Below are 72,089 nucleotides of genomic sequence, written 5' to 3'. Positions count from 1 at the left end.
CTCTGTCCAACTTAATCATGTTCCAGAAGCAAGGCTGATGAGCTGGTGGCTTGGGTCCCAGTGTGTGCAGAGCAGCTCTGGGGGGTTGTCCTCCCACAGAGCGGACAGCGGGCTGCTGGTGGTGAGAGCGGGCAGCTTGGGAAGCCCAGCGACAACCATAGTGCTATGAAGCAGGTCACGCACTAAAGGGGGCAGGATGCCAGACATCGCTTAATCTCTCAGACTCCGATTTTCTTCATCTCTCAGCAAGATATACTTTTCTTTCGTATCACTTATCACAGCTATACAGTTAACTGTGTGATATTTAATAGTGTTGGTCTCTTTCACTAAGCCATAGGCTCCACGTATATAGGGGTTGTGTGTGTTTTTGTTCATCTTGTGTATCCCAGTCCCTAGCACAGAGTTTTACATACAATAGGCAATCAATAAATATTTACTGAGAGCACAAATAAATGAATAGTGGAAAATTATTCACCTGAAAGTGTTTTTATGAGGATTAACAAGTAATAACTATTGATATTTTTGAAGGAATGCACGCATAATATAAGATACCTAGATGCTCCCTGGCTTGGAGTGGGTACTTAATAAGTGGTAAGAATTTCAGGTTAACTCATGCATGAATTGTTTAAGGGCAAATAAATAAATTAAAGACTTTTAAAACTTTTGATTACTTTTTGTCTGATGTCAGTCAGTGACATATCCATATCATGTCATAGAAACCAAAATTTTCACATGTGTTATCATTAGGTCAGTATTTATTTTGAGAAACCAGGGAGAGTTTTTAGGGGTATTTGGTCTTTGGCAGGTGTAGAAATTATATGGATTAGAAATAGAAATCCTTCTTTTATGAAGACATAGATTGACGTCAAATATTCCGTAAATGAATCATTTTACATTTCTAGTTGAACAACTTGCAGCCATGAAAGCCCAGATTCCTGCTGTATGGCTTAGCAAACAACTGGAAAATATGTGTTTAATGCAACTTTGGGGCATCAACTTCTATGTACCAAATCCCATGCACTTAGACTGAAAAATCAATTCATAGACAGAACCGTCACATAGAACATTGAAGCATTCTCTCACTGGTCTAGCAATCTTTTGGTAATGATGATTGCATAGAAGATTCCACAGAGGGCTGTCAGCTGACGTCTTTCAGCTGTCGGGGCTCTCAGCAGCTGGGGAATAAGCCCTTCCATCCAACAGCAGAGTCTGGGTCACTATTGGAGGGTAGGACGGCAAGATGAAGGGTAGTTGACTGGTGTGCCTGGTGGGTGGGTGGCGACTGGCAGTGGCTGGTGGCTGATGATGGGTGAGGGTGCACTCAGCCACTAAGTCTTTGCTTAGTGCCACCTAAGAGAAACTAGAGTAGGTATGACTTGGAAAGACATAGATCCATGCACCCAGGCTCAAAGGAGCCATCTTTATCTTCACTCTCCTTCTTATGACTGTTACCATCATGTCTTTTTCAATGACTGGGCCAGGATGGGGACTGGCTTGAGCCTACACACCACTTGACCTGTCCTTTACTCTTTAATCCTCTCTCGCAAAGTTTCCTTTGCGGTGGCTTTTTTCCCCCCTCTTAAGTACAAAGGATTCCCATGCAGTATTTTCTCTGGTACTTCTTTTCTGCATTCTCCCTTTCTGGGGGAAAGTATTATTTATTCAGGGACTCCTGATTCTGTCCGAGTCCCAAGAGAAAACCAAAGGCATACTCAAATTAGGATAATTCTAGGAGAATTTACTAGAACTCATTATATACATGTGACTGGAGTCTAGGGGAACCTCAAGGGATGGTACAGGAATATGGAGCTAGCATATATGTAGCTGTAACCCCTTAAGCCTGAAGGGAGAGGGGTGGGAGACGTTACTGGAACTCAGAAAGAAAGAGGGGAGTATGGAGAAGTGAAGACCTTCTGTGAGGGGCATGACATGGCCGGCCTGAGATAACCTCACAGAGAGGGAACCTGGGGAATAAACACCCTGACCTCGCTCTCCCTCTTTTCAATCTCCTGCTGACAGAGCCCAAGGGGAAGCCAGAGGGTACCATGGCCCATGTTCATCTGCACAGGTTGGGATCCTGGAGCAAGTCGCAGGGTGGAAAAGGGTGGGGAGTGGATCTGGAGGAGCAAACAAGGTATCTGGCAAAACTTCCACATCGATAGTTCTAATCTTAACCTCCTTCCTGAGCTTGCAATCCAGGACACCCAAAATACCCTCCTTCTGAAACTAACCCTATTCCCAATCTTCTTGTTTCTGTTAATGGAGTCTTAATTTCCACAGTTCCTTAGGTTCATAACACCAAGTCTTCTTTGAGGTCAACTCACCCATTTCACTAAATGGTGAGCGTGAGGGCACAAGCTGTGCTTTTCCTGCCTTTGTGTCTTCCGTAGCATTAAGCAATGTTTGAAAATTGTATCTAAGATATATTTGTTGAATTTTCCTGACTCAGTGACTTGGGCTTTATCACTAAGTAGAATAACTATAACCCTGGAGGTTTTTGTTTTTCCCTTGATTATTGCAAGGTTGCAAAACTGGAGTTGCAACAAAAGGTGGCAGTCCAGAACACAGTGTCAGGGAGAGCACAGAGAACTGCCGCTGCATCAGGGTGGAAGCAGAGAGGAGAGTGGGCAGGCAGAGGTGCTCGGAGAGTGGTTGGAGAATGAAGGCTTCCCCCGGCCGGTAACACAGGAGGGAGACTATTTGCTCTTTTTAAATGATTATTTGTGCTTTTACCTTAGTTTTTGTTAATATTTTAAGTACCTTTAAAACCAGAGGAATCTCACATTGGTTGCCCCAGGGCAGTTTTGAGATAATTAGCTGCCTACATTTCTTGCGTCTTCTCTCTCCCTTCCCCCCCACGTCCACATTCCCTCAAAACCTTCACACTGTGCAGCCCCAGCTGGACCCTCCCTAGGGTCAGTATGCTGTGTCATAAACTGCTTTCTCCACTCCTACAGAAGTTTAGATTCAGTGACCAATTCCAATGCAGGCTTGCCCTGGCAGGGGGCACACAGGTGGGAAAGTAATTTAATAACGTCTATTGGTTTTTTTTTTACAGTGGCGCAGTACCTACCTCTTTAAGGCTTTAGTGACCAGTAACACCTCAGTGTGAAATTACTCGCCCACAGAAAAGTTGAGCAGATAGTACAGAGAGTTCGCATATATCCCTCCTTCCCGCCCAGAGTTTCCCTGTTAACATCTTGCATTAGTGTGATACACTTGCCACAATTAATGAACCAACATCAATACATCACTGCAATAGAGATACATTGAGCCAATATTGATATAGTGTTACATTATGTTGATACACTGTATCCAATATTATACACTGTTACATTACAATATAGACACGTTGTGCAAATATCGATACATTGAACATAATTGATATAGCGATATACTGTCCACATTTAATCAGATTTCATTAGTTTTTACCTAATGTCCTTTTTCCTGTTCCAGGGTCCTATCTAGGATCCTGGACCCAGGACCACATTACATATACTTGTTAAGTCTCCCTAGGCTTCTCTTGGTTGTGATAGTTTCTCACATTTTTCTTGTTTTTGATGACCTTGACAATGTTGAGGAGTACTGGTCAATATACATTGTAGGATGCCTCTCTATTGGAATCTGATATTTTTCTCATGATTAAACTGGAGTTATGAGTTTTGCGGAGGAAGTTCACAGAGGTAAAGTGCCCCTTTCATCACCTTATATCAAGGATACATGCTATCAAGGTGATTTATAACTGTTGGTGTTGACCTTGACCACCTAGTTTATCAGGTTGAGTCCCTTTTCCCCCCTTTTCTTCACTGTATTCTTTTTTTTTAATGTTTTCTTTTTGACATTAAACTTTTTTTGTTTTATATTGGAGAGTAGTTGAAAAACAACGTTGTATTAGTTTCAGGTGTAAAGCAAAGTGATTCAGTTATCCATGTACATATATCTATTCTTTGTGAAATTCTTTTCCCATTACAGAATACTGAGCAAAATGTATATACATGCTGATAGTAAGATAACTTCTTTCTAAGTTTTTTGAGAGTAAAACTCTAGATAAAATGAAAGTTGACATTTAAAAACTTCATTTTATTGGTGGTTTTTCTTTGTCACTGTCCTCAGTACAGGCCTAATCTGCTTGCAGGGTAGCTCAGCACTGGGCCTACTTTAATGGCCTCCGAGGAAGAATGTGTATCATTTAACTACTATATTTGAGTTCTTAGAGGGTTGAGACTGTGTCTTATTCATTTTTGAGTGCCTCACAATGCCTATTAACAATATTTATTGACTGAATGTATATATGCAACACCATTGATTCTAATAATTTGCTTCTGAGTTTAAAAGTAAAACTCTCCATCTTTCAAAACTTAAAAAAAAGGGCCTCCCAGTGAATGTTTTTGAATCAGTCACTGTTTTATTGTTTTGCAGTGCTAATATCCTGGGAACGAGGCCATGGTCTTAATGATACAACTGTGATTCATCCTTCACCACAGATTAATTTCTTTTAGGAGATGATAGTTGGGTGTTTGTTGTCAGGGAGAGTGGAGTAATTGGGAGGTCAGAGGAGAATATATTCATTGAGATAAATAAACTTCAAGTTGTACAGGCTCTTAAAACATGCTTTCTGAAAAAGACCATGCTGGCATTTTTCCTCTATTTGTTTTCAGCTTCTATATTCTAATTTACTGAAAATGTTGCTAGCCAAAACCTGGTTCTACCCACTGGAAAAACATTGCCTTTATAATGAAAAACATTTTTTTGCCAACTGTGCCTTTTAGATTTTATGCATGCTGTTTATCTTGATGCCCAGCATTAAAATTGGCTTTTAACTTTTATTTGAATTTGTACTCTTGTACATATACCATTTTTCTTTTTTATAAAAATCACAATTTTGTTTTCTGAGAAAGCCACTAGTGGAAGAGAAATGGCTTTGTAAGTATTTTGATATGAATCTAGGTTTTGTAAATAACTTGTCTGAGTAAAAATGTACATTACTAGTCAGGCTTCCTCCTATGTTTATTTTATTTTATTTATTTATTTAAATACTTTTTTGGCCACACCGCATGGCATATGGGATCTTAGTTCCCCGACCAGGGATCGAACCCACACCCCTTGCTTTGGAAGCACGGAGTCTTAACCACTGGACCACCAGGGAAGTCCCTCTCCTATGTTTAAATAATCTTTTGTATCCTGTATTATCTGTGTGCCTGCAGCCTAATGTTGAGCAGTGGTTCACTAAATCCAGACTATAACAAAGTTTTCATTGACTCTCAGTAAAATTTAGCAACTATAGAAAATATTGATTTTTTCCCCATAAGGCTAAATTTAGTCAGTGTAAAGAAGTATCCATTATTCTGTGATTTTGATTAAATGTCCTTTGTTTCACAAAATATAGTGATAGGAGAATGGCAACTATTTTTTAAAAATGTTCTTATTTAACAAAACAAAAAGTTGGAAACCCTACGGAAGATTCTTTTCTGTTTGTGTTCTAGGCCATGAGAACCCATGGAAATTACTGTAATAAGAGTGGCAGAGACTATTCCTGATCCTAAAATTAGCAGTTGCAAAATAAAAACTGATTATTCTCTAAAAGAAATGTTTGACCAACCATATTAGTCTTGGGCAAGCTGAAATAGCTGGTGGCCACTCTGTTCTTCCTGTATGCTGGAAATCCTCCCCAAAGACTGAGGATTAAACCCTCGTGGACATAAGCCCTGGCCCAGGCTGATGGGAAGCCCGGTCCCAGCTGGGAGCATGCTCAGGATTCACTGATGCTGAGGAAGCAGAAAAGTGGACCATATGTGCAACACAGGATCCCCTACTGGGGAAAGATGAGAACTTCCTTGAAGAGGAAAGCATGTTAGTTATTGGCGGTCAAGTGATATTGGAAAAGACAGGCCACAACTTTGTGAGCTGGGTCTTCTTTCACGCTGGCCCAGGACCTGGGCTGGATGAATTCCCTACACGTGACACTTCTGGCAGCCCACCGGCCTCAACAGTAAACAGAGTAGTGGCAGGCCATGACCGGCATTATCCACGGAGGGCAATCTCCTGCATCCAATTCATTTTTTGCTGCAGTTTAAGTCCTCCTGGGAGCTGATGGGTGATCGGTGAGTAGAAGTGTAGAAACATTTCTTGTAGAAACAAGAAATTGTTCAAACTTTTTTTTTTTTAAATTAATTAATTAATTTATTTATGGCTGTGTTGGGTCTTCGTTTCTGTGCAAGGGCTTTCTCTAGTTGTGGCAAGCGGGGGCCACTCTTCATCGCGGTGCGAGGGCCTCTCACTATCGCGGCCTCTCTTGTTGCGGAGCACAGGCTCCAGATGCGCAGGCTCAGTAGTTGTGGCTCACGGGCCCAGCCGCTCCGCGGCATGTGGGATCTTCCCAGACCAGGGCTCGAACCCGTGTCCCCTGCATTGGCAGGCAGATTCTCAACCACTGCGCCACCAGGGAAGCCCTGTTCAAACTTTTAACGTTTGATTTCTGATAAGGACTTTGTTAGCTCTGTTCCCCTATTAATTTTCTTGCTCTGTCTCGATTTGTGGCTAACTCCTCGCTCCCACAGAGGGGACAGGCTTCTTTCCAGCACACAGCAATACTGCCACCCTCAGCAGGCATTCACACAAACACACTGTCCCATAATGACAATGTAGTGAGGAGGGGTCGGAGGGCAGTTCAGCCCCCTGTGAAAAAGCCTAGCAGTTCATGCCTGGTTGGTACTATGCTGAGGTGGGGACGGCAGGGGACACGGAGGACGTTTGGTGCTTCTTGTGGTTCCTCCATTCTCTTCTCAGATGTTCCCCCTGTGGACCTACTGATGAAGTATCAGCTGTTCCAGTGGCCTGTGGTTGTCTAGAAGACCTTTTATATCACAAATCCCACTTGCCTTTGGCTCCACTTCTGGTGTTCTCTAAGCCAAATACCCATTTATGATAGAGACTAATGCATTGACATAACCATAGGTTCCTCTCTGCCTTAAGAAGCTTTCTCAGTTGGCCAACCATTTGCCTGTGCTTATTCTTGGTAAAATGGGATCCATCTGATTAGGTCGAGAGAGCCAAATCCTGACCATGAAGGCCTGGCACGACTCCCTGTTTCATATTGTAGGAAACATGCCATCCCATCCACCTTCCCCCACAGCAGTCAGCAGAGGAGTGGTCACTGACACTCCATTGCCACAAGGAGCTTCCATGACAGCACCCTCAGCTGCTCCTTTCTGCAGCAGGGCCAGTGACTTATCTGATTGGTGAGTCCAGGGGAAGAAATGGAAATTGCTCCCTTCAGACCTCCTGAGTGCCCTCAAAACTACTGGCCTGCCCAGGGGGTATATTTGGGCTTGTCCTGGGGATGTGGAAAGATTACTGGGCCAGTTTGGCATAGAAAAGGTGGCCTGTGGTTTCCAGTTCAACCTATGATGGAATTGGTAAGAATGTTTCTGGAGGTAATATCAGGATAGCCGTGAAGACCACTGATTTAAAGCCATGGTCTGCAATCAGCTTTACTAGAAGTAAAACTGACATTTTAATTTCCATCTGTCTGTCTCTTGGTTCTTTTTTCTCAGTTGGTTCCAAACTTGACAAAAGGGTGTTATTTAATTGGGCCCTTAAGTCCTAGCATATACTCCCAAGAAACTTAGTGACAGATGCAGAAACCACTGTTATTCACATGGTTCAATTTCCACATCATCCACATCCTGGAATTCTTATTTAAAACCTTCTGAACATATATCTTTGCCTCTAACCATCCTGCGGGGGTCCTGGGTCTGCTTTCTACAACTGAGCTACTATATGACCTAGATCAGTGTAAGTTAATATGGACACCTTTAACCTGAAGGCCTAGAGCTGTTTATAGGTGGCCTGGTTCAGGGGCTCATCTGGTCCTGGCAAATATACTCACAAAATGGCCCGGATCTGTGACCACAGCTGACCTAGCAGCTCCCTCCCTCTGTGAAATCTTCAAAATTTATAGCCTGAAAGGTTTCTTTTGAAAACTCCACTGATAATCTTATGAGGATTCCTTTGTGCAGGAGCTTTTCTCTTGGTGATTTCAAAATTCTCTCTTGTTCTTTGACTTTTGACAATTTGGTTATAAGGTGTCTTGGTATAAACTGCCATCCTTATTCTTAGTAGCCCCCAGGAGTCTAGAGTATGTTGGGTCTCGAAAGTGCTCTGAGACAGATGAGAAAGAAGCCAATCTTTTCTGTAATCCTTGGAAAAGTTGGAATGTTATCTGAATTCCCTCCCCATGGAGAAGCTGGGAGCTGTTTTTGTTTTTTTTTCCCCCTGCCCATTTGCACTGCACTGAGCTGAGGAGAGGAGCTATGGTGAATTCTCACATGCTAGTTGAAATATTGCAGTCTTTGTTGATGACTTTTCTGCTCTTACCCTCAGGTAGAAGTAGAATTTATCTTCTGTGGCCCAAATCACCTTGAATTTATCTCCAGTGTATAGCACAGGCTGATTAATTGATTGATTGATTTTTATGTCCCCTTTTGACTTTGAGAGCAGTGACTTATTATCTTTGGATTCCAGTGCTTAGAACGGTCCTTGCCATGGAGTCAAGACTCAGGGCATGTTTGTTGGAAGTACTCAGGACACAGTTTCTCCATTCTTCTGCTACTTTGGGGTAGAGAAAAGTCTGAAACAACCGAAACCTAGGGCACTTTGCCTTTCTCTTGGAGAGTTCTGGGAGAGGAGAAATTGTGAAGCCATTTACTTTCAGCTGGCAACTTTTCTCTGATTAACTAAAATCTCTCATGCTGGAATAGAACATATATTCCAACCTCAATATATTCCTCCTGGAGCTTCTTCCTCTTTTTTTTGGTTATTCTTTTCTGAACCCTATAAAATAGCATTGTTAAGGGGAAAAAAGTGAAAGTGAGCATGATCCTGTAACTCTCTTGTTGGAGAAATGGCTGTGTGTAACACTGGGGCCAATCGTCTGAGGCCTGTGCAGGGCAAGGGGATTACCCAGAAGCTCCACTAAGGTAGAGAAAGTGGAGAGCACTTTTTCCCAGAGTAAATACTCCAAATGAGTGCAGAGGTGAAATGTCTCAGCAGGATGCTAACACTTCACTTTGGCATAGCTGCTGTGTCATCTTTGCTTTCAGAGAACAATGCCTGTATAGTTCAAGCCAGTGGGACTTCACATTGTAGAGCTGAAGATCAGCTTGCTCTAGCCCTGGGTCAAGGTGAAATCAGAGTCCTGTGTCTGTCAGCCTGCCTTCAATGTTCCCCAAAGTCTCTCATAGTCTGTTTAGGGAGGGTTAACCTTTAAACAACAACAACAACAATAGCACAAAACCCCAAATAAAGCAAAACAAAGCAAAAAACCTCCTTGAATTCTGAGTATAGTGCAAAAAGAGAAGATTCTATTTTTTCTATTCTATGTATTCTTAAAGAAAAATTTTATGCAAAAGAGGAAACATCACTATAGATAATAACTAAAGCAGGATTCACAAACTCAGATGCCTTCAGATGATAGATATGTGACTTACAAAGGTGAAGCCCCAAGGAATAATACTAGCAAGGGGTGAGCTCTGAGGGAACTGGTGAGTGTGTGTCCTGCTTAAAGACGTTCAGTTCAAACTTTTGAAAACCACCTTGTGGGCTATAACCCACAGTCTGGGAGTTTGGGATTTGCAAACTAAGATGATGCCCTTAAATCAGGCATATGATCATAAATATTACCTGCGGTCTGGTTAAATGCAAGAGTCCCAAGGCTATCCCCAGAACTTCTAAACCAGAATCTTGAAGAAAACATCCTGGGAATCTATCTGTCTATCTATCTATCTATCCATCCATCTACCTTCCTACCTACTATTTATTTATCTACTACCCAGATGATACTTGGTTGGGAAATCTTGGGACACTCTGAAATTCAATGTATAGTCTGGTGCTCTATAACCAAATGCAGAGCTATTAGACTGGGGGAGAGGAGTGCTGAATGATGGGCTCACTTGGGATGAGTGTTAAGAGAGGACAGTGAGGTCAGGGAGGACATCCTGAGTGGAGAGATGTTCATGCCATGAATGGCTGGAAGGCAGTCAAGGAGAGTGGTTAGGGCTATGGTGAGATCCTACATGTGAGCCAGTGGGTTTACTAAGCTTTCCACAGTCACAGCAACTGATTTGAGATGTTTGGAAACCTGATAAGTGGAAGTGTCTTTAAAATGTATTTTGTCCCTGCAGGAAACATGTGTTTGGGAGCTTTGCTGATAGACCAACTGCTTTTTGAATGCCTCAGTTGTCATAAGGTCTATCTGCCATTTTTCTGGATCAAAAGATTCCAGAAGTTGTCTAATTTTTATTTTTCATTTATAAAGGTCACTGGCAATAGATCACTTGATCTGCCAACTTTTGAAGGCAAAATAAATTTCCGTCTTGAAAAATCGATGACCTTCTCTTGCCTTACTGAAATGTCATGTAGGTGTTAAGACCACGATTAAAAATGCCCCTACTACAACTTGGCATATCAAAGGTAGAACAATTGTTAAGCTATAGTCACATGTCACTTTGCTGCAGAAAAATAAAATAAGCCCTTGATAAATGGAAGAATCAAACAAATGTAGCATGGTAAATAAAAATATTAAAAATCCTTGTTTTATAGGTTTCATACAGTACATAAATACAGATATTGGCTGATCAAGCTTGAAAAGTTCAACATTTTGTTTTGACAAGAACATAAATATTAGATAGTGGAAATAGAGTTAGAGAGATTCAAGCTCTGGTTTATTGTTATTAATGACTAATTGATAATGTTTGTAACAATATGGTGATTAATAATGTTACTCCCCTTTTTGTTAATGATAAGAGCTACGGCTATTGAACACTAAGTATAAGCCAGCTATTGTTATAGTCACTTTAATATTTCTCTCCTTTTTTTTTTTTTTTTTACAGCAACTGTCAGGGTAGGTATTATTACCTCCATTTTATAGAGGAGAACTGTGACTCAGAAGGGTAGAGCTAGGGTTTATAACAATCCACCTGACCCCAAAGCTCATGTTTTTACCAACCGACTGCCGAAATCAGCAAGTAATTTATTAATTGCCCACTATGAGCAAGGCACTGTGCAAGTGTCAAAGTATAAAATAAGATTCTGGGTATATGAATATGAGTGATGACAAATAACAACCCAAAGTGGCATACAAAAGCTACGCAAGCCATACAGACAATAAATGATGGGAAAAGTCAGTGGAGGGAGTTATCACTGAGGAGTAAAGACAGACTTCACTGACTCATTCTGGAGAGAAAGGCAGAATTTGGACAAGTGAAAAGACCAAAGGGGTGAGTGGGGCTGTGATGTGATTTTTGAGGATTAACCTGACTGCAGTGGGAGAATAGATTTTTCCTTCTGGAGCAGGTTATGCTCCAGAGAGGGGAGATGCTCGAGGGAGTTTGTTCCTACAGCCTCCTTCCCATGTCCACGTCACAGGCTGATGATGATCTGGAAAAGTGAAAATGGAAAGAAAGAGAGGTGGGAATATAAAATTATAAGCCTCATATACTTTACCCCAGCCTTGTCTAGAAAATATCTTAGAGCAGAAACGAAGATCCTTAGTTAATGGCCGTAAATGAAGAACCTCAGACAAATGAGACTGTGGGCTTGTTGGGAGAACAGGCACACAGCTAGCCATAGTATATTGTCAGATAAGAACAATATTAGTGATTTTTGCACACTTGTCACTAAAAAGTTTAAATGTGATCAATATTTATTTGTATCCCATCACTATAAAGTTATATTTCTCTCTAAACTTCTTTTATAATCAGACGAAAGAGCTTTCTTGTAACAAAGATTTTTAAATAGTTCTCCAAACTGTTGACATATAACCTTTAGACTAGAATGTTTGTTATAAGAAACTACATTTACTAGAACATTGTTATATAAAATTGTGTTCACTTGGGTTTTATTCATCACCTTTGCTATTTATTAATTTACTGTGGCATTACTAGCTTTGATAAACTCTACCTGGATAAAAACTCTGTGATAATTCTCTTAAAAATAGGCAGAGAGCTGAAGGCATTTATTCCCCTTGAAAATGAATTCACAAGTAAAATCCAGTGTCTTTCAGACTGACTTTCAATCACAACTCAGAATTTGTTGTCAGGGTAGATTCCAAAGACCTAGGAAGGGTGAATGGCTAGGGTGTGTGATCAACTGACTCTTGAGCAGAACATGCCCTGAGAGAGTTTTCTGTGTATGTTAGCACGTTCCCAAGATCTTTATCCACATGCTTGAGGCAGAATGAACTGAGTTGGGACTTTTGGGTTCTGGTCCTGACTGCTCAACTCATCAATGTGGGTAAATCTTTGGATAAACCTTTGGATAAATATTGTAATATCTTGAAGAGATTTCTGAGGCCCAATGAAGTTCTAAAATGCCATAATTCATTGATTCTTTCATTTTCTTCGGACTGATAGAATATATTTGCAGCGTGGTTGTTTGGGGTTTGAGAGCAGCCCACTGCCATGAAACAGTGCAACTAACTGGCGCTTACAGAGAATGAGACCATGATTCTGTCACCGTGCTCTAACGGATTGCTTTCAAATATATCTGACAGTTCAAAGAAAGGCACTAATTTGTTCTCAAAGTCGTAACATAATCTCTGATTCCTCAGGCAACAATACTGTGAGTTGCTGTATTTTAAAACGAGGCAGGCAAAAAGATGCCTTTGGAAAATGTAGCACTGTCATTTTTATCAAACTTAAAAAAAAATTTTTTTTATAGTATTAGATTTACCAACTGAACGTTTCATGCTCAACTCCAAACACATTTAGACTTGGTTTCAATAGTTTCAGGGCCCACATGTGTCTCAGAGATAACTTAATACCATATTTCATTTAATGTTCGCTCACACGGTCTGATTTTGCCACACTTCCAAGTTAGCATTCTAAATTGATTTAGAAGAATTAATCTTCAAACACTCTTGCCTCTTTCTGCCAGCTGGTCCCTTTGTAGGTTCTTTGGAAGATACTGGGTTGGTAAAAAATAAAGGTCTTACTTTGTTAAGTGGTTATCCTGTCATCAGAAGATCAAAACAGACTAGTCAATTTTTAGACCCATCAATTGAATCTACTTGGGTATAAATGTGCAATATGATAGCTATTTGAGAGTTATAAAACTAAGGAATAATTTATTTGCTTAAAGTTTCTTGTAAAAATGATTGTTTCTTATAGTATTTAAGACTTAGGCTATGTAATCAGGATGGTGTGTTTAGATGCATTTGTAAGATAAAGTTTTGCTCTGCTGGAAAAAGAATCCTTCTAAATCATCATGAGTAGAAGATACTTAGCATTAAGCATTCAGCATGGGTATTCTTCTCTTTTCTCTTTCTTTAGTCAGAACTACCATGCTATGTCATGTGGAAAAAATGTTCAAGATCTTAATGGTACTCTAAGTGGCTCCTTTGAAGTGATTGAATATCTTTCTTTTAGTGGAAAAAAGTTAGCATGAAGAATAATTCATTAATTTGCCACCAACAGGTTCTTCCTGTCATTCTATTGCATATAATGGGAAATATGAACACTTGTACTCAGATGCCAAATTTTCCTCGGAGAAAGGATTGGGAAGTGATATAATAAGGGCAGGCTTAAGGAAATGTGCCTGTCCCTGATTCTATAAAAATTTCATAGAAGTCCTATGAATTTGAACTAAACATTTACTTTGTAAATTAATAAAATATGAGGAATAAATGGGGGAAGATGAGCAATGAGGGTAAATATTGCCTGTATTAATTAGGTCTAGTCAGAACAGAAACCAGTTTAGGTTATTTCAAGTAGAAAGGAATTAATTCAGGGAGTTGGCTACAATTCCAAGTTAGAAGGATGGAGAAGCAAATCAGAAAAGGGCATGTTACCCAGAGATCAGCTGCCACCCCTGTTACTGCTACTGCAGCTGCTGCTGTTGGAACCCCGATGCTGAACTGCCACTGCTAATTCCAGAGATACTTACTACTGGGAGGTAAGAAGAGATGAAGCATCCTAGTTGAGCATCCAAAGATCCACGGGTGAGGCGTGTGAGCAGAGTGCGTTGGGGGAGTGCTCTGATGTTGGACTAGGGCGTGACGGCTCTGTACTTCTTGTAGATGAGAGGTGCTCAAGGAGGTAGACTTAATGGTGACTGAGACAGAATACATTTTTACCCAGAAGTGTTGAATCAAGGATGTTGCCCACCTCAAGAATTTGGGAAATAGATTTGGATATGGTAATCAGGATGTTCTGTTTCACCATCGTGGGAGTTATAGTTCCTTTAGTTACAAAATGCAAGCTCTCTCACGTACCCAAAGTCTAATCTTTTCTTGGAGTTTCTCTCTTTATATGATTCAAAGCATGACATGACTCACTGGTTTATGAATTAGTCCTTCTTATTCATCTGCTGCAACGGTTCAGGAGAGAAGAAACTCCAACGCATCCTTGGAGACCAACAAACACATCTTTGAAGTCCTCATAACTGACTGGGCAGCCCTGCCTGCTGGTCCCTTCTGCCTCTAGTACTGTTTTCTATGGAATTCTGGACTATTCCTTTTTCTGTTTTATCCCATATATTTGTCCTGAAAAAATTGGGCAAACACCACATATCCCTGCTCCCACTCTGGTAGAAATAGACCTAATACATTGACATCAGAGAAAAATGCTATGAAATTGAACCCTTTCTTTCATATTTTTTGGAGGAGGCTGAAAGGCAGCTCTGTGTAGAACAAAGGAATCAGCCATTTAAACTGGTCTGACTAATTAGTTGAGCCAAATAACTACTTGTTTATTTTACCTTTGACTAAATTGACCAGATATTTGACAGAACTGAATGATAAATTAAGTAAAAATGGCCACTGCAACACATAACTTTATTCTCCCCATTTGTTACTTGAAAAGTCTTTTTATCGTAACCAGTGAGTTACTGGAAACTGGTTTGGAAACAATTTGCTTTGTCTGAGAAGATAACCACCAGAGCTTAATATTTTTCCAAAGATTCATCCAAGATCTAGGGACTGGCTTGAAATGCAGGTCATTGGTACCTACGTTTTCTTTATACCCTTCGCTTGTTTTTCACTTCTTATCAACTCTTCTAAGTGCAATCTTTTCCCAGTATTTGCCCCCCATAATGTCTGTGTCTTCCTTCTGTTTTTGCCTGGCTCTACGGTTTTATTGGGTGCTTATCTGCAGGGCCTACCTATGAGAACCTAGATCTGTTCCTTATTACTTTGGTGGTGGGGGAACAAGACTTTGGGTCTACCACTATAGGAAGTAGGAGCAATCCCATTCCCATGACACCCAATTAAGAAGCTCTTTCTTTTGTGCAGTTAGTGGGGTTGGTTGTAGCCTTTAAGGTCCATCGCAATTGAAGGAATTACAGAAAAATGCTGTGTGTGTTTAATTGTGTTCCGTAAGCATACTACCATATAGTCAAGTGATCACACTCTGCCCGCCCCCCCAAGTCTCTTAGGAATTGTCAGAGTGTCTGTGTGATTTGAGGAAAACTTCCAGCTTCATTTGGACTAGTCCGCAGGATGGAGTTAGCTGTACTTGATGAGTCTTACAGTTATTCAGTAAAGTTCATAACTTACCGTGAGACTGCACAATCAGATGCATGGCAGTGATAGGCTGGGATTTATTGTTGACACAGTATGTGATATTACACAAAGTAGATAGGGAGGGGAGGTGCAGGGCTTCAGGTCCTGTATTTTTGCTGTAAGCAGCTTTGTTTTAGACATCTTTGATGCAAACATTTTTGCCACATAACTAATTGGCTGTAAGTCAATTTTGCCGTGAAAGATAAAATAACTGTTGACAGTTTTTGGTTTGACAGTTTGGTTTCAACTGGTTGAAATGAGTTAGCATTTCTTCAAGTTAGTGACGTTATTAATGGCTTCACTGAAGCTGACAGATGACGATGACTTGCCCCAAGAGTTGGTTTCTTATTTTGAAACATACTACATTGGAGGAGAAAGAGGCCAAGGTCCTCAAAGTTGAACCCACATTTTCCATAGAACTTTGGAATGCCTATCAATGGACATATGACAATATGCCAAGAACAAAAGACAATGTATAGGCTTTCACAGCACAACACAGAGCTCAGGTACAAATACACATCCTAGTATTTGGAAACTGATACCTCTCTTAATGAAGGAAGAAATTTTAGCGAAAAAAGAAAAAGCATCATGTTGACCAAGAAGACAAGTCAACAAGCAAAAAAAAAATGTATAATACATTGGGTTTTGGTGATAGGGACAAAATCTTTTCTTAAATAAATGAGAATCTGTCATTATCTATCATCGATCTATCTATTCTCTAACTATTTAATCTATAAAAGAATGTCTTTCAAATATATTTGCTTTTGGCCTAGAATAAGAAATACATTTTATATCACACACTACTGTATGCATGTGGGCAGAGCACACACACATATATATACAACTGTGCTGTTTTCTAGTAACCAAGGGGAAAGAAAGAGGAAAAACAACTGGTCAAGAGCTGCTAACCTGGTTTCATGGCCCTCTGGTTATGTACGACCTGTAGCTTGAAAAACACTATTAGTACATGTCCTAAATAAACAGATAAACATTAAAAAACCTGTACACCAAAACCATTTATAAAAATACTTTAAAGCAAAGCACAAGACTCAGAGAAGTGTTTAACTAGAGCAGAGTTCTTTTCTGTAGGGACCCAGAGATGGTAGTAAGTTCACCCTAATTCAGCACTGCCTCCCCTATGAGGTTTCTGATTGAATTGTCCTCCCTTTATTGCTGTGAGTGATGTAGAAATTAACAGACTAATTCCTGTATCTAGTCTCTATGTTATTTTTTGACAAACAACAAGGAGATTATTTTAAAATAAGTATTTAAAGAGATTGAAGTTATTTCATGTGTTTTTGCATCCATATGCACGTTTGTACTAGAAGATAACTGCACACTCAATTCTGCATGCCCCACCCCCTTCCATTGCTCTCTAGGAATTTAGACGATGGTCTTTTTTCTCAGTCACGGTCTTGGGAGTATTTAGACATTTGCTTGTGTTGGCAATGGGACATTTCCCCAAGTCAAAAAAGAGAATCTCTCTGCCCGTTTGCTTAGCTTTGTTAAAATGACTAGCCAGATTTGTGGAAATAGCATTATCTTATACCTTAGTGATCACCTACACAGAAATTAGCTACTATCCTTGTTTCCCCAAGTTGGGGGGTCTAAACACTCATACAGCTCATACTTTACTACATGCTTTTTGTAACTTAAATTCTGCCTTCATTTTTCAGGAGCACTCTGTATTCAAAATCTCACACTGTTTCATAAACCTTTCAGCAAGAATCTGTAAGAGCAGTGACATGCTGTTTTGATTATGTCTCAGCTCATCCATTTAAGATGGCTGAAAAGTTGTTTCAGCAGATTTCCTGCAGGTGTATCTGATTACCTGGGCTCCATTGTTTCAGTAAGATAAATGGAAAACTTAGATCTTCATGAAATAAGGGCTGGAGGGAGAAATTCTGCAATGAATTGTCTTAAGAAGCAAAGAGTTCCCCCTCCCTAGAAATGTTTAATCATAGACTTGGTGATTGCTGTTGGAGAGATTTTGGAGAGGATGCTGATGTAGGGCTGAAAGGTTTTTTTTTTTTTTTTTTTTTTTTAAAGGATTTTCTTATTTATTTATTTATTTATTTATTTATTTATTTTTGGCTGTGTTGGGTCTTCAGTTCGTGCGAGGGCCCTCTCCAGTTGCGGCAAGCGGGGGCCACTCTTCATCGCGGTGCGGGGACCGCTCTTCATCGCGGTGCGCGGGCCTTTCTCCATCGCGGCCCCTCCCGTCGCGGGGCACAGGCTCCAGACGCGCAGGCTCAGCAATTGTGGCTCACGGGCCCAGCCGCTCCGCGGCATGTGGGATCTTCCCAGACCAGGGCTCGAACCCGTGTCCCCTGCATTAGCAGGCAGACTCTCAACCACTGCGCCACCAGGGAAGCCCAGGGCTGAAAGGTTTATATGCTTGTAAGGTTTTGTCCAGTTGAGAAATTTTCAAAGTCTAGATTATGTGAAAAGACAGACATAGGATCTATTGAATTTTCAATGACATTCACATGGGCTGGCATCCATGTAAGTCTGGCCCCCAATGTTCTAAGTTATCACTGATAAAGTTCGGGTCCATCATGACAGCAACTTCAGAAAAGTTTGTGCCGAATTTATTCTTCAGCTTAAAATCTTCAGTCACTATTCTTTAGCCCAGGGGTCCCCAACCCCTGGGCCATGGACGGGTAGCGGTCCACGGCCTGTTAGGAACCCGGCTGCACAGCAGGAGGTGAGTGGTGGGCGAGCAAGTGAAGCTTCATCTGTACTTACAGCTGCTCCCCATCGCTCGCATTACCGCCTGAGCTCCACCTCCTGTCAGATCAGCGGCGGCATTAGATTCTCATAGGAGTGCAAACCCTACTGTGAACTGCACATGTGAGGGATCTAGTTTGCACTCTCCTTATGAGAATCTAATGCCTGATGATCTGAGGTGGAGCTGAGGCTGTGATGCTAGCGCTGGGGAGCGGCTGCAAATACAGATTATCATTAGCAGAGAGGTTTGACTGCACAGAGACCATAATAAATCGACTGCGTGCAGACTCATATCAAAACCCTATCAGTGAGTGGCAAGTGAAAACAAGCTCAGGGCTCCCACTGATTCTGCATTATGGTGAGTTGTATAATTATTTCATTATATAGTACAATGTAATAATAATAGATATAAAGTGCACAATAAATGTAATGCGCTTGAATCATCCCAAAACCATCCCCCCGGCTGCCGGTCCGTGGAAAAATTGTCTTGCACGAAACTGGTCCCTGGTGCTAAAAAGTTTGGGGAGTGCTGCTTTAGCCTATTCTTCCTTTTCATGGGATGTCAAACTCTGGATTTGAAGAAAAGTTATTAAAGTTTAAAGATTGGCGAATCCTGTTGGTCTCAGTCACGAACATTCTTTGAAGAACTTCTAACGATTTTTAAGCATTCTGGAATCACAGATCCTACCCAGAAAAGTGCACATTAAATCTTATAGGCTCAGAGGATTACCCTCAAATTAAGCAGCCTTGTAAGAAAAAATGTATCCTCTCCAGAGTCTCACATTCTCACGTCTTAGGGAGTGGCAGAACACACCAGTTAGTCTTCAAGTTATTCTCATGAGGCACTGAATCTCTTGGTGGAAATTAAGCATATTAACAGGTGTAAAATAGATAACTAATAAGGACCTACTGTATAGCACAGGGAACTCTACTCAATACTCTGTAATGACCTATATGCAAAAAGAATCTAAAAAAGAGTGGATATATGTATAGGTATAACTGATCCACTTTGCTGTGTACCTGAAACTATTATAATAGTTTCACAACATAACATTTTAAATAAACTCTACTCAAATAAAAGAAACATTAAAAAAAGCCTCTACCACTTAAAAAGAACACATTAACAGAAGTAATAAATACCCTCCCCCACCCAACAATAATGGTGAATTATGTTTACACTGAAAATCATCTCAGAATTGAAAAGGAGTTCATAAAGCATAAAAGCAACAGAAGAAATCCCTTACAGAAGTGTAAATAGAAATAGAATAAAAGAAAGTAAAAAGGCCAATGGATGACTACAAAAAAGTGAAAGATGATTCACCAAAGAACACCATAAACAAGATTAAAAGGAAAATGAGAAATTGGGGGAAAATAATTGCAATAAACATTTAGGATGTAAATGGGTTTTAGAAGTCAGCAAGAAAAACATTAAAAACCAATGTAACAAACGGTCAAAGAATATGAAAATACCATTCTTTCTACAGCAGTTATTGAGTGATTATAATGTGGCAGACATGGGGGATCTTGGGACAAACACCTCTGTCCTCAAGGAGCTCAATTCACAATAAATGAAAAACAAATGGCCAATTAACATGTGAAAAATGCCTAACTTCATAATTAAAGAAATCACAAAACCATTCAGAAACAACTTTGGCCTGTCATATTAGCAGAGACAAAAATAATATTACTGGATATTATGAAGGAGATGGGAAACAGATGCTCTTATCTATTGCAGGTCGGAGGTTTCATGGTGGCAAGTTTTTGGAAAGTATCTTTGCAACACGTGTTAAGAGTTTTCAAAAGTAAGTGCTTTTTTGATCTATTTGTTTTCTTCTACACATCTGTTCACAAAAAAGTAGTTAAAAATTCAGACAAATACTTACATACAAAGTCCATTGCAGTATTAATTACAATCTCAAAAAACTGGGAGTAACCTAAATTCTATTTAAAAATATATACTACTGTCCAAATTGTAAGATAACATACATACATAGAAAAAACTAATATAGAAAAATTATATTTTATTTTATTTTTTGTTTCTTTATTTCTAAAATTTCTATTTATATTATTTTTCTAATGAAATGTTATTATAATAAAATATCAGTGATAATTATCTTGGACTACTGAATTTGGAATCATTTTTATTTTCTTCTGAAGAAAATTACTTGTTTTTCAAAATCTCTACAATGAACATTTTTATATCTCTTATAAACTTAGAGAAAAACTAAACATTATTTAAAAACACATCTTGACTGCAAGAATGTATTTAAATCATCAAATTATCAAATTATCATAATTCTAGGGAAGCAAGAAAGAACTTATTTATGTAGAGAAGATACCAGGTAGAACCAGCTGTCTTTAGAAACTGTGATTATTTGCTTGATAACATTTATGGGATTTTGATTTATTGAAAAAAAAAAAAAGACGGAACTGAGTATTTTCCACTTGATACCTGCTGTAATTGTATAATTTTGCAAAGGTTATACTTTGAACATTCAAATGATCTTAAAATGTAATAGGCATTTTTGAAGTTTAGAAATTGGTTTACAGGGTGCAAGCTTTCAGTTAAGTACTTGTATCCTTATTAAATATCATTCTCATAGATTCGCAGTAAGGCATTTGAAACAACATTAAATCTTTTAATCTCTTTTTAAAAACTATTTTTCACATTAAATCTTGAGGAGTGCAAATCAGTTGCCTTTTAGAAAAACCTTGCTAAGACCTAACTAAAGATAAAATGTCTGCAAGTACCTTAACACACAAGTGATGTGCCAGTGCTTTATTACTACATTCAAATAAGGACATGAACTCTTGCTTTTTCTTGACTATACAAAGCATGCGGATGAGCTTCTTGGGTTGCCAGTATTCTGCGTATTACCACACATTGATGCCAGGAGGGAAACACATTCTTGAGGACACAAAAGTTTACATTTGGAACCCTCTCAGTTCTAAATTCTGCCCTACGTATCTCTTCCTTTGGTTCTAATTCGGATCCTTTCATTATAATAAAACTATAATCATAAAAAGAAATGAAGAGGTTTAAAGTGATTTGTAAGCCATCTCAATCACAAAAGTCTTCTTATAGTTTACTTGAGAAATCTTCCTATTTGTTAACATCTAGAAATGTATCTTTCCACACCATGACTATGGATATAAATACAAATATATATACGCATAACACATGCACACAGACACACACATACACACATACCCTACATCCCTTCAGGTATTCTCCTTCCTCATAAATTACTTCATTTATTTATTCCATCAATTGAATGTTTCTTAAGTACCTGTAATGTGATATATACTTAAGCACCACCAGTACCAAGATGAATCAGACACATCTAAGGGGCTTACAGTGTCTGAGGAGCTCACAAAGTAGTGGGTAAGACAAATACACAAATGCTCTTGCTGGTTATGCTATAGTAAAGGAGCCACAGAGTAGTAAGTACCAACACAGGGATGATTAATTTGGCTTGCTTTGACAAACACATGAAAGGATGCTCAACAGCACTAATCATTAGAGAAATGCAAATCAAAACTACAGTGAGGTATCACCTCACACCAGTCAGAATGGCCATCATCAAAAAATCTACAAACAATAAACGCTGGAGAAGGTGTGGAGAAAAGGGAACCCTCTTGCACTGTTGGTGGGAATGTAAATTGATACAGCCACTATGGAGAACAGTATGGAGGTTCCTTAAAAAACTAAAAATAGAACTACCATATGATCCAGCAATCCCACTACTGGGCATATACCCTGAGAAAACCATAATTCAAAAAGAGTCATGTAGCACAATGTTCACTGTAGCTCTATTTACAATAGCCAGGACATGGAAGCAACCTAAGTGTCCATCAACAGATGAATGGATAAAGAAGATGTGGCACATATATATACAATGGAATATTACTCAGCCATAAAAAGAAATGAAATTGAGTTATTTGTAGTGAGGTGGATGGACCTTGAGTCTGTCATACAGAGTGAAGTAAGTCAGAAAGAGAAAAACAAATACCGTATGCTAACACATATATATGGAATCTAAAAAAAAAAAGGTTCTGAGGAACCTAGGGACAGGACAGGAATAAAGATGCAGACGTAGAGAATGAACAATAAGAGATTATGATCAACTAATGTACATAGACTATTTCTATTTGTTTCTCTCTGTAAAGGGCCCCAAATAAATGTTAGCCAATCAGGCACTTAATCTCTTTTAAAGTTTAAGAAGGTAGCAGGAATAAAAGAAGGATGATATAGAAAATACATAAATAAATAAATAAATAAATAAAAACAGCTATATTGAGATATAATTGAAAAAAATTGGCTTGCTTTAGGGTGAGTGTATAAAGAAACAACATTTAAATTGGGTCTAAAGAGTGGGAGTTTGTGAGGTGGAAGGGAAATGGGTTTCTAGGTAGAAGGAATCCATGCACATAAAAAAGCATGGATTTGTGAATGTCTACTCCATGTGTAGGACTGACCAAATGAATTCCAAGTGGGGAATGGCTGCTGGGGTTCGATGGTGAAGGACCTTGTACTCCAGGCTCTATTTAAGTCCCAATCACAGTGACCTGGGACCATGACCATTATCAAGCCCTTCAAGGCCAGAGGTCATCTTGTTATCTGCCTGATCAATTATCCCAGAGTGTTCTGTTTGGGTATGCAAATAAGGACCCTCTGGTGCAGAAGGCAACCCTCCATTCCTGCTGAAGGTTTTGCTTAATAAGCCCATTTGTCTCTTCAAGTGTACTTCGCTCAGAATCAAATAGTAAACAACATCCAGAGTGCTTCATAAGACCTTTGCCTTTGCAATGACCTAGGAAACCCAAGCTCTGCTAATCGGCAGCGGCAGTGGCAGCGAACACCTACTCAGGCTGGCAACTGGGTCAAAATGTTAATTACTCCCCAATAGCCACATTTTTTTTTCTCTCTTCATTTGCTCTTTCACCTCTTCAGAGACTAATGGAGTTTGAATTTTCCTTACTGCTGAGACTACTGTGATGTTAAAAATAAGTTAGCCCTTTGCCTGTCTCCCGGGCGCCTAAGATCTCAGGCGTCCTTGGCTTCTCTCTCTTCCAAGTTAATTATATTCAGTGTGAGCTTGAATTTTCAAATCCATCTGTTTTCTTCATCTCTGTAGACAATTTATATCTACTCTTTTAAGTAAAAAAGAGATAGAACAACAGTTTCCTCATACTTTAAACCTTTTGAGTTCAATGCAATAACTGTTTCTTTAGAATAAAATCAATGGGAGAGAAATTATTTCACAGCTGCTCTGTGTCTTAAGCATTGACGAAAGTGTTAGCATTTTTAATGCTAGCTGGATCGTAAACTTTGCAAGGGCAGGAAAATGTTTTGTTTGTCAATCTATATCTGAAACTTAGTATATTACTTGGAATATGCTACGTGCTCAGTAAATATTTATAGAATGAAGGAAGAAAGGAAGGAATCAAGATTCATAATAACTGTAACACTTCAGAGACTCACAATTGTTTTTATCACCAAGGACCAGCTTATTAATTTTTACTTTCATGGATGCCATTTCAGTTACCTGTTGCTGCAGAACAAATCGCCCCAAAGCTAATGGTTTAAAACATCAACGATTTATTATTTTCCACAATTCTGTGGATTGATTGGGTGATTTCTCTGTTGCTTTCACCTGGGTCACTCACATGACTATAAATGCTGGATAGTCATCTGGGCTGTCAGGTCCAAGATGGTCTCACTCGCTTCTGGAAGTTGGTGTTGGCTACCAGCTGGAGTGCCTCAGTTCTCCTCCAGGTGACCTCTCATCCTCCACTAGGCTAGACTGGCTTCCTTACACAGTGCAGGATTCCAAGAGGGCAAAGGTGGACGCTTCAAGGCCTCTTGAGGTCTAGACTTTGGAAAGCTTTTCCTCTAAGATTCAGTACAAGGCAAGGATGTCCACTCTTGCCAATTCTGTTCAATGTAGTACTGAAAGTCCTAACCAGAGCAATTAGGCAAGATAAAGAAGTAAAAGGCAACCAAATCGGAAAAGAAGAAGTAAAATTATTTCTTTTGACAGATGACATGATCATATATGTAGAAAATCCTAAAGACTCAACAAAAAACCATTAGAACTATTAAATGAATTCAGTAGTCTCAGGATACAAAATCAACATACAAGAATCAGTGAAATTTCTATGCACTAACAACAAACTATCTGAAGAAATTAAGAAAACGATCCCATTTACAATACCAACTAAAAGAATAAAATAGGAATAAATTTAACCAAAGAGGTAAAAGGCTTGTATACTGAAAACCATAAAACATTGATGAAGGATATTAAAGGAAACACAGATAAATGGAAACATATCCTATGTTCACGGATTGAAAATAGTAATATTGTTAAAATGTCCATACTACCAATGTGATCTATATATTCAATGCAATCCCTATCAAAATCCCAATGACATTCTTCACAGAAATCGAAAAAACAATCCTGAAATTCGTATGGAAATACAGAGGATCCCAAATAGCTAAGGCAATCTTGAACAAGAAGAACAAAGCTGGAGGCATCATAATTACTGATTTCAAAATATATGAAAAGCTACAGTATTCAAAACAGTCTGGTACTTGTATAATGACAGATGCATAGACCAATGAAACATAATAGAGAACCCAGAAATAAGTCCATGCATTTATGGTCAACTGATTTTTGACAAGGTGCCAAGAACACACAATGGGGAAAGGAGAGCCTCTTCAATAAATAGTACTGGAAAAACTGGATAACCACATGCAGAAGAATGAAATTGGGCTCTTATCTCACACCATATACAAAAATCAACTCAAAATGGATTATAGATTTAAATGTAAGACCTGAAACTGTAAAACTACAAGAAGGAAACATATGGGAAAATTATCTTGACATTGGCCTTGGCATTGCATTCATGGATATGACATCAAAAGCACAGGTAATCAAAACAAAAACAGACAATTTGGGTTTCATCAAATTAAAATGCTTCTGCAAAGCAAATAAAAACAAACAACCCCCCACCCCCAAAACAATCAATAGAGAGAAGAAACAACCTATTAAATGAGAGAAAATATTTTCAAACCATGTATCTAATGAGGGTTAATGTCCAAAATATATAAGGAACTTAGACAACTCAAATAACCCAATTAAAAAATGAAAAAAGGACCTTAATAGACATTCCTCCAAAGAAGACTTACAAATAACCAAGAGAAAGGAAAAGTTGCTCAGCATCATTAGTCGTCAGGGAAATGCGAATCAAAATCACAATGAGATATCACTTCACACCTGTTAGAATGGCTATTATTGAAAAGGCAAAAGATGTGTTGGCAAGAATGCGGAGAAAAGGGAACCCTTGTGCATTGTTGGTGGGAATGTAAATTGGTCCAGCCATTAAGGAAAGCAGTATGGTGATTCCTCAAAGTATTAAAAATAGAACTGCCATATAATTCATCAATCCCACTTCTGAGTATATATCCAAAAGAAATGAAGTACCCAGTATTACTTAAATTTATTAGCAAAAGATAGATATTTGCTTTGAATGTTTTTCAGAGAAATAGCAAATGTATTCAGTTTTGTAAATTAAGAAAAACAACACATTTTATTTAAGGTGGTACAGAAACAACTGTATTCTCAGTAAAGATCAGGCAGTATTTTAGAAATTTTTTTGCTTTTGATTAGGGGGAGACTTTACACTTTTCAATAGGTTTCTGATAGAAAAGAATACCGTTAAAGCTGTATCCCAGAATTACATTCCCAATAATAGTATGATGAAGCCTAGGATAGCTTTGCATCCTCAAGAAATGCAAAGCTTCATTTTCAGGATGCAATGTCAAGTTTTTCAGTTGTTAAGGTAGCAAGTACTTGTGGCTTTGTTGCTATAGAAATACAATTTATTTCAAAATTATTCACAGTTTTTTCTCAATCCTGTGCCTGAAAAAAAGTAAAACATTTTGTGAGATGTTTAATCAATTTTGATCCTTTTATATGATTCATTTATGTGTTTGGACTGGGCGTTTATTAGTAGCGAGGAAATCACTTGGTGGAGAATTCTTTCATTGCGTGATAGAGATGAGTACATTTAATCTTAGAAGAAAATGCATCAGTGAATTGTCAATATTGTTTTTTTCCTCAATTCTGTGATGTGCATTTTCCCACGTTACTGTTTCTGAAATTAGGGTACATCTTACTAGTAATGTGAGTGTTTAATGCTGTATTTTAGTTTCCCATAGGCAGTTGTTAAATCAATGGTGCATTTTACAATCAATTGTATTTTAGAGTTGAGGAATCACTAGATTTTTCTCTGGTTCACCCAAGAAAGTAGAGCTGATCTACAGGAAACATAGGAGACACTGGATATTCAGTTCTTGAGACTGGGTGATGTCTTAGGCAATTAAGAAAAAATTTCAGTGGAGCTCAGCATGAGGGGTAAATTGTGCTGTAAAAGCATATTAAGTGATAAATTTACAGACACCAGAAATCACAATACCAATTTAGCTTAGTGTTTTGAATGGACTATAGCTGTGTCTGAGCTAATTGCTGAAAGGGCAAAGGAAACAATTTGCTGCTATCCCTGTTGGGTGAAGTCATAAAGGAGTCATAGCTGTAGGCTGTTCCTAACGTTAGGCTAGAAGAAACTAAATTCTAAATTCTTCGCATAGAGAGGTGTCAACAAAAAACTGGGGAGAGTAAAAAAATATTGTTAAGTTCTATGTTTTGCTTTGGGCTCATTCCATTGAACTCTTTGAAGTGAATGGAAAATTAATCTCTGCCATCCTGACAAGAAGTCCAAGCCAATTAGGAAGAATCAGTTATTTTTTTAAAAGTCTACAACTTTGAAAACATAATTCAATCCAATCTCGATTTACTCACTAAAGTCTCAGCAATTTGTTAAGGCTATTCAGTATCAACTTTAATTTTCTTACAAGCTGTAAGAAAAACTCAAGGCCAGTTTCTCGCTGCTCGCATTAGGTACAGGTCTCCGGACACACACTGGACTGTGTTAAAAATAATTTGATCTAACTCGGGTTCATTTGATAATCTCTAAAATGTCTTTCAGGTCCAAGGTTCCATGATCCCTGTGGCATCATACCTTTTAAAAGTGGTAATTCCTGGGACTTCAGGTGTAATACAAGTGGCTAGATTTCTGAGAATCTGGTGTGATGAGTGCCTTCAGACGATTAGCCATATTTAGGACATATTTTACTAATTCTTTTTTTTTAAAAGTTTATAATATTTAAAAAATTTTTTAATTTATTTTTGGCTGTGTTGGGTCTTCTTTGCTGTGGGCGGCTTTCTCTAGTTGCAGTGAGCGGGGGCTATTCTTCGTTGCAGTGCGTGGGCTTCTCATTGTGGTGTATTCTCTTGGTGCGGAGCATGGGCTCTAGGTGCACGGGCTTCAATAGTTGTGGCATGCAGGCTCAGTAGTTGTGGCTCTCAGGCTCTAGAGTGCAGGCTCAGTAGTTGTGGCGCACAGGCTAAGTTGCTCCGCGGCATGTGGGATCTTCCTGGACCAGGCCTCGAACCCTTGTCCCTTGCATTGGCAGGCAGATTCTTAACCACCGCACCACCAGGGAAGTCCCTTTACTAATTTTTTTTTTAACATCTTTATTGGAGTATAATTGCTTTACAGTGTTCTGTTAGTTTCTACTGTATAACAAAATTAATCAGCTATATGCATACGAATATCCCCATATCCCCTCCCTCTTGTATCTCCCTCCCACCCTCCTCATCCCACCCCCTAGGTGGTCGCAAAGCACCAAGCTGATCTCCCTGTGCCATGCAGCTGCTTCCCACTAGCTATCTATTTTACATTTGGTAGTGTATATATGTCCATGCCCCTCTCTCACTTCATCCCAGCTTACTCTTCCTCCTCCCCGTGTCCTCAAGTCCATTCTCTACATCTGTGTCTTTATTCCTGTCCTGCACCTAGGTTCATCAGAACCATTTTTTTTTTTTTTAGATTCTCTATATATGTGTTAGCATACAGTATTTGTTTTTCTCTTTCTGACTTACTTCACTCTGTATGACAGACTCAAGGTCCATCCACCTCACTACAAATAACTCAATTTCATTTCTTTTTATGGCTGAGTAATATTCCATTGTATATATGTGCCACATCTTCTTTATCCATTCATCTGTCGATGGACATTTAGGTTGCTTCCATGTCCTGGCTATGGTAAATAGTGCTTCAGTGAACATTGTGGTACATGTCTCTTTTTGAATTATGGTTTTCTCAGGGTATATGTCCAGCAGTGGGATTGCTGGGTCATATGGTAGTTCTACTTTTAGGTTTTTAAGGAACCTCCATACTGTTCTCCATAGTGGCTGTTTCAATTTACATTCCCACCAACAGTGCAAGAGGGTTCCCTTTTCTCCACACCCTCTCCAGCATTTATTGTTTGTAGATTTTTTGATGACGGCCATTCTGGCTGGTGTGAGGTGATACCTCACTGTAGTTTTGATTTGCATTTCTCTAATAATTAGTGATGTTGAGCATCTTTTCAAGTGTTTGCTGGCAATCTGTATATCTTTGGAGAAATGTCTATTTAGGTCTTATGCCCAGTTTTGGATTGGGTTGTTTGTTTTTTAAATGTTGAGCTGCATGAGCTGTTGTATATTTTGGAGATTAATCCTTTGTCGGTTGCTTCGTTTGCAACTATTTTCTCCCATTCTGAGGGTTGTCTTTTCGTCTTGTTTATGGTTTCCTTTGCTGTGCAAAAGCTTTTAAGTTTCATTACGTCCCATTTGTTTATTTTTGTTTTTATTTCCATTTCTCTAAGAGGTGGGTCAAAAAGGATCTTGCTGTGATTTAGGTCATAGAGTGTTCTGCCTTTGTTTTCCTCTAAGCGTTTTATAGTGTCTGCCCTTACATTTAGGTCTTTAATCCATTTTGAGTTTATTTTTGTATATGGTGTTAGGTGTATAGGTGTTCTAATTTCATTCTTTTACATGTAGCTGTCCAGTTTTCCCAGCACCACTTATTGAAGAGGCTGTATTTTCTCCATTGTATATTCTTGCCTCCTTTATCAAAGATAAGGTGACCATATGTGCGTGAGTTTATCTCTGGGTTTTCTATCCTGTTCCATTGATCTATATTTCTGTTTTTGTGCCAGTACCATACTGTCTTGATTACCGTAGCTTTGAAGTATAGTCTGAAGTCAGGGAGCCTGGTTCCTCCAGCTCTGTTTTTCTTTCTTAAGATTGCTTTGGCTATTTGGGGTCTTTTGTGTTTCCCTACAAATTGTGAACTTTTTTATTCTAGTTCTGTGAAAAATGCCATTGGTAGTTTGATCGGGATTGCATTGAATCTGTAGATTGCTTTGGGTAGTATAGTCATTTTCACAATTTTGATTCTTCCTATCCAAGAACATAGTATATCTCTCCATCTGTTTGTATCATCTTTATTTTCTTTCATCAGTGTCTTATAGTTTTCTGCATACAGGTCTTTTTTCTCCTTAGGTAGGTTTATTCCTAGGTATTTTATTTTTGTTGCAGTGGTAAATGGGAGTGTTTCCTTAAATTCTCTTTCAGATTTTTCATCATTAGCGTATAGGAATGCAAGAGATTTCTGTGCATTAATTTTGTTTCCTGCTACTCTACCAAATTCATTGATTAGCTCTAGTAGTTTTCTGGTAGCATCTTTGGGTTCTCTATGTATAGTATCATGTCATCTGCAAACAGTTACAGCTTTACTTCTTCTTTTCCAACTTGGATTCCTTTTATTTCTTTTTCTTCTCTGATTGCTGTGGCTAAAACTTCCAAAACGATGTTGAATAAGAGTGGTGAGAGTGGACATCCTTGTCTTGTTCCTGATCTTAGAGGAAATGGTTTCAGTTTTTCAACATTGAGAATGATGTTGGCTGTGTGTTTGTCATATATGGCCTTTATTATGTTGAGTTAGGTTCCCTCTATGCCTACTTTCTGGAGAGTTTTTATCATAAATGGGTGTTGAATTTTGTCAAAAGCCTTTTCTGCATCTATTGAGATGATCATATGGTTTTTATCTTTCAGTTTGTTAATATGGTGTATCACATTGATTGATTTGCATATGTTGAAGAATCCTTGCATTCCTGGGATAAACCCCACTTGATCATGGTGTATGATCCTTTTAATGTGATGTTGGATTCTGTTTGCTTGTATTTTGTGTAGGATTTTTGCATCTATGTTCATGAGAGATATTGCCCTGTAGTTTTCTTTTTTTGTGACCTCTTTGTCTGGATTTGGTATCAGGGTGATGGTGGCCTTGCAGAATGAGTTTGGGAACGTTCCTCCCTCTGCTATATTTTGGAAGAGTTTGAAAAGGAAAGGTGTTAGCTCTTCTGTAAATGTTTGATAGAATTCGCCTATGAAGCCATCTGGTCCTGGGCTTTTGTTTGTTGAAAGATTTTTAATCACAGTCTCAATTTCAGTGCTTGTGATTGGTCTGCTTATATCTTCTATTTCTTCCTGGTTCAGTCTTGGAAGGTTGTGCTTTTCTAAGAATTTGTCCATTTCTTCCAGTTTGTCCATTTTATTGGCATATAGTTGCTTGTAGTAATCTCTCATGATCCTTTGTATTTCTACAGTGTCAGTTGTTACTTCTCCTTTTTCATTTCTAATTCTGTTGATTTGAGTGTTCTCCCCTTTTTTCTTGTTGAGTCTGGCTAATGGTTTATCAATTTTGTTTATCTTCTCAAAGAACCACCAGCTTTTAGTTTTATTGATCTTTGCTATCATTTCCTTCATTTCTTTTTCATTTATTTCTGATCTGATCTTTATGATTTCTTTCCTTGTGATAACTTTGGGGGGTTTTTTGTTCTTCTTCCTCTAATTGTTTTAGGTGTAAGGTTAGGTTGTTTATTTGAGGTTTTTCTTGTTTCTTGAGGTAGGATTGTATTGCTATAAACTTCCCTCTTAGAACTGCTTTTGCTGCATCCCAGAGGTTTTGGGTCATCTTGTTTTCATTGTCATTTGTTTCTAGGTATTTTTTGATTTCCTCTTTGATTTCTTCAGTGATCTCTTGGTTATTTAGTAGTGTATTGTTTAGCCTCCATGTATGTGTATTTTTTACAGTTTTTTTCCTGTAATTGATATGTAGTCTCATAGCATTGTAGTTGGAAAAGATACTTGATATGATTTCAATTTTCTTAAATTTACCAAGGCTTGATTTGGTCTATCCTGGAGAATGTTCCATGTGCACTTGAGGAGAAAGTGTATTCTGTTGTTTTTGGATGGAATGTGCTATAAATATCAATTAAGTCCATCTCGTTTAATGTGTCATTTAAAGCTTGTGTTTCCTTGTTCATTTTCATTTTGGATGATCTGTCCCTTGTTGAAAGTGGGGTGTTAAAGTCCCCTACTATGATTGTGTTACTGTCGATTTCCCCTTTTATGGCTGTTAGCATTTGCCTTATGTATTGAAGTGCTCCTATGTTGCGTGCATAAATATTTACAATTGTTATATCTTCTTCTTGGATTGATCCCTTGATCATTATGTAGTGTCCTTCTTTGTCTCTTGTAATAGTCTTTATTTTAAAGTCTATTTTTTCTGATATGAGAATTGCTGCTCCAGCTTTCTTTTGATTTCCATTTGCATGGAATATCTTTTTCCATCCCCTCACTTTCAGTCTGTATGTGTCCCTAGGTCTGAAGTGGGTCTCTTCTAGACAGCATATATATGGGTCTTGTTTTTGTATCCATTCAGCCAGTCTATGTCTTTTGGTTGGAGCATTTAATCCATTTACATTTAAGGTAGTTATCAATATGTATGTTCCTATTACCATCTTCTTAATTGTTTTGGGTTTGTTACTGTTTGTCTTTTCCTTCTCTTGTGTTTCCTGCCTAGAGAAGTTCCTTTAGCATTTGCTGTAAAGCTGGTTTAGTGGTGCTGAATTCTCTTAACTGTTGCTTGTCTGTAAAGGTTTTAATTTTTCCATCAAACCTGAATGAGATTCTTGCTGGGTAGAGTAATCTTGGTTGCAGGTTTTTCCTTTTCATCACTTTAAATATGTCCTGCCACTCCCTTCTGGCTTGCAGAGTTTCTGCTGAAAAATCAGCTGTTAACCTTATGGGGATTCCCTTATATGTTATTTGTTGCTTTTCCCTTGCTGTTTTTAATACTTTTTCTTTGTATTTAATTTTTGATTGCTTGATTAATATGCATCTCAGCGTGTTTCTCTTTGGATTTATTCTGTATGGTACTCTCTGTGCTTCCTGTACTTGATGACTATTTCCTTTCCCATGGTAGAGAAGTTTTTGACCATAATCTCTTCAAATATTTTCTCAGACCTTTTCTTTTTCTCTTCCTCTTCTGGGACCCCTATAATTCGAATGTTGGTGCATTTAATGTTGTACCAGATGTCTCTGAAACTCTCCTCAATTCTTTTCATTCTTTTTTCTTTATTTTGCTCCCTGGCAGTTATTTCCACCATTTTATCTTCAAGCTCACTTATCCGTTCTTCTGCCTCAGTTATTCTGTTATTTATTCCTTCTAGAGTGTTTTTAATTTCAGTAATTGCGTTGTTCATCACTTTTTGTTTGCTCTTTAGTTCTTCTAGATCCTTGTTAAATGTTTCTTGTATTTGCTCCATTCTGTTTCCGAGATTTTGGATCATCTTTACTATCATTAGTCTGAATTCTTTTTTAGGTACCTTGCTTATTTCATCTTCATTTATTTGGTCTTGTAGGTTTTTACCTTGCTCCTTCATCTGCAACGTATTTTTTGTCATTTCTTTTTTTTTTTTTTTTTTTTTGATGGTTGGTGCTGTATTCCTGTCTTACTGGTTGTTTGGCCTGAGATGTGCAACACTGGAGTGTGCAGGCACTTGGATAGAGCTGGGTCTTGGTGCTGAGATGAGGACCTCCGGGAGGCCTCACTCCAATTGGTATTCTCTGGGGTCTGAGGTTCTCTGTTAGTCCAGCGGTTTGGATTCAGAGCTCCCACCACAGGAGCTTGGGCCTGACCTCCAGCCTGGGAACCAAGATCCTGCAAGCTTCATGGTGTGGTATAAAAAAAAAAAAAAAAAAAGGAAGAAAGAAAGAAAAAAGGAGCAGTACAATATCAAAGAATAAAAAATAAAATAAAATTAGAAAGATAAAAAATATATTAGGAAAAGTAAAACTATAATTGAAACAACTGCAACAAGGTAATATAAAACCACAACAGAAAAAAGAAAAGAAAAAAAAAAAAGTTGGGGGGAACAGCCCAAAGGAGAGATCACTAACAAAGTATAAAGAATAAAATTAAATTAGAAAAATAAAAGATTTATTAGGAAAAGTAAAAATATAAAAGAATCAACAACAATGAATCAACAAGGTAAAACAGAACCCCAATCTAAAAGAGGAAAAAAGAAAAGAAAAAAGAAAAAAGTCTTGCCTGTGGGGGCGGAGTGTAGGCGGGGGGGGGTGGAACTTAGGCAGGGTCAGGGTTTAGGGTGGGGTGGGACCTACGCAGGTTGGGAGGGTGATGTTTGAGCATGGGATGGGGGTCTAGGCTCAGGACCCACACAGTGGAAAAGGCCCTGGTGGCGGGACCTTTGCTTAGGATCTGCACAGAAGGGGAGAGGCAGCACGTGGAAAGGAGGGCGTCTGGGGTGTGGAGTTCCGGAGTTTGGAGGTGGGGCCCTGAGTGAGGGTGTGTGGGCGGGGTTTAGGCCCAGCCCGTTGGAGGGGGTCTCCATGTGTAGAGGTGGGGCCCTGGGTGGGGTTGTAGGCGCAGGGCTTGGGTTCTGCACGGCAGGAGGGAGGCTCTGAGGGCAGAGGATTAAGCCCCAGAGCCCAGCAGGCTCCCGGGTGCCTACGTGGACAGGGAAAGCACTGGCCCCTTTCCCTTACTTCGCACCCCTCCCCCACTGTCTCCCCCAGGGTCTCCCCCGCCCCATTGGACCCCTAACCGTGGGTGGGTCCCACTGGGTGTAGGAACTCCTCCCGTTCCCCAGCAGCCCCTCAGGGGTGCTGGTCCCACAGGTCTGGCCTTTACTTTTGCTCCCCCTTCCCTCCCTCCCACTCCCTCAGGACCTGCCCGGCTGGAGGGGGCCTTGGTGGGCAGAGGGTCAGGCCCAGGATCTCAACAGGTTCCTGGGGGTCCAAGTGGGCAGGGGAAACCTGGCCATGCTCCCTTTTGATCCTCTGCCCTCCCAGTGGTCCCCCAATTTCCCCCTTCGGGCGTGGGATCCCTTCCCATCCCCCAGCCGCCCCTCAGGGATGCCAGTCCCATCACACCTCCACTTCTCCTCCCCCTTCACTCCCCACATGCCCCATGTCCTACCCGGTCACTGGTGGTTCCTCCCATCCCTAGGTGTCTGTGGTCCCCCACCGATGCCTGGTAGGTACCCTAGTTGTGAGAAGATGCGAATTCTGCATCCTCCTGGTACGCCATCTTGATTCTGCTCCCCCTTTACTAATTCTTAAATCTTTAGTCTTTGTTCAGGAGAAACTATATTAAGGAAATATGAAATAGTATTCTATAAGAAAACCTTAAGAATAGAAGCTACAAGCTAGAAATAAATTAATATACAAGCAATTTTTATTCATTGATTTATATTACTCAATCAAAATTTAAACGAGTCACCTAAAATTGAATAAGCATAGAGGAGGGATACAGTTATGAGTTTACATAATGAAAACTACCCAAGTATTAATTAGATATATGAAACTGATCATTAACTTCTCTTGAAAGTAAACATGTATACATATCATGGGCAAAAATACAAAACACATAGAGAATCTCTGGCAAACCACCTCTGCAAATCTGCATATATATGCTTATGCATAGAAAAGCTATATAAAGGCACTAAAATAAACTTAATAGTCAGCCTTTTTCTTTTATACTTTGATTAAAAGCTAACTTTTTTTACAACTCAATAAATATAAATTAAAATAATTCACTGACCAATTTATATACTGGAATTATTTGAGGCCTATTGGAAATGTTATTTAAAAAATGTCTGTTGCTTTAAAACCATTAAAAATTTTAAAATCATAATATTTTCCATATTAAAAAAGACAAAGGAGGTAAACTGTTCAATTTCTCTTCAATTATCAAATAATAACTTCTGTTTATGACCCATCGTGTTGGGTCTTCAGATGTCAGGGTTATTCACTGAACCCTGACTGTTGCACCTTAGAGTAGCGAGAATGAAGGCCTCTGGAATTGTAGCCATGACACAGCTTTTGATGGAAACTATAAAGGAGCATACAGCCTCTGTGTGTAGCTCTCCAGACCTCAGTTACAGAACTGAAATATCTCAGTTGTGCCCTGTCTCAGTTTGTAGTTCTCATGCTGTTTACACAACCTTTCATCCAGATACGAATTTTGATATTACCTTGCTCCAAAATGGTCTCTAAAAGATCTAGAACCAAATGCATTGGGTTAAAAGTCATTTGTCTTGACAACTGAGATATAAAGATGGAGATCAGGTTATTAGAAACCTGGTCTCTGTGACTCTTTTATATAAAGGGCTGATGAAAAATCAGTTTTATACGCCCATGAAGCAAGCAGTTTTATATATTTAGATGAGGGAGGTGGGTTTACAGATTCATCCCCAAACAAAATAAAATATTTACCTTTGAGAATATAGACTTTAAAAGCATTTTTTCCTTACTATATCAAAGTGAATGTTTTATACAAGCCACAAAAGGAAAAGACATAATGAACATCTGTGAAAGTAAAAGCTAATTACTTTCTGCAGCCTTGACTAAACATCCACTGTAACCTAAAGAGAATGTGTCTGAGTGTACTTGGCATCCTGAAGAATACTATTATACTATTAAAATGCAGATGCTGGTTTCTATCATTTGTAGGTATGAGAACAAAGCTAAATGCAAAAGAATATGCATAAACTTATTTCTTTAAGAATATGAACTAATTTCTTTCAGACTTTAGTTCTTTTCCTGTAGGGGCGTAGGAGAAAGCAAAAATCCCAACAACAACAAAACCCAATTATTGGCTCTTTTCAGTATGATAGGTACAGGTTGCCAAGGGGCTGTAGTAAAAAGATAGAAACAGGCAGACCTGGATTTCAGCCCAGCTCTTATGTAGCTGTGCAGTGTTAAGCTTATCACTTAACCTTTCTGAGCCTTAGTAAACTGGGGTAATACTTACCTCGAAGGTTTGTTACATGTAATCTTACATGTTGTATGTGTTCAATACATGCTAATGGTCATGCTAACAGATGGAGTTGATTATTGAAGGCATTAAATTAGACCCTATGAAATTGACATTTTTGTAGATTAAAAAATGGCCATACTTCAGATCTCATTGTAAGGTGGTCCCCTCTTAGGAGCCTCAAGGGCACTGTTACAGTGAGGCCACAGTGTAGATGGCAAGGTCAGATTCCTTGGTGAGTTTTCAGTCGATGGTCAGGGATGGCCATATTCATCAGTGACTAGTTTATAAGATGCTGAAATAACATCCACAACCATGGAGCTCGGGTCTCTTCAGCTATCCCACTGCCTACTGCCTACACAGACAAATATTTTATGTTTCACTAAAGTTAGCATATTAAACTCACTGCATTTGAATGGTTACAGCACTGTTCCAGAGTCACAAGGGCACAACAAGAATGGACACCAGCACACCGTTTTGCCTATCCTTTTTAATAACATCAATAACATAGGCAAGACTGTCTAAACTTTTGATGATCCATGTACTCTCCTTAAAGCTCTATTTCAAGGTGCTTTCCATATTGTTGATTTCCTTCTCTGTCACTCTCCTTTGCCCTTGAGGCAGGCGTTTCTGGAAATTTCCACTCAGCAGGATGTAGAGGAAAGGGTTGATGCTGCTGCCGGCATAGCTGAGACAGATGGAGAGGTAATAGCCCACATAGAAAGCCAGCGTGGGCTGCTCCGCCTGTAAGTTCACCAGTTGTATCACGTGATAGGGGGCGGCACTCAGGATAAAGACCGCCACCAGCACCAGCACCGTCTTCGTCAGCTTCATCACTCTCTGCCTTGGAACACTGGGATTGTAGCTGTAGAGGAAACGTTTGGAGAGACAGAACACAAACAACCATAGAAATTATGGGGCAACAATGTCCCAGAACTTTTTGGACAGTTCAAAATGGCTATGTAGTGAACTATGAAGCTCATTTTTCTTCCTACTTATTTGGAGCACTGTGAAAATACTCTTTTTCAGCCCTGTGAAAAATTGCCCAAGAAACAAAAGAAATAACATAGTAGTGAATTATAATCCAAAGTATCAAAGATATATGAATCTGTACTGATATAAATGATTGAATAACATGGGAGAGAAGTGACAAACCTTCTTTACAGAAAAATTCCAAATAATATATGTAGATACTCCCCTTTCCAGGAAACAGAGCTTAATTCTCACCCTCCTTCGTTCCCTCTTGAGGGTGCGCTATACTTAATGACTCGTTTCCAAATAATGGAATAGAGAAAGGGATAAGTAGTAATTTTGAAGTGAAGAAACCTCGTAAACACTACCTTAACCTTAGAGTCTAATCGTGATACATTATCAGACAAACCCAGACTGGGGGACATTCTACAGGATACCTGACCAGTACTCCTTAAGTACAATACTTAAGACTATCAAGGTTATGAAAAACAAGGAAAGAGTGAGAAACTGTCACAGACCAGAGGAGACTGTGGCGATGTGTCAACTAAATGCAGTGTGGTCCCCTGGATTGAATCCTGGAGCAGAAAGAGGACTTTAATGGAAAAACCAGTGAGATCCAATATAGGGTAGAGTTTAGTTAATAGTAGTGTACTAATGCCATTATCTTTGTTTTGACAAATGCAACATGGTAAGATGTTAATGGGGAAACTGGAGTGAGGAGTATATGGAAACTCTCTGTACTATTTATGCAAGTTTGATGTAAATTTAAAATTATTCTAAAATAAAAAACAAATTTCCCAAATTTCATCATGTTATGTCATATTTAGACATTTACTAGAAATTTCTCTGGGGCATGGCTGAAGCAAATGAATAAGACTGGGAAATGGCAGCTGAAAATCACTCTAAAGATAATGATTCTTCTGCAGTTCATCAGAGTAGGCACCATCATTCCTCTAACTTACTGCATTTTTAGGGATAACTGGACAATATGAACTTTGTTTCATAAGATGCTCTTAGCATTTCTGAGAAAAGTGTTGGGAGCAAAGTGATCTGATTTGGAGAACTGTTTTAAAAGGGTTCAAGCGTCCTCTCCAGCTGTCGATGTCATAATATTCCATATGATTCCATTTCAACCTTCTAACCCGTGATACATTTAGAAGCTAATTTTTGTCTATAACTGTGGTTGCTTCTCTTTCCCATTCTAAATAGGCCACTCTTTTATAATGTAATAATTCCAAAGAATTTAAAGAAGTCAGAAAAAATGTCATGGGCCAATAGAACACCTAAACCTTTGGTACCAGGGTTTGCCACAAATTTTGACTAATGGTGGTTACATTTTTCACATATTCTTTTTTTTAAATCTTCACAGTGTTACATATGGTGTGGGGGGAAACCCCACAATCTTGTCTTCTCAAAAATATACAATAATCTATTCTAAAGACAAATTTTAATAATGCTTTTTTAACCTAACATGTTGTATAATGATTGACTCATTTGAACAACTTGATATGTACAATTTCAAGTGGAAAATAATTTAGATTTATTCATATAGTTTTAGAGACCAGTATCTTTAAAGGTCCTTCCCAAGTTTATTGTCTTTAGGTAAGTCTTTGGTTTTATTTAGTCCTAGTTAACCTTGTTCTAAGTATTCAAATATTAATGAGATCCTCCTCCCCTACACTAAAAAAAACCCCACAAAAATTAAAAGGTTATAAAATATACACAACATCTAGGATATTTACATATGTACACAACTCTGCAAAATGTACAAATAAAACATTTAACAATGCTGATGACAAATACAAAATTATTCTTTAAACAGAGTCTTGAGTTCTGTTTACATTTTTATGAAACCATTACATCAGTGATTACAATATATTTTTTTTTTTCAAACATCTTTATTGAAGTATAATTGCCCCACAATAGTGTGTTAGCTTCCGCTCTACAACAAAGTGAATCAGCTACACATATACAATACGTTCCCATCTCTCTTCCCTCTTGCATCTCCCCCCCTCCCACCCTCCCCATCCCACCCCCCTAGGCGGCCACAAAGCACCGAGCTGATCTCCCTGTGCTATGCGGCTGCTTCCCACTAGTTATCTGTTTTACATTTGGTAGTGTATATATGTCCATGACACTCTCTTACCCTGTCACATCTCACCCCACCCCCTCCCCATATCCTCAAGTCCATTCTCTAGTAGGTCTGTGTCTTTATTCCCGTCTTGCCACTAGGTTCTTCATGACCTTTTTTTTTTTTTTTTTTTTTCCTTAGATTCCATATATATGTGTTAGCATACTGTATTTGTTTTTCTCTTTCTGACTTACTTCACTCTGTATGACAGACTCTAACTCCATCCACCTCATTACAAATACCTCCATTTCATTTCTTTTTATGGCTGAGTAATATTCCATTGTATATATGTGCCACATCTTCTTTATCCATTCATCTGATGATGGACACTTAGGTTGCTTCCATGTCCTGGCTATTGTAAATAGAGCTGCAATGAACATTTTGGTACATGACTCTTTTTGACCTATGGTTTTCTCAGGGTATATGCCCAGTAGTGGGATTGCTGGGTCGTATGGTAGTTCTATTTGTAGTTTTTTAAGGAACCTCCATACTGTTCTCCATAGTGGCTGTATCAATTTACATTCCCACCAACAGTGCAAGAGTGTTCCCTTTCCTCCACACCCTCTCCAGCATTTATTGTTTCTAGATTTTTTGATGATGGCCATTCTGACCGGTGTGAGATGATATCTCATTGTAGTTTTGATTTGCATTTCTCTAATGATTAATGATGTTGAGCATTCTTTCATGTGTCTGTAGGCCATCTGTATATCTTCTTTGGAGAAATGTCTATTTAGATCTTCTGCCCATTTTTGGATTGGGTTGTTCGTTTTTTTGTTATTGAGCTGCATGAGCTGCTTGTAAATCTTGGAGATTAATCCTTTGTCAGTTGCTTCATTTGCAAATATTTTCTCCCATTCTGAGGGTTGTCTTTTGGTCTTGTTTATGGTTTCCTTTGCTGTGCAAAAGCTTTTAAGTTTCATTAGGTCCCATTTGTTTATTTGTGTTCTTATTTCCATTTCTCTGGGAGCTGGGTCAAAAAGAATCTTGCTGTGATGTATGTCATAGAGTGTTCTGCCTATGTTTTCCTCTAAGAGTTTGATAGTGTCTGCCCTTACACTTAGGTCTTTAATCCATTTTGAGTTTATTTTTGTGCATGGTGTCAGGGAGTGTTCTAGTTTCATACTTTTACATGTACCTGTCCAATTTTCCCAGCACCACTTATTGAAGAGGCTGTCTTTTCTCCACTGTATATGCTTGCCTCCTTTATCAAAGATAAGTTGACCATATGTGTGTGGGTTTATCTCTGGGCTTTCTATCCTGTTCCATTGATCTATATTTCTGTTTTTGTGCCAATACCAAACTGTCTTGATTACTGAAGCTTTGTAATATAGTCTGAAGTCAGGGAGCCTGATTCCCCCAGCTCCATTTTTCGTTCTCAAGATTGCTTTGGCTATTCGGGGTCTTTTGTGTTTCCATACAAATTGTGAAAGTTTTTGTTCTAGTTCTGTGAAAAATGCCAGTGGTAGTTTGATAGGGATTGCATTGAATCTGTAGATTGCTTTGGGTAGTAGAGTCATTTTCACAATGTTGATTCTTCCAATCCAGGAACATGGTATATCTCTCCATCTATTTGTATCATCTTTAATTTCTTTCATCAGTGTCTTATAATTTTCTGCATACAGGTCTTTTGTCTCCTTAGGTAGGTTTATTCCTAGATATTTTATTCTTTTTGTTGCAATGGTAAATGGGAGTGTTTTCTTAATTTCACTTTCAGATTTTTTGTCATTAGTGTATAGAAATGCAAGAGATTTCTGTGCATTAATTTTGTATCCTGCTACTTTACCAAATTCATTGATTAGCTCTAGGAGTTTTCTGGTAGCATCTTTAGGATTCTCTATGTATAGTATCATGTCATCTGCAAATAGTGACAGCTTTACTTCTTCTTTTCCGATTTGGATTCCTTTTATTTCTTTGTCTTCTCTGATTGCTGTGGCTAACACTTCCAAAACTATGTTGAATAATAGTGGTGAGAGTGGGCAACCTTGTCTTGTTCCTGATCTTAGTGGAAATGGTTTCAGTTTTTCACCATTGAGGACAATGTTGGCTGTGGGTTTGTCATATATGGCCTTTATTATGTTGAGGAAAGTTCCCTCTATGCCTACTTTCTGCAGGGCTTTTATCATAAATGGGTGTTGAATTTTGTCAAAAGCTTTCTCTGCATCTATTGAGATGATCATATGGTTTTTCTCCTTCAATTTGTTAATATGGTGTATCACATTGATTGATTTGCGTATATTGAAGAATCCTTGCATTCCTGGGATAAACCCCACTTGATCATGGTGTATGATCCTTTTAATGTGCTGTTGGATTCTGTTTGCTAGTATTTTGTTGAGGATTTTTGCATCTATGTTCATCAGTGATATTGGCCTGTAGTTTTCTTTCTTTGTGACATCTTTGTCTGGTTTTGGTATCAGGGTGATGGTGGCCTCGTAGAATGAGTTTGGGAGTGTTCCTCCCTCTGCAATATTTTGGAAGAGTTTGAGAAGGATAGGTGTTAGCTCTTCTCTAAATGTTTGATAGAATTCGCCTGTGAAGCCATCTGGTCCTGGGCTTTTGTTTGTTGGAAGGTTTTTAATCACATTTTCAATTTCAGTGCTTGTGATTGGTCTGTTCATATTTTCTATTTCTTCCTGGTTCAGTCTCGGCAGTTTGTGCATTTCTAAGAATCTGTCCATTTCTTCCAGGTTGTCCATTTTATTGGCATGTAGTTGCTTGTAGTAATCTCTCATGATCTTTTGTATTTCTGCAGTGTCAGTGGTTACTTCTCCTTTTTCATTTCTAATTCTATTGATCTGAGTCTTCTCCCTTTTTCTCTTGATGAGTCTGGCTAATGGTTTATCAATTTTGTTTATCTTCTCAAAGAACCAGCTTTTAGTTTCATTGATTTTTGCTATTGTTTCCTTCATTTCTTTTTCATTTATTTCTGACCTGATCTTTATAATTTCTTTCCTTCTGCTGGCTTTGGGGTTTTTTTGTTCTTCTTTCTCTAATTGCTTTAGGTGCAAGGTTAGGTTGTTTATTCGAGATGTTGCCTGTTTCTTGAGGTAGGCTTGTATTGCTATAAACTTCCCTCTTAGCACTGCTTTTGCTGTGTCCCATAGGTTTTGGGTCGTCGTGTCTCCATTGTCATTTGTTTCTAGGTATTTTTTGATTTCCCCTTTGATTTCTTCAGTAATCACTTCGTTATTAAGTAATGTATTGTGTAGCCTCCATGTGTTTGTATTTTTTACAGATCTTTTCCTGTAATTGATATCTAGTCTCATAGCGTTGTGGTCGGAAAAGGTACTTGATACGATTTCAATTTTCTTAAATTTACCAAGGCTTGATTTGTGACCCAAGATATGATCTATCCTGGAGAATGTTCCATGAGCACTTGAGAAAAATGTGTATTCTGTTGTTTTGGGGTGGAATGTCCTATAAATATCAATTAAGTCCATATTGTTTAATGTATCATTTAAAGCTTGTGTTTCCTTATTTATTTTCATTTTGGATGATCTGTCCATTGGTGAAAGTGGGGTGTTAAAGTCCCCTACTATGATTGTGTTGCTGTCAATTTCCCCTTTTATGGCTGTTAGTATTTGCCTTATGTATTGAGGTGCTCCTATGTTGGGTGCATAAATATTTACAATTGTTATACCTTCCTGTTGGATCGATCCCTTGATCATTATATAGTGTCCTTCTTTGTCTCTTGTAATAGTCTTTATTTTAAAGTCTATTTTGTCTGATATGAGAATTGCTACTCCAGCTTTCTTTTGCTTTCCATTTGCATGGAATATCTTTTTCCATCCCCTCACTTTCAGTCTGTATGTGTCCCTAGGTCTGAAGTGGGTCTCTTGTAGACAGCATATATATGGGTCTTGTTTTTGTATCCATTCAGCCAGCCTGTGTCTTTTGGTGGGAGCATTTAATCCATTTACATTCAAGGTAATTATCGATATGTATGTTCCTATTCCCATTTTCTTAAATGTATTGGGTTTGTTATTGTAGGTGTTTTCCTTCTCTTGTGTTTCTTGCCTACAGAATTTCCTTTAGCATTTGTTGTAAAGCTGGTTTGGTGGTGCTGAACTCTCTCAGCTTTTGCTTGTCTGTAAAGGTTTTAATTTCTCCATCGAATCTGAATGAGATCCTTGCTGGGTAGAGTAATCTTGGTTGTAGGTTCTTCTCCTTCATCACTTTAAGTATATCCTGCCACTCCCTTCTGGCTTGCAGAGTTTCTGCTGAGAGATCAGATGTTAACCTTATGGGGATTCCCTTGTGTGTTATTTGTTTTTTTTCCCTTGCTGCCTTTAATATGTTTTCCTTATATTTAATTTTTGACAGTTTGATTAATATGTGTCTTGGCGTGTTCCTCCTTGGGTTTATCCTGTATGGGACTCTCTGTGCTTCCAGGACTTGATTAACTATTTCCTTTCCCATATTAGGGAAGTTTTCAACTATAATCTCTTCAAAAATTTTCTCAGTCCCTTTCTTTTTCTCTTCTTCTTCTGGTACCCCTATAATTCGAATGTTGGAGCGTTTAATGTTGTCCCAGAGGTCCCTGAGACTGTCCTCAGTTCTTTTCATTCTTTTTTCTTTATCCTGCTCTGTAGTAGTTATTTCCACCATTTTATCTTCCAGGTCACTTATCCTTTCTTCTGCCTCAGTTATTCTACTATTGATCCCATCTAGAGTATTTTTAATTTCATTTATTGTGTTCTTCACCATTGCTTGGTTCTTCTTTAGTTCTTCTACATCCTTGTTAAATGTTTCTTGCATTTTGTCTATTCTATTTCCAAGATTTTGGATCATCCTTACTATCATTATTCTGAATTCTTTTTCAGGTAGACTACCTATTTCCTCTTCATTTGTTAAGTCCAGTGTGTTTTGAGCCTGCTCCTTCATCTGCTGTGTGTTTTTCTGTCGTCTCATTTTGCCTATCTTACTGTGTTTGGGGTCTCCTTTTCACAGGCTGCAGGTTCGTAGTTCCCGTTGTTTTTGGTATCTGTCCCCAGTGGCTAAGGTTGGTTCAGTGGGTTGTGTAGGCTTCCTGGTGGAGAGAACTAGTGCCTGAGTTCTGGTGGCTGAGGCTAGATCTTGTCTTTCTGGTGGGCACGTCCACGTCTGGTGGTGTATTTTGGGGAGTTTGTGGCCTTATTATGATTTTAGGCAGCCTCTCTGCTAATGGATGGGGTTGTGTTCCTGTCTAGCTAGTTGTTTGGCATAGGGTGTCCAGCACTGTAGCTTGCTGGTCGTTGGGTGAAGCTGGGTCTTGATGTTGAGATGGAGATCTCTGGGAGATTTTTGCCGTTTGGTATTACGTGGAGCTGGGAGGTCTCTTGTGGACCAGTGTTCTGAAGTTGGCTCTCCCACCTCAGAGGCACGGCCCTGATGCCTGGCTGGAGCACCAAGAGCCTTTCGTCCACACAGCTCAGAGTAAAAGGGAGAAAAAATAGAAAGAAAGAAAGAAAGAGGCTATAATATAGTGAAGTAAAATAAAGCTATTGTAAAGCAAAGCTATACAGACAAAATCTCACCCAGAAGCATATACATATACACTCACAAAAAAAAAAAAGGAAAAGGGGAAAAATTAATATCTCCTGCTCCCAAAGTCCACCTCCTGAATTTGGGATGATTTGTTGTCTATTCAGGTATTCAACAGATGCAGGCTCATCAAGTTGTTTGTGGAGTTTTAATCCGCTGCTTCTGAGGCTGCTGGGAGAGATTTCCCCTTCTCTTCCCTGTTCGCACAGCTCCTGGGGTTCAGCTTTGGATTTGGACCCGCCTCTGCGTGTAGGTCGCCTGAGGGCGTCTGTTCCCCGCCCAGACAGGACGGGGTTAAAGGAGCAGCTGCTTCGGGGGCTCTGGCTCACCCAGGCCGCGGGGAGGGAGGGGTACAGAGGAGGCGGGGCGAGCCTGCAGCGTCAGAGGCCGGTGTGACGTTGCAGCAGCCTGAGGCGCGCAGTGCGTTCTCCCGGGGATGTTGTCCCCGGATCCCGGGACCCTGGCAGTGGCGGGCTGCACAGGCTCCCGGGAGGGGAGGTGTGGAGAGTGACCTGTGCTCACACACAGGCTTTTTGGAGGCGGCAGCAGCAGCCCCAGCGTCTCACGCCCGTCTCTGGGGTCCGCGCTGATCGCCGCGGCTCGCGCCCTTCTCTGGAGTTCGTTTAGGCGGCGCTCTGAATCCCCTCTCCTTGCGCGCAGCGAAACAAAGAGGGAAGAAAAAGTCTCTTGCCTCTTCGGCTGCTGCAGACCTTTTCCCGGTCTCCCTCCCGGCTAGCTGTGGTGCGCCAACCCCTTCAGGCTGTGTTCACGAAGCCAACCCCAGTCCTCTCCCTGCGATCCCACCGAAGCCCGAGCCTCAGCTCCCAGCCCCGCCCGCCCCGGCGGGTGAGCAGACAAGCCTCTCGGGCTGGTGAGCGCTGCTCGGCGCCGAGCCTCTGTGCGGGAACCTCTCCGCTTTGCCCTCCGCACCCCTGTGGCTGCGCTCTCCTCCGTGGCTCCAAAGCTTCCCCCCTCCGCCACCCGCAGTCTCCGCCCGCGAAGGGGTTTCCTAGTGCGTGGAAACCTTTCCTCCTTCACAGCTCCCTCCCACTGGTGCAGGTGCCGTCCCTATTCTTTTGTCTCTGTTATTTCTTTTTTCTTTTGCCCTACCCAAGTACGGGGGGAGTTTCTTGCCTTTTTGGAGGTCGGAAGTTTTCTGCCAGCGTTCAGTGGGTGTTCTGTAGGAGCAGTTCCACGTGTAGATGTATTTCTACTGTATCTGTGGGAAGGAAGGTGATCTCCGCGTCTTACTCTTCCGCCATCTTCCCCCCCATCTGATTACAATATTTATCACTGAGAGATCCTCAAATAGCTGCTTCAGAACATGACTTATTTTCAGAAAATGCCTTATATAGACATTAATGCCCATATGTCTGAGCTTGGCATGTTTCAAGTGACTAATGCTTAAGCTTCTATTGCAGATATCTTAGATCTCTGAATTGTTCCTTTAACAAATAAAACAAAATAAGGCATACACTTACCCATCTGGCAACCTTATTCTGTTGATACATCTCCCAGGTATAGCATAAAATTAAAATATAGCACACCAAAATCAAGGGCAAAGGGAAAAAGAAAGTTGTTATCGTCAAATACAGAGTATACCTGTAAAATGAGAGAGAAGACATGACTGTTACATTCACAACGCTAGGAACTGACTTTTACAGTTTATGATTCTGTGATTTTTCAGGGCCCAGAATAAAAGTGCTTGGGGGAAAAGTTAAGGCTCTCTGGGTACTTTCACATACAGAAGGTCTGCTTTACATTATTCATAGACAACGACTCTTCTCTAGCCAGCTCTTCTCAGTAGCCAATACTACTGAGTACTACAGAGTGGGTGAGGATGCTTATTATCATTATATTTAGTGTTATTAACAACAACAGGCAACAGGTGGCATTTGTTATGTAGTAGGCACTATTCAGGGTGATTTACATATTTTAACCCATTGAATCTGTGCATCCCCAGGAGTACAATGCCATTAGCATCTTCATGTTAGGGAGGAGGAAACTAAGGCACAGCGGGGTTGAGCGGCTTGCTCAAGGTTACTCAGCTAGTAGGTGGCAGAGGTGAGATTTGAACCCAGATACTCAGGCCAGCTCCAGAGCCCACGCTTGTAACTGAGACTCCAGATGGTCTCTCAAAGTGCACAGAAGAGGACCTGTTGTCAAATCAGCTGGTCATTTCCTCAGTGCTCCGCCAGGGGGAGCCCTTGGGTGGGCCAACTCTGTTTCTGCCCAGACACCGGGTATCCTCCTTCCCGGCAAAACCCTTGTGTGGAAGAAGACAGCCGGCATTGGGTGGGTGTGGGCGGGGTGGCAGAGAGAGCGCTCCGGAGCCAGAGGGTCTCTGAACGTAGCACACTAGTCCCAGTCTCCGTTCACCGTAAGGATTTAATTCTGGCAGGAACAACAGAGGCCAGAACCTCAGAATATCCCTTACCATAACCAACCGAAAAGAGCAGAAACAGCTGTCGATGCCAAATAGTCTCTGCTTATGTGACACAGGCCAAAGTCATGTAGTCATATAGTGAGCTTCAGGTCCTGCCCTCCTTTCAGACCGGGTGCGGGCAGGTTAATTTATCAGCCCACGGTGATTAACTATCATTTCACCTTTAGATGAGCCGACGCTTTCTGTCTGTGAGTGGAGCCAGTGCTGTTGTGAGAAATAACGAATAAACGATCATGGTATCGATGTTGCACTCCTCTGGAGATTTTTTTGTTGCTGGATTCGTAGCCTTGCTGGGCCTCTACCTCCATCCCTCTCAGACTGTGTCTGTGTGATGCAGAAATGACTCATCTATTTGACAAGTGGTGGACTGGGAAAAAGGGATCTGCCAGACTGACTTGCCATAATGTAGGTAAAAAGCACCTAGCACAGCACCTGGCCCTTAGCAGGCGATTGAAAAATCTTAGTCAGAGATTCTAATGCTGTGTTCAAAATTTCAATTAGAAAAATTTCGACTTAATTTTTCTTTTCAAATTAAAATGTAATAAATGACTGTGTTGGTTGCTGTATTAGTTTCCTAGAGCTGCTGTAACAAATTACCACACACTGGATGGCTTAAAACAACAGAAATGTATTTTCTCACATTTCTGGAAGCTGGAAGTCTGAAATCAAGGTGTTGGCAAGTTTGGTTCCTTTTTGAGGTTTTGGGGAGGGAGTATGGGCTCCAGGCCTTTCTCCTAGCCTCTGGTGGTTTCTGGCAATCCTTGGTGTTCCTTGGCTTATAGACACATCACTCCAGTCTTTGCCTCTGTCTTCACATGCATCCTCTCTGTGTCTCTTCAAATCTCCCTCTCCTTATCAGGAACCAATCATTGGATTTAGGGCCCACCCTAATCCAGTAAGACCTCATCTCAACTTAATTATATGGGCAAAGACTCTGTTTCTAAATAAGATCATATTCACAAGCACTGAGAGTTAGAACTTGGATATATCTTTTCGAGGGACGCGACTCAACCAAACTCCAGCTGCATATTGATAAGGTTTGAGTCTCATAACTCCTAGACCCTTTTGGAAAGTCTGCCCCTCCCTTGGTTGCTGTGCTCCTATTGAATCTGGCTGCCGTGGATCTTTAAAATCCATATTTAAATATATTTGCACCCACTGAGGTTACATGATTAAACTCAAAATATTCTTGTAAAGGTTACCCTCTCCTTAAAATCAAACTATCAACTTGATGGTGGGAAGCAGAGAACTAAGTGGGGAGACTGGCCCGAAGAGTATCCCCAAGGACACTCTGCGCGGTTGCTCACGTGTTGACAAAGAGGATGAAGCACTTCAAGACTTAATTCAACTCTTATTTTTCTTAAGTTTTAACAACCTACCAGAGTACATCGTCAGGGGATGTTAAATCAAAAGCACAACTCTCAACGCTGTCTTTAAATCTGATGACCTTCGAGTAGACCCAGACAGGCAACGCAAGAATAAAGGAAGCTGCCCAAAGGCCCAAATTGATGCGGATCATCTTGTACCTTGTTCTCCAGCTCGTCAGTCAAAACGGTTGGACGAGAGCCAAGTACCTGCAAAGCCGGTTGAGAAGGGTTTGGGAACAATCAATAAAAGCACTGAGCTCCAAGGATGAAAGGTTCATGACAAGAGTAAATTATTAGTATTATTATCCTCCCTGAAGCACACCTCTATCAGTGTGAAAGAAAGTTATATTTTTTTAAGAGCTGGCTGGTACCTGTAGAGAAAACAATTCTTGACCCCGTAAGTCTGAATAAACCACTCACTGATACACAGCTGTCACTTACATGAAGACCCTGAAAATGGTAAAATTCTGCCGTTCAAACTTTTTCTTTACAGAGGTGCTTCCCTTGCACAGGAGGCTCTGGAAAACTTTGTCTCTGAACGGGGATTTCCTCCAGGAGGGCAGGACAGGAGGGAGGGTGCACCGATGTGGGACAGGGGGCACGGTGGCTGATGCAGGACAGGAAGGAGGAAAGTGCGTTGGCTGGTGGGAGAATCCCCAGCAGCATGAGATTCAGGCACCTGGGACAGACATTTTGCTCAGATGCCTTTAGAGGTAGTTCCCCAGGCTCTTGGAGGCTCAGTTCACAGAAATCACAGAATTAACAAACGTGACTAGCAGACAATACAAGTTCCTCAGGAAACGTAGGCTGGAGGGGGGATGTGGACTAATTTCATGGAGAAGGGGTTTTCTCTTTCCTTTTCTTTTTGATCCAGAAAAAAGGATAATCATCAATCAAACTTGAAATCCTGATATATCAAACATATTTGGTCCTCCAGCAAATCCAAGAATAATTTTTCAGACACAGCTGAAAGCTAAAGCATGAAAAAGAGAGCTCAGATCCAGAGGAGGTATTTGAGAAAGCACAGTTTTGCTGGGGGTCGGGGGTTGTAGGAAAGCAGCATTAGTAGACATTAAATAAATGTCAAATGTGGTCAGTGGTCCTTTAATTTTCTCCAAGATTTTGTAGAGCTACTTAATGAAGATTTATGAAAATGGCAAATTCTCTGTCTCCTTGCTCTTTCAATTTTGCACAAGAGGTAGGACGTTTTGCACTCGGGGGACCCCTTGCCATGCAGGGACAGGCTTGTGACCCCGGGTGCCTCAGCCACCTCTCCTTCCCCACACTGCACCTGCGTTACCTGTCGCTAAGGAGAGAAGCCTCCCTTCCCTTCCTGCTGAGGAAGGGAATGAGGTCGTGATCGTACAGCAGCCCTGCCATCATTCTGTCTGGGATCAAAGAGGATGGAGTCGTGGCATCAATCGGTTAGGGAATCTTCTCTCATCATCCCCCCAGCTGAAAACCCTTCAATGGTCTTTCTTTGTCTTTTAGATAAAATTCAGAATTCTCACCATGACCCTTGATGTCTTTCTCCCTCCGGCCCTCCCTGTCACTCAGGCTGAAGTTTGTGCCAGTCTCTCCCTGGCCTTCCTTCAAACTCTGTCTCTTTCAGCGTCAGGTACATGCTGTTCTACCCTCCTGTCAGGACGTGCCTCTCTTCCTCTGAGTCCCCATTTAGGTCTCCCTCTCGGAGAAGTTTCCCCTGACCACTCACTCTATACGAGGGCCCATGACTATAAATGCGGATTGTGGGGCAACTCTACTTTTCCTTCTAGTAGGTATCATTGTGTGGAAATACACGTTTCCCCATGTGACTCTTCACGGTGTAATGTCTGTCTACACCTCTGGAATGGGAGCCCCATGAAGGCAGGAGCCTTGGCTATTAGTTTAATGCTGCTGTATCTCCTGTGTCTGGCATCGTTCTTGGCATATGGTCTGTGCTCAATAAATATTTGTTAAATGAATGAATGGGGAATTTTGGCTCCTACTTACTGACTTTGTTGTTGTTCTAGAAAATTTACTTACGAAAGTAACCACTAATGAAAGTCTAGGTAGCTTTCACCTGGAGGCAAATATTTTGGATGTTTACAGAATTTTTTTGTATTGCTTTAAAGGTAGGAACCCTCTCTTAAAATATTCCACACACTTGCAGTTATTAATTAATCAGAGAAAGAAAAATGAAAGAGTTATGGGAAACACTTGAAATTTATGATCCATTAAATTGACAATTCAAGTAACAAATGTATAAACAGTAAGGCATACTGGTGGCACTGACATTTAGTGCTTGCATTACAGAGAAAACTCCATTTCTGTTTTACAAAATTATAGATTTTGTTGAACTTTTGTGAATTTAGTAGAGTTAGAACTGCAAGAAATGCCAGGGGCTGGGGGAAAGGTTCAGTTTTACAAAATCTTTGTCTCTGGCCACGTGATCCTCTAAAGTGAGGGCAGGGAGAAGGGTAAAGGCCTGAGTGTCTTAATTTGAAAGTAAAATTTTAGCATTCTGTGTCCATAAGGTTAAAAAAAAATACACACTATTCAGTTGTGTAAGATACACATGCACACACACACACACACATACACTCAGAAAAAACCTGTGAACATTAGGAAATGTTCTGTGGTCTGTTCTAAGGCAGACAATGTGCTTTCACTTTATTTGCAGTAAGCGGTTTACAGAAGGGGTACCGTTTCCCCTCTTTAAAGAAAAAGCCGATACTCTCCTGCCTTCATGGTATGTACATGGTATGAAGAAGCTTCTCTCCTTCTGAGAATGGGATCACGATGGTGAGGACTATACTTTAGGTTGCTTTTCTGCAGTGGTTCCTGCCCCGCGCAGGGCTCTGGTGTTGGAACCCTGGTAAGCTCCCCAGGCTTTACTCCACACACCATCAGCATTGGTGGCATCAGCTGAGCTAACCAGATCGACCTACCCAGCGCGCAGATTAAAAAATGTGAAGCTAATTATAAATTGAGAAGTATACTCTACATATTTTGATAATTCTTTTGTAGAAAAGCAGCAGGATATAAAAACTGCATTAAACATTACCATCATTATTCATGTCTGAATAATAATGATCCAGGGAATGATTTATATGAACCCTGCTATTCCTTTGTTTATCCATCTGAAGAACTACTCATCCCTTCCCGACCCCAAAGGCCCACTTGGAAGGGTAAGAGAGGCAGAACTCAGGAAAGAGTCCTTGATGGACTCAGGGAAATTTAACACAGCCCTCAAGACTGACATTCACTCATTCATTCATCAGTAGTTTTTGAGCACCCATGTGCCAGGCACTGTTACACAGACACTAGTGTAGTGACCAAAGACCCTGCCTTTGTGGAATTTACATTTGATGGCTAGGGAAAGCTAGACAAAAACAACACACCTGCATATCTTTGTACACGAAATATATTAACATATGTAATATATTCGAAGCAGGGGAGAAAGAAAAAGTAGATCAGAGCAAGGGGGACCAAGTGTGCTGGGTGGGGCTTGGGGTGGGAAGCAGGTGGATAGAGATTTCAAGGGGGTTGCTCTGTTGTGCTTTCTACTGTTGTCTTCAGGGCTTGTTTCTGTTTGGGGAATGCTGCTAAGAGCTGGCGTGGAGGTCCTGGCATCTGGACGATGCAGGGCCCATCCTAGCTTGCATGCTTCCTAAAGAAGCCAGATGGTGAGGTAGTTGCCAGCTACCTGCCATCGCCAGAGTTGGACAGCCTGCCTCTGAACTGGGCTCCATCAGTCACTGGCTCCACAGGCTCTGGCCATCACCATTATCTCCTTGAATAACATTAGCTTACATGGGTGGAGAATAGGGCTTTGGCATGTTCTGGGATACAGTCCAACAAATTTCTAATGATGTAAATGGCAGTATTTGCATTAATCAATCATAATGATGAGTATAAAGGATGGTCCTCCTAGTACTCTGACTTCTCTTCATAGCTGTTTAAGAGCCCACTACTCCACTGATTCCTTTAAGCTGCTAGGTGATAACAAGGGTGTGTGAGACATTGAACTTACCAGAAAGAGCCCTAGACAAGGAGTGAGGAGACCTACTTCAGTTCTCAGCTCTGCCACTGACTCTCTATGTGCCTTTAGCAAATCCCCTCACTTCTCAGGACCTCTGCCTCCTTCTTGCAAGAATGATGGGTGGTGGTGGGACCTTCATTCTGGTCTCCAACATTTCATGATTTTATGGTCTTTTTTTCCTTGCAGTCAATTGTAAATAAAACTGAGATCAAAAAAATGATTGGGAAAAAGGAGATGTTTAGTGTTTTAAGTTTTCCATGAAAAAATTGACCTCTGTGAAAGTTGGAAAAATATTACCTCATCTGTCCTACAATGAAACAAACAAAGGAAGAGGAACTTTGCTATTACAAACTGGCACTGATGTTGCTTAAGTTGGGATGACCTTGGGGAAGTACAGGCACCTCTGAAGTATGTTAATATATTTCATAGTCTCTTCACTTACCTGTCCACACTCATTACAGTCATGATGGCACTACAGGCAAACTGGTTGCAGGTATCCAGGGATGTGATGATGGTGCAGAGAGGCCCCCCAAACACCCACTCTCCTCCCCGGGCCCACTGGTGAATAAGAAAAGGCATTCCCATGATGTGGACCAGATCAGCCACAGCCAGGTTGCAGATATAAACGTCAGGAATTGTTTTTTTCCTGGACCTGAAAGAAATGGAGGGAAACCCGAGGATTGACATTGAAAGTACACACCTTTAATTTATGCCATCTCTTACAGATTTTCAATTGCTAAAATTAATTTTAAAAGTTAAAAGGAAACCGTCACAAATGCACATATGAATGCTTGTGTATATTCAGACGTTTTGAACTATTTGTCTGATAACTAACTGCAGTGGTTTAAAAATATGTCCACAAGTTCTTTGATATTGCTTTCAAGAGCGGGGGCCTAATTCCCTCCCTTTGAGTGTGGCTTGAACGTAGTAACTCACTTCTAGCGAATAGGATGTGGTGGAATTGACAGTGTGACATTCAAAATTTGGACATAAAGGCATGGTGGGGTTTTCTCCTTGCTCTCTCTTGTATCACTTTCTCTGGGGGAAGCCAGGTGCCGTCTTGTGAGGTTACTCAACAGCACCGTGAAGAGGTCCATGTGGAAAGGAACTGAGGCCTCCTGCCAACAACCAGTACCAACCTGCCAGACCTCTGAGTGAGCTCCCTTGGAGTAGATGCTCCAGCCCTAGCCAAGCCTTTAGATAGTCCTCTAAAGATGGACAGACAGCTCGACTGCAACTTTTTGAGAGACCCTGAGTCAGAACCACCCAGCTAAGCTGCTCTTGGATTCCTGACCCTCAAAACTGTGTGAGAGGGACTTCCCTGGTGGCGCAGTGGTTGGGAGTCCACCTACCAATGCAGGGGACATGGGTTCGAGGCCTGGTCCAGGAAGATCCTACATGCCGCGGAGCAGCTGAGCCCGTGCGCCACAACTACTGAGCCTGCACTCTAGAGCCCGCGAGCCACAACTACTGAGCCCGTGTGCCACAACTACTGAGCCCGCGCACCTGGATCCTGTGCACTGCAACAAAGAGGGGCCGCCACGATGAGAGGCCTGCGCACCGCAGTGAAGAGTGGCCTCGCTCGCTGCAACTGGGGAGGGCCCGCGTGCTGCAGCAAAGACCCAATGCAGCCAAAAATAAATAAATAAAAATTAAAAAAACAAACAAACAAAAAACTGTGTGAGATAACAAATGTTGATTGTTTTAAGCCACTAAGTTCTGAAGTAATTTCTACATAGCAACAAATTATACCAACTCTAAACTCACTCAGGCAAAAGACTTTGTCTTTACCTATCCCTAGCACCAAATATAGCTGAATAGGGAAAATAAATGTTTCCATCTTGCAATGCATTTTTTCCCCCACTGAAGCTGTAAGTTCAAATCCTAACTGAGGCCATTGTTAAAACAAATTTCAACCATAACTTAGAAATATTCCAATAAAATTTAACTCAATAGAAAAGACTATTAATTAAGACCCTGAAATCCAGAGTGTGGAGTAGAAATCTGAAACTAGTGAATTGGTGGAGGGCACTGAAAAACATCTCCTGTCACCTGTTGGGGGAAGTGAAGGCAAAATAATTTTCTGAGAGCAGAAATTTAATTTAAAATTCAGTTGCTCCCTATCTTCAAAGAGTTGGGGCATTCAATAATAAACAGGTATCATCTTTATCTGGGAGATGCTATTTATTAATTCAACAAACATTGAGCACCAATTATATGTCAGGCATAATATTGTGCTTTGGGCTGCAAAGCTAAATCACCTAGAAACTCTAACATCAAGGAGCTTATATAGTCTAGACATGTGTAATAAATGATCACATTATAATGTGATGAAAGAAAGCTAGAGAAAGCACAAGGAGCACATAAAAATGGGCCTCTACCCCCTCCCCTGGGGGCAGTCAAGGCAAATTTCTTGGCAGAAGTGACATCTGTATTGAGGATAGATAAGAATTTAAGTAGCACATAAGAATTAGCCCTAAGATTGTGCCACAATTATTAGTTCACCCTGGATCCAGGTCTATTGCTCTGTTGTTTGGAAGCTAGTGTGTGTCTTCATTATTCAGGGACTGCAAATTCTACAGCCTGTGAACTTCATATTTAAGCCATCAAAGGCTCGTGTGAGGGGTCAGTCGGGGCCAGGATATTTTACCCAGGCCCTGGCAGCACACACTATATGGGGGAGTTACTGGTGTGAGTCCTTATTCAGCAACCACACTTTGGGCATTGTTGATGCCACTAATACAGCAGGTTGGTTCCTTGTCCCCAGGACGTTGGTGGCTCATATCAGAAAGACCAAGAAGGAGAAGAGACTTGAGAAAAAGGTCATGTCAACCAAAAGAGATGCTAAATGACTGTCCTTGGTCTCTAATCCTTGTCCTCACCAGACCATTGGGAGTAGGAGATGGAGAGGGCTCAGGGGAGAGGAACTGATATTAGAGGTCAGCTGGAAGGAGTTCCATGCTAAAAAACAAAAATAGAAGCAAAGGGACTTCCCTGGTGGCGCAGTGGTTAAGAATCCGCCTGCCAATGCAGGGGACTCAGGTTCGAGCCCTGGTCCAGGAAGATCCCACATGCCATGGAGCAACTAAGTCTGTGCGCCACAACTACTGAGCCTGTGTGCCACAACTACCAAAGCCTGTGCGCCTAGAGCCCATGCTCCACAAAAAGAGAAGCCACTGCAGTGAGAAGCCCGCGCACTGCAACAAAGAGTAACCCCCGCTCGCCAGACCTAGAGAAAGCCTGTGCACAACGAAGACCCAGCACAGCCAAAAATAAATAAAAATAAATAAAAAAAAAACAAAGCAAAAACACAATAATAAAAAACCCTATAAATCTTTGCCTATTAAGTAGATGTTATTTCCATTTGAATTGGGGTATAAACCACAAGTGGTTGCTTAGGTCCTAACTGCAGCAATTAGATCCATGGCCCTTGCTCTCCTCCAGGTAGGCACCCATCATTTACTGTTAATGAATTATGGAAATTCCTTTGTTGAGGACAGTGCATGCCATTAACTGGAAATACAAAACAATTAAATAAAAGTGTTTCTACATGATACTCTGTATAGCAAAAGAGAATTCTGAAGCAAATGATATATTTATCTGGGCATAAGGTACTAGGGTAATAAAAATAACACATTATATATATATATATATTTTTTTTTTTTAAGTAGGGTTTTATTTATTTATTTATTTATTTATTTATTTATGGCTGTGTTGGGTCTTCGTTTCTGCGCGAGGGTTTTCTCTAGTTGCGGCAAGTGGGGGCCACTCTTCATCGCGGTGCGCGGGCCTCTCACCATCGCGGCCTCTCTTGTTGTGGAGCACAGGCTCCAGACGTGCAGGCTCAGCAATTGTGGCTAACGGGCCCAGCTGCTCCGCGGCATGTGGGATTCTCCCAGACCAGGGTCCGAACCCACGTCCCCTGCATCGGCAGGCAGATTCTCAACCACTGCGCCACCAGGGAAGCCCCACATTATATTTATTATTACTTTTTTAAACTGAAAGTGACTGCATAGAAATTTAAAATAATTAAATAGAAATGCTAAAATTTCTAACTATACCACTTGCATTCTTTTCTTAGGTCTAATTTATCTTCAGATTTCATGTTGCCAGACTTCATTAGATTTCTGTCTCTCATGAACCAAACATTAAAAAAATATGTAAATCAGTGATCATTTCAGCTAACGTGTTTTTCATATGGTTAATATGGCCATATCTAATGCTATGATAAATTAAGGTATACCACAATCCCATACAATAAATGATAGAGTTGTTACAAATCATACTTTGGAAGAATATTTAATCAAATGGGAAAGTACTTATTAAGTAAAAAAAAAAAAAAATCAACTATGTAGGTAGTATGACCCCAAATTTATTTAGACGTTTGTTTAAAAACATGCTGAAATAATATGTCACAGTAATCCAAGTGACTATCCACTTGGTAATAGTAGTATGACTGATTTCGACTTTATTCTTTGTATTTTTTAATGTTTAAAAAGATTCTATTAAAAACATGTTTACCTTTTGCAATCAGAAACAACAATATATGCAATGGATTAAATAAAACTAAAAAAAATATATATATAACGCCACACAATCAGGATGATGCCTTGCTAATCGGCCTACTCTCAAGCCCACTTTTCACCCTTCTGCACTTTGTTCCTAGGTCTTCTTGCCAACTGGCTTTCGTTTTGTTTTGGCCAATAGGAAGCACTATTGGAGGGAAATTGGAGGGGAAGATGAGAGGAGAGGCCAGGGTATTTCCTTCCCCTCTCTGCTGTTGGCATCTCTGGTGACTGCATCCCGCCCACCTTCCTCCTGCAGTTCCCGCTCCATGGTCCCAGATCCCACTGTGGCTACAGCTCCCACCAGGCAGCCCAAACTTCCAAGATCTGTAAAACCACTTTTTTTTTCCTCCATTCAGCTCAGGGCCAGGAGAAGGGTGGTGGTGTTGGGGCAGAGGATGGTGGTAGGACATGGTAGTACCTTCCTAATTTTGTTTATCTCTGGGTCGCCTCAAGAGTCCCTGTTTGGCATTTAACTCTAGTTAAATTATATTCCTATTGTGAGTGTAAAAATTAATAAACAGAAACCTCAATTAAAATGGAGTCGGGAGGCCAGAAGCGGGGAGCTCTCATGCCCTACGATAGCAAGAGCTCAACAGAAGAAAGACTTCTTGCCTGGCAGGAGCTTAGCCAATGAGAGACTGTCACCACTCAGCCAGTGACAAGCCACTATATTCTGAACTCTCAATTTCTTCAATGGACTCTGTTTACTATAGCCCTCCCAACTTCCTTTTCCCCCTCTGTAAAAGAATCCTCCTCTCTCTGTTGGGTGGCACTTGCATGTGGTTTGCCATAGTTGCAGATCCCAAATTGCAATACTTTGCTGATCCTGAGTAAACCCATTTCTGCTTCAGAAATAACTGGTAGTTCATTTGTTTAAGGTCAGCATGCGGCAACACCAATGGATTAGTAGTGATTTCGTAAAGCGCTGTGCTGAGAAGAATTGTGAGTCATCACACAGGCACTACTAAAGGACAGACCTGTGTGATTAGACATGACTGCCAAGGGTGGGAGAGTTTAGAGTAGAGTGACGTATTTGCCAACCCTGCTCTAGATACACAGTGTAAGATATATAAAGAGAACTTAATTGGAAATTCTAGTTTCATTTCTGTGCCCTCACTTATTGTGTCCTTGGGGAAGACATTCAACCCCTTTATACTCCAGAGCTGTCTTGGTGCATTGGACCATAGCAACAAAGGTCTCCAATCAACTTTCCAGTTCATTTGAACAGACGTGACTGGGAGGTTTTGTACCATCTCAAGCATAGGGTTTGTGTACAGCAAGGGTGTGGGTCAACTCCAACTCCAGCTGGCACCCTGAGAATGGTAGAGGGCTGGGTCAGAGGGAGCACTAAGCTGAGTGGGAAAAAAGAAGAGGCCTTGTTCTAAGCATTTCCCATCTCTGTCTTAGCAACTGGTGTTCCATCATTAGACCATTAGTATTCCTTCAGGAACACTCACTCTTCTTCTTGGAATCTCTGTATAAAATGTATACACCATGGTGGGGGGTTAAAAAGTAAGATGTTTCAGTAATTCATGATTTAGTGTAAATTAGTTGACTTGACAGCCAGTTGAGGGCGGGGAATGAAAGAATGGGAACGTTTTGTTTATAGGGAGTCAAGGCATCCTTTAGAGAGTCTCTGCCCACTCAAAGCCGTCTGTCAGTAGACAGGAGAAAGATGTGTTCAAAACATGGGGGTGGGGGACCGACGGAGAGAAACATCATCGCCTTTATTGAAGGAGTTTCCCAGGACCCACTGTGGCCGTGGAGAATAGTTGAGTAATGGGGCTGAGTTCATAAGTCTCTCTCCCAAGAACAAAAGCGGAAAATTTTATGTTTTAATTGGCCCAGTTTTCCTGCTACATTTTAAAATCTGGCTTCCTTTTGACCTGCTGTGAATTTAAAGTATAATTGAGTAGTAATGATCTGGCTTCACTACTTTATAGTCACCCTCCTAATGCACAAATCGATTCTTTAAAAAAAAAAAAAAGCCACATAGGACACCTTATTCTGGAAGCTCCATCTTCCGTAAATCTATTTTTTCATAGATTTTTGTAGTCTTCCTTTGGCAAAGTCAGAAGTTAGTTCATTTCTTGCTTTCCAGCATCACTAATGATCTTACTATTGTTCTATTCATTCTCTTTTGATACAAGTATTTATCATAAATGGGAAAGTCCTAAATCTTCTTTAAACGTATCTAGTTCTCCTTATTTTTAATGTAGTCTTCATAGTTTGAGCCATCTGTCTGTTAAGAAGGTAACAAATAAAAGATCATGGCAAGGCATGATAAAAATATTAATATAAATTGTCTTAAATTTTTTAGAGAGCAATTAAAAAAACTGTTAGATAAATCCCAAGCTGAAAAAAATTAAAACTAATTTACTTTCAAATGACTTTTGAGAGATTAATAAATTTTTGAAGAGTAATTTGCAAAGAAAAATATCAACATCCTAGCAATAAAAATAAAAATTAAGTTGCTTCAGATGTTTTTTGAAAGATTAAACGATTCATCTTAAAAGCTCCATTAACGTATATATCTTCTCACTTATTATCTATAAAATTGTAATGGTATGAAGAAGTAGCAGATTTTTCACAATCATTGCAAGTAAATTTGTCAGTATTATGGCTCAGGTTTTCTCTCTTTTTTTTTTTCCAGTTTAATGACTATCTGCTTTATGTTGAGACTCTGTTTCGGGGAATTATAGCTCAGTATTGACTTTTAGAAGAATTCACATTCCACGTTTCTTTTTTTTTTCAAGCTTTGTCTCCATATGAGTGGGTGGAATCAGGCCACTGTCTATTGGTGTAACTTGAGGGGGACCAAGAAGTTTCTCTGGCTCCAAATATTTCAACAGCCTGTCACAGGGCCTGAATTTCACGCTGAAGAGTCTTTGCATATAAAAGGTGTCTGTAAAAATGCAACCATTTCTGGAGGGCTACACCTTCTAAGGACTTGGTTTCTCAACAGTGGGACCAAAGCTCTCAGGCATGAGGCACACTGCTTGTATCTTTAGGAGGGGACAGCAAAAATACTGAGGGGCAAGAGAGAAAGATGGAAGGAGAAGTGAGCAGGTGCAACAGACAAACAGGGTGAGCTGGAAACATTCCCAGGTCTCTGACTTAACTTTCTACTTCACATTATGCCTCCTGAGGCTTTCTGAGAATATTTGATTACTTTCATCTCCCTTCCTGGAACTTGTTATTTGAACCACCTTTTTTTCACCCACTTGTTTTTAATATCTTGTATTATTTTTCAAATGAGTTAATGTATTTAAATCTTGTCTTCTCCAGTAAACCACGAACTTTTTAGAGTCAGATGCTGCCATATTTCTTTGGTATTTACATAACGCTTAGAATAGTTCTGGGCATGCAATAGGTATTTAGTAATACATATTGAGTGGAACTGTTTCTAGCACTTAAAAAATAATTTTAAATGCATGATATTCACAAATGGTTTTACAGGACACAGTAAGGAATGTCTGAATTCATTAAGAGTAGAATTCCAGTATACCAAATAAATCTTCAGTTATGAATGTCATAAAAAAATCCCATTGATGGGCTTCCCTGGTGGCGCAGTGGTTGAGAATCTGCCTGCTAATGCAGGGGACACGGGTTCGAGCCCTGGTCTGGGAGGATCCCACATGCCGCGGAGCAGCTGGGCCCGTGAGCCACAATTGCTGAGCCTGCGCGTCTGGAGCCTGTGCCCCGCGACGGGAGGGGCCGCGATAGAGAAAGGCCCGCGCACCGCGATGAAGAGCGGTCCCTGCACCGCGATGAAGAGTGGCCCCCGCTTGCCGCAACTGGAGAAAGCCCTCGCACGAACCGAAGACCCAACACAGCCAAAAATAAATAAATAAATAAATAAATAAATAAATAAATAAGAAAATCCTTAAAAAAAAAAAAATCCCATTGATATACTACACTTAACTACAGAGATAATGACAATAAAAATTTGAGAAGCCAGCTGGGGAAAGTGACCAGTGATGAGCTTTCTCAGGGATACTGAGTGTCATCCTGTCACTCTCCCGAGGGCTGCTCCTGTTTTTAATTGGTCCTGTGAGGATTCTTCCATCCACATGGTAAATCCAACCATCTTTCTAGTTTTGATGATTTGTTTGATGTTATTATTGTGGAGGATATAGCCTGGGATTTAGAATCATGGGATCTGAGTTCAAGTGCTAGGACTGTTACTTACCAGCTGTGTGATGCTAGACAAATTATTTTCTCTCCTGAGCCTCTTTCCTCAAATGAGTATTGCCATTTTGAGGAGTAAATGAGTTTACAACTGTGCTCTGTAAGTGTAATATGCTACACAAAAGTTTGTTGTAGTTATGTGTTAATATAATGCTGAAAACACCTTTTTGGTAGTAATTTAGAATGTGTTTTTTTTTTTTTTAATAAATTTATTTATTTATTTTTGGCTGTGTTGGGTCTTCGTTGCTGTGCGAGGGCTTTCTGTAGTTGTGGCAAGCAGGGGCCACTCTTCATCGCGGTGCGCGGGCCTCTAACTGTCATGGCCTCTCTTGTTGCGGAGCACAGGCTCCAGACGCGCAGGCTCAGTAGTTGTGACTCATGGGCCCAGTTGCTCCGCGGCATGTGGGATCCTCCCAGACCAGAGCTCGAACCCGTGTCCCCTGCATTGGCAGGCAGACCCCCAACCACTGCGCCACCAGGGAAGCCCCTAGAATGTGTTTTATAATTTATAAATATGGACAAAAATCTTTTAAAATCGTGGCTGTAAGTATGATCGGAGACTAGGACAAAAATTTTTTTTAACACCTTATATATATTAAAACAAGTAAACCTTAAATGTGAAAATAATCGGGATAGCAAAGGTATCATGTAGTGATGGGGCCTGTGTACACTAACTCTAAATTCATTTTGTCAAGCCAGTAGAGGACAAGTACAATGGTCCCTCAGTATCCATGAAGGATCGGTTCAGGACAGCTGCCCCCCACCCATACCAACATCCACAGATGCTCAAGTTCCTTATATAAAATGATGTAGTGTTTGCATATAACCTATACACATTCTCCCTAATATTTTAAATCATCTCTAGATTACTTATAATACCTAATACTATGTAAATACTCTGTAATTAGTTGTAAATACAATGGAAATGCTATGGAAATAGCTGCCAGGGCATGGTAAATTCAAGCTTTGCTTTTTGGAGCTTTCTGGAATTTTTTGCCACATATTTTTGATGATGGCTTGAATCCCCAGATGTGGAACCCATGGATACAGAGCCCATGGGTACTGAGGGCTGACTGTAATCTGTTCTTATGCTCCAAGTTAAACCTTAGGCTCTAGGTTTGAGAGGAAGCAGGAAATTAGCTGAATGAGGTGGGGGACATGAAGCAGAGGCGAGAGGTACTAGGGAGCAGGTGCCTCTCAGTTTGGCCTGCACTGGGTGGTCCATATTGAGGGGAGCAGCCCACCACGTATGACTGCCTGAATCTCTGGCAGTAGATCAGGTAGAGTATCTCTCTTGTCTAAGTGAGTGCAAAAGAGTCTCTTTTACCAGTCAGGCCAGGTCAGCCTCTTAGGGTAGCTCTTATTGCAGGAAAATAAAATGGTTGCCTTGCAGTTTCAGTTCTTGCCTGGGCTCCACTGCCAGAGATTCTGAGTTAATTGGTCTGGGGTGAAACTCTGTATTAGGATTTTTAAAAGCTCTGTGGTGATTCTTTTTTTAAAATTTTTAAATATTTGTTTATTTTTGGCTGCATTAGGGGCATGTGGGATCTTTTGTTGCGGTGCGTGGGCTTCTCTCTAGTTGTGGTGCACGGGCTCAGTAGTTGTGGCGCGTGGGCTCAGTAGTTGTGGCGCACGGACTTAATTGCCCTGCGGCATGTGGGATCTTTGTTCCCCCACCAGGGATCGAACCCGTGTCCCCTGCATTGGAAGGCAGGTTCTCAGCCACTGGACCACGAGGGAAGTCCCTGTGGTGATTCTAATATGTAACTAAAAATGAGAATCACTGCTCTGAAAATTCACTGACTCAACAGTAAGCACTGTCATTTTGACATCTGCAACTCAGATGTTACTTAATACACGATGAAAATATCTGTAGAACTTCTTTAATTATCTTAAGCAAATATTTCCAAAACCTGATTTCATTAAGAAAAATCCTACAGGGGGAAAAGGACTCATTGAAGGAGTATAGCATGCCCCTAAATTACGGAAAAGAAAAAGAAGCCCTTACCTTATTATAGTGAATACAATGAGGATGTTGCCAACCAGCCCCATTGAACAGATAATCCCAACCATGGAAGGGAGGATGGCTGTATCCACCATGCTGAGGGTTTGATAAGCAAACTCTGGATTCCAGGATTTGTTCAAAAGTTCAGCAGAGGTGTTACAACAGGACGAGTGAAGTAAATTAATTGTTTATGAACTTCCAGTGGTTAAAGCTGTGAAGGAATAAGACGTGATTTATTTAATGAAAATTTGAGGCAATTCCTTCCATACAGATTTTCTTTAACTTAATTCAAAAAATATTTATTGGGGCTTTCTTTGCACCAAGAATTCATGCAACGTAAGATTCCAGGGTGAGTATGATTGCTCCCTGTCCATATGATGTGACAGTTTACGCAAATTATTGAACAGTGTGCTATGATAGTGTGCACATGTTCTCCACCTGATTGTAGTACACGCTTCGAGCATAGCTAATATTTACTCAGTACACACCAGTCCTGGTTGTTTACAGCTGGCCTTAGGTTGTTAAGTATACCTTCTCTGTCTGCTATAAAGTGCATGGGGGACACCAACTATGATTGTTTAGGAATGCAGTGGGATAAGACTTCCTAAGATGATTCCTGGTCAGTCTTGAAGGATGAGGAAGAGTTAGATCAGGAAAGGACACTGTGGGAGGGAAGAGTGTTGTAGAGAGTCAGGGGACCATGCACAAAGAAGAATTATGGCACAGGAAAAGATGCCCACCAACCAACCTAAAAATAAACAAGTAAACAGACGAAACCAATGGAACTGGAAAATTATTTGCTTGGCCAACCATCTTGATAAAAGACATTTAAAAAAATGCCATCTAAGTCTTGTTTCTGGTAATGGTAAACTGAGTAACTGAGATTAACCCTCCCCCTGAAAACAATAAAATATTATGAGCAAAATTTATATATGGGTATGTATCAGTGTGTGTGTGTGTGTGTGTGTGTGTGTGTGTACACAGCAATTTAAAAATATTCAAGGGACTTCCCTGGTGGTGCAGTGGTTAAGAATCCGCCTGCCAGTGCAGGGGACACGGGTTCGAGCCCTGGTCCGGGAAGATCCCACATGCCGCGGAGCAGCTAAGCCCATGCGCCATGACTACTGAGCCTGTGCTCTAGAGCCCGTGAGCCACAACTACTGAAGCCCGTGCACCTAGAGCCTGTGCTCCGCAATAAGAGAAGCCACCGCAATGAGAAGCCTGCGCACCGCAACGAAGAGTAGCCCCTGCTCGCCGCAACTAGAGAAAGCCTGCGTGCAGCAATGAAGACCCAACGCAGCCAAAAATGAATAAATAAATAAATAAATAAATAATTAAAAAAATAAAAATATTCAAGATCTGAAAAGTTAGTGGGCTCTCCCTGGCCAGTTTTTGGATGAGATCCAGTAACTGCGAGGTAAGGAGACTATTGAAGCATCAAGGCTATCTTTATCCAGAAGGTACTTGTTGATGCCACAACCATTTGAACACTTTTTCCATGTCTGTATCATGTTCAGAGGGAAGTCAAAGCCCTCAGCCTACTGAGGGTGGGGAATTTTGCAGAAGAACCCTTCTTCTGAGCTGGAGCACCAGGCGCAATATCCTTAGGCATGAATGAACCTGATTTAGATCTTCCTTTCCTAACTCCACAACTGTTGGGAATTCTGAGAGAGCTGCCTTGGTGCTGTTGGAATGGAGAAGAAAGAGAGAAGGAAAAGAAAAGCAGATCTTTCCTGGGAAGGTTCAGAAGAATCCTTTCTCAGATTTGTACCCTCAGTAGGCAGGCCAGGGACTTTCAAGATTTGACCTTAATCTTAGGCGATCCAGGCCTGCAAAACCCACTACGTAACCAGGCAGATGCAAATGCAAATCCTTTTTGAAGGGAAAAACAGCCATTCTAGGCCTCAGAAAATCCTCAAACTATTTTTGAAGGCAATGGCCAGCAAGAAGTCAAAGATACAAGCATTGCATGTATGCTGATTGAAATGGATTAAAGACTTAAATGTAAGCCCATACACTTTAAAACTACAAGAAGAAAACACAGGGAAAATGCTCCTTGACACTGGTCTTGGCAATGACTTTTTGGATATGACATCAGAAGTGCAAGGAACAAACACAAAAGTAAACAAATGGGACTACATAAAACTAACAAGCTTCTGCACAACAAAAGAAACAATCAGGAAAATCAAAAGGCAACTTATGGAATGGGAGAAAATACTTTCAAACCATCCATCTGATGGATCCATTTGGATATAAGCAATTTATATCCAAAGTATATAAGGAACTTATACAACTCAATAGAAAAATAGAAACGGTCCAATTAGAAACTGGGTAAAGGACTTTAATAGACGTTTTTCCAAAGAAGACATACAAATGGCCAACAGGTATATGAAAAGATACTAACCATCAGGGAAATGCAAATCAAATCCCAATGAGATATTTTGTCATACCTGTTTGGGTGGCCACTATGAAAAAAATAAAAATTGTTGTCAAAAATATGGAGGAAAGGGAATCATTTTGCACTGTTGGTAGGAATGTAAATTAGTGCAGCCACTATGGAAAGCAGAGTGGAGTTTCTTCAAAAAATTAAAAGTAGAACTACCAAATAATGCAGCAATCCGACTCCTGGATATACAACTAAAGGAAATGAAATCAGTATATTGAGATATATGTACTCCCATGTTCATTGTAGCGTTATTTACAATTGCCAAGACATGGAAATAAGCTAAGTGTCCACTGATGGATGAATGGATAAAGAAAATGTGATACACACACACACACACATACACACACAGGAATAATATTGAGCCATAAAAAGAAGGAAATCTTGCCTTTTGTGACAACATGGATGGACCTTGAGGGCACTATGCTAAGTGAAATAAGTCAGAGAAAGACAAATACTGTATGTTCTCACTTATATGTAGCATCTAAAAAGGCTGATCTTATAGAAACAGAGTAAAACGGTGGTTACCAGAGGCTTGGGAGGTGGGGGGAGAAATGGGGAGATGTTGGTCAAAGGGTATAAACTTCTAGCCATAAGATGAATAAGTTTTGGGGATCTAATGTACAGCATGGTGACTTTAACAGTATTGTATTATATACTTGAAAGTTGTTAAGAGAGTAGATCTTAAATATTATTACCATAGAAAATGGTAATTATGTAGGTGGATGGAGGTGTTAACTAACCTTTTTGTGGTAATTGTTTTGCAATATGTACATGTATCACATCATCATGTTGTATACCTTAAATATGTTATATATCAATAATATCTCAGTAAAGCTGGAAAAAAAGAAATGTGGTATATACATACAATGTAATATTAGTCAACCATAAAAGTGAAGGAAATCCTGTCATATGCTACAACGTGGATGAACTTCCAGGACGTTAGGCTAAGTGGAATGAGCCAGTCACAGAAGGATAAACACTGCACGATTATACACATATGAAATATCCAGTGTAGTCAAACTTATCGAGAGTAGAAGGTGGTGGCCAAGGGTAGGGGTATGGGGAAATAGGGAGTTGCTGTTCAGTGGGAATAAAGTTTTAGTCATGCAAGATGAAAAAGTTCTAGAGACCTGCTGTACAGCATTGTCCTTATTCAACATTTAACACTGTACTGTTCACTCCAAAATTTGTTAAGAGGATCGGTCATGTTATGTGTGTGTGTGTTTCTATCAGAATAAAAAAATGTATGTGAGGACAAAATGAGTGCTTGAAAAATGTGGCAGAGTGAATGTTTCATGTTCTAGATGGAATATTCCAGTCAGTAGCCTGTTGGTAAAATATGTTCACACACAAAAAAGTAATGTCAAAATTGAAAAAAAAGGGGAGATATAATTAAGATAGTAAAAAAGCAAGGCTCACAGGATATTTCTAAGACATATAACTAGCAAAAGGCTCTTGTTCAGAATATCTAAAATATGTATACAAATCAATCAGAAAAATGTAGACAATGCAACAGAAAAATGGCCAAAGATTTCAATAGGCATTTATAGGTATCCGATGGTAAATAAACATTTTCTAAGGTACTCAATACACATTGGTGATAAGGAAAAGGCAAATTAAAAAACGCAATATACCCTCAGATTGGTAAAAAAAAAAAAAAAAAAAAGTGAAGTTTGAGAGTTCCAAGTGTTGGCGAGGATATGGAACTGCAGAAACTCCTACCACTGGCGGGGGTATGAATTGTTATAACACTGTGGAAAACAGGGAAGCATTATTGATTAAAGTTGAATAATTACATATTATCCTATGACCCAGAATCTTCCCCCTAGGTGGGATATAACTAGAGATAGACATGTTTATATGGACCAGGATAAGTGCTCCAGAATGTTCACAGAAATATTTATTTAAAATGTCTTAAACTGAAAATAATAAAAATGCCCATTAACAATGGGATGGATAACTAGACTGTGATATATTGATACAATGAAATACTGCACAGCGCTAGAAGGGAATGGACTATAAAGACACGCAGTAACATGGATGAATCTAATAACTTAAGGTTGGGCAAAAAGCAATAGTTCATGAAGTATGATTCCATTTAGAAAGAATTTTAAAACACAGGCAAAACTAATCTATGTTATTAGGGATACATATAATAATGATAAAAATATAAAGAAAAGCAAAGAAGTGATAACTGGAGAAGTCAGATTGATGGTCACCTCTAAACAGAGGGTTCTGTGGATGGCTCTGCAGGTTATATTAATAGAAAAATAGGTTTTAAAAAGCAGTCTAGGGCTTCCCTGGTGGCGCAGTGGTTGGGAGTCCGCCTGCCAATGCAGGAGACACGGGTTCGAGCCCTGGTCTGGGAGGATCCCACATGCCGCGGAGCAGCTGGGCCCGTGAGCCACAATTGCTGAGCCTGCGCGTCTGGAGCCTGTGCCCCGCGACGGGAGGGGCCGCGATAGAGAAAGGCCCGCGCACCGCGATGAAGAGTGGCCCCCGCTTGCCGCAACTGGAGAAAGCCCTCGCACGAACCGAAGACCCAACACAGCCAAACATAATAAATAAATAAATAAATAAATAAATAAATAAATAAATAAGAAAATCCTTTAAAAAAAAAAAAAAAAAAAGCAGTCTAATACAATTTTATGAATGGTGGGTGTGAGACTAATTATGATGAGCTCAGGTGTGTGTACTGTAAAGCAGGACATTGCTACTTGAATAAGCAGAATTACATCTAAATGACAATCCACACAATGAATAGCTAGTGGCCATAAAACGTCTTCTCTAATCTTAAAAATAAATAAATAAATAAATAAATAAATAGCAGTCTAACATCTGACCATGTGGTTTCAAGGCAATAATTTAAATTTCGGCTCTTTCTTCTTTATTAATACTTATCTTCCTCTTAATTTTCTGTTCTCTTTTACTTTTCTATTCAGTTACTTAAAACCTTAAAAATCAGCTAATATAAATGTTAACTCTGTGTTTTTGTTATGCTGAAATTTGATGCCAAAATGTATGTAAAAAATTAGCAAAAGAGTTATTTTCAGGCAAAACAGCTATACATGACTGACGGGTTGAACTCACTGAAGAATTTCATACAGAAAAACAATTACAGTCAGTGACCTCATGTTTTTTTTTTAATTTTTTAATTTAATTTTATTTAGTTTTTTATACAGCAGGTTCTTATTAGTTATCCATTTAATACATATTAGTGTATATATGTCAATCCCAGTCTCCCAATTCATCCCACCTCATGTTGTTTTAAAAAAAAAAAACACGGCTATTTGAAAAAGTCAAGATGATTAGTTTATTTCAATCTTCATTCTGTTACTTAGATCATGAAAAACCATGATGTTTAAGACTGATTTTGGGGGATACACAAAATCTAGTGTTCAAGATAAGAGGTGAAAATTTAACCTTTATGACAACTGTTCTTTAGCATTTCCACAATTTTCAAAAAGAAAATATGGATTATATATTCAAATTAACAGGTTTGGCGAACATAGGCACTTTTGGAAATGATTTAAGTTTAAGATAGGCAAACTTTTTCCAGTGAATTACGTATAGCAATCCATTATCTCCCAAATCATTTATGTATTTCAGTATCTCTTCTCCAAATATAATCTACAGGAATATAACTCCCCAAGGTTTAGCCAACATTTCGCTGTATGTTTCTAAGACTCAACAGCCTCACATCTAAGATTTGGGAGTATAATCTACTATATGGCTATATGTTAATTTTTTTTTAACATTTAACAAATGTTAAAAATGTTATTGACGACTCCTGGGCTGTTTGAATCTCAGCCCAAATCTCTTCAGCCTCACCCTTCCATCTCTCTGTGCCTCTTGCTTTATTTATCTCCCAGCTCTCAACTTCTCCGAGGAAGATGGGAACTTCAGACAGTGGGAAAGGAAGTTATCTGTAAAATAATACTATGTGTGGAAAGAGCTCTGAAAGTAAGCTGTAACCTTTAATCTAAAACCTTTACTCATGTCACTAAAAAGCTGACAGAGTAAGAGCCCTGTTACCTTGGCTGTGACTGTTTTTCCTGGTATCAATCAAAACCTCATGCTTAGCATCTGCTGTAAATGTTAGAATTAGAAGTAAAGACAAATTGATGCATCTATGAAAATTCTGTCCAAGTAAAATTTTGTGAATCCCTCTGTCATATTTATAAGAAATTTCTTACTTTATCAATTCACTTAATTTCAAATTTGAGAAATTAATCAGTTGAATAATAAATCCATGTCAAGGAAAATAATCTCCTCATTCTTCATCTTGTCTTGTCAGCTGTGGCAGGTAGTGGCCTGCTTGCCCTCCAGGTATATGACTCCTAAACATGAAAAGCTAGTGTCCAACAATATTTGGTGTTTCACCAGGTTCACAAAGTACTATATACCTATATTTCTGTCCTTAATAGACACTACTCATTAGTTAAATATATAGGAACAAAATATTAATTCACTGATGGCTGCTATATGTAGCTGTTGAAAAGTTTCAAGCATTATTATTAAATTGTTCATATTTTAAATGTTACTAATATTTACTCAGAAGGTTATTTTTAAGAATCTTTTAGATAAAGAATGTCTCAATTGTTAAGTATGATTTCATTATATCTAAGGGCCATTTTCATCCAGGTCAACTGCCCTCTAACTTTACAACAAAAGCCAATGCTTAAATAAGACTAACTTAATAAATACTCTTTTGCAGGAAACCCCCTGTGCTATCTCTGTCTGTCTTCAGGTGGTTCCTCTGGAGTGAACTCATCCACCCAGGTAATAAATACTTTCCCTTGAAATTTTCTGGGTATAAAACTATTTCTCACTTATTAAATTGCAAGTTTCGGCACTTATTTGGAATATAACCCCAGAAAACTGGTCTTAAATAGTTGAGAATGCCTTTTTGTAGGTAAGTTTTTTTTTCTTAAAAAAAAGGAAATTTATGCTTGTGAGGTTGGTGTTGAAAGAAGACTGACAGTGTCAGTTTAGTGTATTCTGCTTCACATCGTTTATATACACTGACGCCTTCACACATACACGATTTATTCATGATGACTAGGACAAGCAAAAGGAGGAATGAATTTCAAGGAAATTCGATTTTTTTTAAAGAAAAAAGAAAGTGTTAAGAAGTCCGAAAAGTGATAAGAAAACAAATATGGCAAAGAGGAGCAGGATGCAGAGAGTAAATCAAAAGAACTAACAGATGATGAGTGTAGTTACATCAGAGTGATAATATCATACAATTTTCATATTTTAAGAAATAAATCGTAAAATAATAACCCTCAACTACTTCTCAGTAACCATAGCCATGATGATGGAATTAAATGAGCCAGCTTTAGGGCTACTTGTCTTGTTACTATTTTCAAGTTAAATATCAAAAAAAAAAATCATCTGGGGAAAAAAGCCTACTGCTAATAACTAGTAAAGTCATTAAGGATGTTTCAGTAGCCACAAAGCACAAAATGTAACAATTATGTATACCTGCCTTCACCCCTGCCCATATATCCACACACACCTGTGAGTCCCAGTTGTATAGATTTGCTCTCCAAGTTATGGCCCGACTAACTGGAGGATCTCATTATTTTTCACCTGATCCACCCATCTCCTTCCATTCTACCAAACCTCTCTTTGGGGAATCTCTGTCTTAATGATCTCTAGGCATGCTCTACTTTAAGTCATTCATTCACTCAACAAACATTATAGTGTCTATAGCAAAGAACAAAACCGACAAGATTTCCACCTGCTGGAGTTACATTCTAATATTTAAGGGTTTATGGTTATGTAAGTGTACCGCACTCTGCCACTTGCAATCTGTAACTTTGGTTAAGGAATCTAAGTCTCAGTTTCCCCATTGGTAAAACAGTAATAAGAACAGTACCTATCTCAAAGTATGGTTGTGATGATTACTGGGATAATATGAACACGTGCTAAGAATAAGGTGTTCTAGTAAGTGTTCAATTAATATCAGACATCATCATCATCATCATCATCACCATGCAGGAGAGTTTGCTTACTGGGGTGTAGGACACTGGGATGGGGATAGAGTGGG

At 39.8% G+C, this 72,089-nt stretch overlaps 1 protein-coding gene across 1 annotated transcript; it reads right to left on the bottom strand.

Annotated features, from left to right (window-relative positions):
- Positions 1 to 36,922: 36,922 nt before the first annotated feature.
- On the bottom strand, positions 36,923 to 63,767 carry MCHR2 (melanin concentrating hormone receptor 2; the record flags this gene model as incomplete). The annotated part of the gene is given in 5 exon segments (XM_007169713.3): positions 36,923 to 37,230; positions 46,471 to 46,589; positions 48,813 to 49,007; positions 53,267 to 53,476; positions 63,592 to 63,767. Coding segments are annotated over 5 exon segments (1,008 nt in total), but the record flags the coding sequence as incomplete, so codon positions are not given.
- Between the last annotated feature and the right edge of the window lie 8,322 nt (positions 63,768 to 72,089).

The sequence above is a fragment of the Balaenoptera acutorostrata genome, chromosome 14, assembly GCF_949987535.1.
Source record: "Balaenoptera acutorostrata chromosome 14, mBalAcu1.1, whole genome shotgun sequence".
Taxonomy (NCBI): Eukaryota; Metazoa; Chordata; class Mammalia; order Artiodactyla; family Balaenopteridae; genus Balaenoptera; species Balaenoptera acutorostrata.
Note: the sequence above shows the minus strand (reverse complement) of the source record. Positions and strands in the feature narration are given on the sequence as shown.